At 42.8% G+C, this 60948-nt stretch overlaps 2 protein-coding genes and 1 long non-coding RNA gene across 9 annotated transcripts; 2 read left to right on the top strand and 1 right to left on the bottom strand.

Annotated features, from left to right (window-relative positions):
* Window positions 1-246: 246 nt before the first annotated feature.
* SLC37A1 (solute carrier family 37 member 1) lies at window positions 247-35816 on the bottom strand. Of its 6 annotated transcripts, none has more exons than XM_053971277.1 (22): window positions 35391-35637; window positions 34843-34937; window positions 31541-31591; window positions 31317-31440; window positions 29567-29648; window positions 28651-28771; window positions 26533-26611; window positions 25584-25719; window positions 24027-24103; window positions 21980-22146; window positions 20978-21015; window positions 16471-16554; window positions 12531-12650; window positions 10872-10962; window positions 9890-9952; window positions 8966-9051; window positions 8285-8333; window positions 7404-7477; window positions 6433-6511; window positions 5344-5441; window positions 3484-3536; window positions 247-2842 (listed from the first exon to the last, which is right to left on the bottom strand). In XM_053971277.1, exons 4-22 carry the CDS (start codon window positions 31370-31372, stop codon window positions 2827-2829), a joined length of 1569 nt encoding a protein of 522 aa, XP_053827252.1. In that variant the 5' UTR covers window positions 31373-31440; window positions 31541-31591; window positions 34843-34937; window positions 35391-35637; the 3' UTR covers window positions 247-2826. The 6 variants fall into 6 exon arrangements, with proteins under 6 accessions (XP_053827252.1, XP_053827253.1, XP_053827249.1 ...); XM_053971278.1 differs by having other exon boundaries at window positions 31541-31586; XM_053971274.1 differs by lacking the exon at window positions 35391-35637 and adding an exon at window positions 35737-35816 and having other exon boundaries at window positions 31317-31591.
* Window positions 35817-35898: 82 nt separating this feature from the next.
* LOC128803923 (uncharacterized) lies at window positions 35899-36860 on the top strand. Its single transcript, XR_008435873.1, has 2 exons — window positions 35899-35985; window positions 36254-36860. It is a non-coding gene; the product is annotated as an uncharacterized LOC128803923 (long non-coding RNA).
* Window positions 36861-45278: 8418 nt separating this feature from the next.
* On the top strand, window positions 45279-51955 carry RSPH1 (radial spoke head component 1). Of its 2 annotated transcripts, none has more exons than XM_053969308.1 (9): window positions 45279-45379; window positions 45779-45892; window positions 46006-46111; window positions 47103-47193; window positions 47423-47558; window positions 47842-47913; window positions 49379-49547; window positions 49945-50040; window positions 51777-51955. In XM_053969308.1, exons 1-9 carry the CDS (start codon window positions 45320-45322, stop codon window positions 51797-51799), a joined length of 867 nt encoding a protein of 288 aa, XP_053825283.1. In that variant the 5' UTR covers window positions 45279-45319; the 3' UTR covers window positions 51800-51955. The 2 variants fall into 2 exon arrangements, with proteins under 2 accessions (XP_053825283.1, XP_053825289.1); XM_053969314.1 differs by having other exon boundaries at window positions 45305-45367.
* Window positions 51956-60948: the final 8993 nt, after the last annotated feature.

The following is a 60948-nucleotide window of genomic DNA, read 5'->3' as shown; positions in this document are numbered from 1 at the left end:
ACATTGTATGTCAGGCAGAGGCACAGAAAACTCCCCAAGCATTTTAACAGAATCAAGACAATAAATGTTGGAGATGATCAGTGCTAGAGAGAAAGGATGAAGCTTTTCCATGTCAATTCCATAAACACTGAAAAGCAAGCAAAGCAGACAATAAAGAAAATCACCTTAAAAGTCATCTGCCTGTCCTTCCAGCCAATAAATGGAGCATTTCTTCATGGAGATGGTAAAAGATAAAGTACTCAACACTTCTCTGTTTAGAACAGAATCTATTTTTATTCAACACAGGAAGGTGAATGGATAAAATTCACAATAATCAGCATTTAAAAAAACCCAACAAACCAACCCTGCAGTCACATTTAAATTTGGCTGTACCTACTGGTCACTCACATTTTTACATACAAAATTTTGTCAGTCTTGCTCATTTCCAAATGTAACACCTGATACTAACAAAACACAGTTTATTCACTATCTGGGGGACCTTTAGGGTTTTCTAAAATAGAAAAACAAATCTTTTTGTCCAACAAATTTGTAGCTTGGAGGAACTGAAATGTAATCTGTCATTACCCCAAAAACGAGTCACTGCAGTGCAAAAGCTATTCAAATAAATAAATAAATAACAGCAGCAGCAGCCCCAACAAGTAAAACCCAAAACACACTTAAATATCTTCAGAAACACAACCAAAAGCTTTTTAACATCAGACTTCAGCCCACAGGGCACAGCTTCTCAAAATCTGAGCACAGCAGAGCTTGAACTGTTTCAGTAAAGTAGTATAAAGCTCTACACATATTTTTGGGGAAGGGACTGGGATCCCCAGCTGAAGTGGTCCTCCATCCATCTCTCCCTCCCCACACAGGCACTGAAGTTGTGCCAGGACAGCTGTTTTGGGGTTGCAATGTTATTTTTGCCCCATCAGAGGCTGTTTCAGCAGTGCCCCAGGTTCAGCCTGGAGGACAGAGGAGCAGTTTGACATTCCAGGAGCAGTTTCCCACTCCAGGAGGATGGAAATCCTTTCAAGTAACATTGCTGCACAATTCTGCCACATTTAACCACAACCCAAGCACAGCACAGATTTTTGAGTTCAGCTGTTGAGAATCTCCCCTGGTTTACTCAAAATGTGTGAGGTCAACCTTCCACCCAGGTAAGGGCAAGCACAGGATCCTCCTAGAGCTCCCTGCAAGGACCTGGCACCTTCCCTAAGTCCCTGTGGGGTCATCCCTGCACCTCTGCTCAGCAAAGCAGCTAAAAATGAGCCCATTCTGACCTTGCTCAGGTCAAGCATGAAGCACTGTGCTGGATCAAACCAGTGAAGCAACTCAAAGACTGAGGAGGTACAAAACAGCCCTGGAAATTAAGTGTTAGCAGCAGCTGATGGGACATTCCTGAATATTTTGCAGGGCTTTTAAAGTGTTTTGCTAATCAAGTGTAAAGACTCTTGCACTGTCTCACAAAACTTAAGAGCATAGAGCAAGACAAAGGCCTAGAGCTTTAATAAATACAGTTAAGGATAACACACAGTTTAAATTACCTAACCTTTGTGATCTAAGTATAAACACCCCATACAAAAAAAGATTTCTTTTCACTTTGTAGAGCTTAAAAAAAAATAAAATCACAGAAACATTCTGTTTGCAAAGCAGACAGCTGTACAAAGAAATGATATGTTCTGAAGATATTAAACCATCTATTTTCTGGGTAGCACTAGGTACTCAAATGTTCTCTTCCAAACTACCACCCACACAGGTAATTTTTCTTCGATATTCTGGCTCCAAATCTGAAACCCAGAGCCACTTGAGAGAGATTTCTGGATAAGAAGGCTCAGATCTGACAATGACTTCCACGTGCACACACCAGCACTGGAACCCAACAGTTTGGTGCCCCTGTGCACCAAAGCAGCTCCCCCTGCTCAGTCCTGTGGTGCTGAACACGGGACAGCTCACAGCTCTCTGCCACCCCAAAGAAACCCCTCTCATGTCAGCCCAGCCTGGCAGAGCAGCACAATTCCATGATGTTTGCACAACCAATTTACAATGCCCTGAAAAATCATTAGAGCCCTCACTGGAAATTCTGACTCATAAACTGCTTTTTGTTGCTTAGGACTATTTTTTTTTTTTTTTTTTTTTTTTTTTTTTTTTTTTTTTTTTTTTTGCATAATCCTAATGGAGGACTAGCATTCATCCAGAGGATCTGTAAAAACTGCTAACTGCAGTACACAGCAAGAGTAAATTCTTTTTTATAACCTACCAAAAGGCTGGCTGCTGTCCTTGGGAAGTAGCACTAAAGCTAAAAACTAATAATACAGCCAGGTGATTATTGTCTGAGCAGCTTCAAATCCTAATAGCAGCACATCTTAACAACCAGCTGATATTGTCCTCTATAAAGTGATGCTCTCAGTGTACACGAGATGACATAAGAGACACATTGCTCACTGACCCTGGGACAGTCACTCACAGGCTGTTACAATTTCAACTTCCTCCTGCTCTAGCTTTGCCTTGATTGTTGGCAAATACAGAGTTCATGGTTTCAATTAAAAACATCCTATCAAAAGAAATAAAAAAGGCACTTGGTATTCCTCTTTGGCTCAGTTGAGGCGTGCTGCTGAAACCTTCCCCAAGTCCCCATCTCTTCTCTGATGAACAGTGGCCATCCTGAGGTACTTAATCATGTGCAAAAATCAGAGCTTCAGGGATCTACCGTGTCTCACACTGCTCCCAGGAAAGCTGCAAGGCTCTTCACACACAGAGACTCTTTAAGTACAGAATAAGGTGTCCATGGAGTTTTCAGGGAGCAGCTCCATCCACTGGCACACTCCTCATCCCAGCTCTGGTAGCTCAGTGCTCTTTGAACCTGGGGGAGAAAAGCAACCAGGCAGGAAAGGCTGAGGTGTGGGGCAGAGCAGACACCAAAAGGCAGGATGGTCCAGCCCCTGCTGTGCATTTTTCTATTCTCTCCATTTTACTTCTCCAAAATTCTACAATCAAGGGGCTCAATTTAGATTTTGTGTACGGATTCAGTGGATTTTTTTTTTTCCTCAATTCAAAATACCGTAAATTCAGAGTCACCCTTTTCATTAAGAACAACTTTTGGAAAAAGTTACATTTTAAACTATTATTAAACACAGGGCAGGCAATTCCCCACCTGCACAATGAAACCCATGGAGGATTAAATATTTGGGAAAAAAAAATCCCACAAACAAGAGACTGTGACAGAGGTGTATTTTCAGATATTTTTTAAAAGAAGATATTCTAAAGGAAAATCTCCATGGTTTGAAAACATCAAACTGAGGTTACTCTTTTGAAGCAGAATTAAACCAGACAGAAATGGATCTACACAAACCTTAACATGTCCAGTCTACATTGGGAAAAAAGGCTGGAATTGATCTTGGAGGTCTTTTCCACCCTTAATGATCATTTGTGGCTATATATGGAAGGCTTAGAAATGTGTTTTCAAGGTGTTATTAAAGAGCAGCAGCCATAGAAAACACTTACAGGGTGTGATCTGCATGACACTGAAGTTCCTTCTGGATAAGACGGAGTAAGAGCTGCAAAAACAATCACAAAATCTCCTTTAGTATCATCCAGGTAAACAAGAAGCAGAATTATTCATTGTTATTTGAAGACTTTCTCATTTGAAACATTACCCTGTAATGCTGAACTTGTTTTAAAAAAAAATTAAGATTTACAGATGCTCAGTAATGTTTGGTAGAGGAGCTTCCACAATAAGCAGGCAAGAGGAAAATAATTTCCTTTTTGTATCTGAGAGATCAATTTCTTCATAAAAACCACAACGGTTTTCTGTTTTTACTTTACCAACAAATGTGTAAAGAAACCAGCAGAGGGACCCCGAGGCTTCAAGAACAAGTGTCAAAAAGAAATTTTGGAGCATGGAAGTATTTTAGCTGCTATTTGCAAAAACAACTGTGTGTGAAAAGCTTTAATCCCACAATTAGTCAAGGTGAGCACAGACAGTCACATCTGCTTGTCTGTGCAGCATCAGGGATTTCAAGTGCACTTTAAAAGGGTTATTGAGATAGCAGCAGGAAAGTGATTTTACAAATACAATTTGATGGTTCTCACGTATATTAAAGACTCAATTGGAGCTTTCAGGGTTCCCTCACCATTTCAGGTTATGTTGTCCTCAGAATCTCACAATTATATATATAAGTTTGTTCACTGCTGTAAGTATGAATGTTTTGAGAAGTTAAACATTTTCAGAGGCACAGAAGCAGCCAAGAATGACAGAACTGAATGCCACATAAGAGGATAAAGCTCCCTCCAGGTATCCTTGGAGAAATAACATTTGAACCCAGGTATCCATATGCTGCACTGCAACAACCAGGAAAAGCAGAACAGTTATGCAAAAGAGGATTTACTGCAACTGCAGAGTCAAACCTCTCAAAACCAGAGCTTTGCAAAGGTATTTTAAATGATTCCTCAAAGAAATGTGGCTTTTTAAAATTTCAATCAATAACTGTAAGAGAAAAACAATGAGAACTTTATCTAGGAAAAATATGACAACCTCCCAAGCCTCACTCTTCAGCATGAAATACCAAATATTGAAAGAAGCTGCTCACTACCAGTGGCAACACACTTCAGCTATTAACTTATCTAATTTATTTCATTTCCAGACAATTACTCCTAAACATGAAAAAATTACTTTTAAAGTTGGTGTTTAAATTGAATTTAGAAAAAAAAAAAAGCCTCAGTTGTAACTCAAAGGCTTTCTGATTTTCTAGTGTCAGGAAGGGAATGGTCTGACACTCTCAGCTCCTCTGCAGGAGCCCAGAGCTCAGTGCTTAGGACCAAGCCACCACCTGTGTGCTCTTCTTTCCCCAAACATCTGCTCCTGGTTACTGTCAAAAGCCAGGATTGCTACTTCTTCATCTAACTCAGTACAGCTGTTTCAGGGCCCATCTGGAAAATGCAATGTATTAACTTTCAACAGCTTCATTATCAGGGTGATTTTGGTGATACAGCAATGTAGGAAAACATTTTTTATGGCTTTGATAAACTGGCTTTAAAAAGTGATCCTTCTGTGAGTGGAGTCTGAGGCAATTTCTAGGTCTAAATGTGAAGGTTTACTTGCAATTATGCCTGCTCTAAGCTGCTCAGCCAGCAATCAACAGCTGGGTATTTGCTCAGGAATTGAAGTTCATCAGAACTGATCTGCACATTTGATTAAAATTAGATGAGAATTTCAAAACAAGCACATTTGCTGTTAGACTGAAAATCTCCTACACCACTGGAAGTCCAACACAACACAGAATATTGAAATGGCAAAAGGACAATTTGCATTTTGGGATAGTTTAGCACAGAGGAAATACACATCATCTAAATTTTTAGACTTACTAGCAAGGCACATGCATCTGCCACCATGAGCATGTAAAACACGTTGTTCCAACCAGAAGGGGAAATAAGGCCAGCCAGGAGAGGCCCCAAAGCTGCACCTAAAACATAATACTGGCATTATATTTTGGTATTTTATATTGCATACTGTCAGAACTGTGCAATGTAAGATTCACTGTACTGAAATGGAGTTACTCTGAATCAGAGTATCCATTTTTCCACCTAGTTAACTCAGGATTACCTGATGGATTAAAAAGTCCCAGTAAGTGCAAAACATTACTGGTACAGATGGGAAGCTGGAAGACTCAGATGTGTGATAAACATCTGCCTTTGGCTCAACAAAATGCTCATCCTATATTAAGCTGAATTTTACTCCATTTTCCCTTCTACATGGAGGGCATAAATAAAATATCCCTGACCCCAGGACAGCCCAGTGCCATCTCCTCTTGCTGTCTGTGCCCAGAATCAACTGGTGCCTAGAGAGGCTACCTGGAACAGAGGCTGGACAATGTTAAAGGAATAAAGCAGGGATTTATTAAAAAGGCATTAAAAGGATACACCTTGGGCAGTACAAGAGCCTGGCCAAAAAGCTACACCCAAGATGGTCAGAAGTTTTCACACTTTTATAGAAGTTTTGGTCCATTTCCATATTGGGGTTAATTGTCCAATTGCAGCTTCAGGTTATGCAGCCCCACCCTCCCAGATTGCTCTCTTCAATTTGCTGTTGTTTACAGCTTTTTGGGCCTGAAGCTGTAACAGTGTCCCTGGTTCTGGGCTGGAAAAGGATTGTTCTGTCTGACTAAACTGTGAGGATAACTTGTTAACACTTTATATGAAGTTCAGAGTTCTATACTAATGCAGTACAGAATCTGGAAAATATGAAAACTAAAACTTTTAGCATCACAGTGATCCCCCCCTCCCCTTCCTCCCACCCTCAGGTACGGGACCACTGGAGGTTTCAGGTGACGTTTGTGCTATTCCCCATTTCCAAAACTGTTCTGAGTCCTGGCAAAATGAGACCTGAAGAGCCCATTTTTTTGGAAAATGCTTTGTTTTAACCTGTTAGAGCTGGGGCAGGTGGCCTTGGCTTACCCACAGATCCCGTGCCGTCGATGATCGCCGTCACTGTGGACAAGGCCCTGGCGTTCCCTTTCAGGCTTTTATGGGTACCCTGGAGGGACAGAGATGGCTGAGACCCAGCCTGAGCTGAGCTCTGAAAGAGCCCTGCCAGCACCATCCCTCTGCCAGCACCATCCCTCTGCCAGCACCATCCCTCTGCCACCTCTCCACATGGGATCTGTGCTGGGGAGATGCCTCAAGCACCTTGCAGTGCCAAGGCCAAGGATGAAATGGGCATTGCCTGGTGGTCACCTTGGTCTTGCCAACCTCCAGGCCAAGGACAGGGCTCCAGAGGATGTTTGGAGATTTCTACCCTGCTTCTTGTCCTGTATTTCAAACATTCCTGCATTTAAGACAGTAAGAGGACTTTTGTCTCTTGCTTGGTGCCCTAAAGAACCAACACATTACAAAACAAACTTCCCAAGTCTCCCTCCTGAGCAATGCTGATTTTTCACATGGCATTTGTGACTCGGCTGACCTGATCCTGCTGGAAGTGCTGGCAGCTTAAGTACCTGGACTTTTTATTTTCACATACCTTTACTTGTGCTAAGGTCTGTGCCAGATATAACTTTCTGATGGGAATTAAATTACCAGCTCATGTCTCACACAGGTACAGCTCCTCCAATCATTTAAAAATGCAAAATATAAATGGGGACAAGGCACTTGTACAGAGGCCTGGCTTTGCATGCAACCTTCAGATTCAATCTGGGCTGTCACCCAGTCTTGTGAGTGGTCAAGAATAATTTAGAAGCCTCTCACAAGCATGGCACTCACTCATACTAAAACACAAATTCTAAAACAAATCTCAGTGGCCGAGTTCAGCACTGCTTTTTTCCTGCTCCTTACTCCTCTGCTCTGGGGCAATGCAGCCCCTTCCCTGGTGACCTGCAGAAGTCAAAGGGCTCTCTCTGGAGGCCAAATGTCACAGGGAAAGCCAAACTCACCAAGTCAGCAGAGACAGCAGTGGTGATCAGGGCATAAGGGCCATTCACCAGGGCACCACTGATAAGCAGCATCACTGTTCCAAGTTAAAATAAAAAAGGGAAATGTGAGTTGCATGAGAAACTGTTCACCATAACAACAGGAGACATCACAGCCCATGACTCCCAAGTGGTTTAATCCTTCCTTGGCTCCCCTGACCCAATACAGAATTGGGAAAGGAAGAAAACCAACATCCATTCCTCTCTTTTCGATGCTCACTCCGTGATGTGAATTCTCAAACATACCAGAAGATGGGGCTGAGACAAAAAGCACTTCCCAGGGTCTTTACTGATCCTGGGAGGTCACAGAAAGGGGAACATTTGACCAAACTGACCATGAGGGCAGGGGTTGCTCACAAGATACACCCACAAGTCCCTTCTCTCCTTGTACAGCAGCAGGGGACCCTAAAAGTGAAGGAGGCCTTCAGGCACTGCCAGCACTCCTGTTTCCATTTCTGGTTTGAGGTCACACACAGAAAGCCACAGGTGAATTCTGCCTATTCAAGTAAAGTTAATGCTGCTGTCAGAAGTGCTACAGGCAATATTTGAGCATCTCTGACATTTGGCACAAGGGATATTAAAAAAGCCTGTGCTGACACAACAAGCTCCAGCAAGACTAATGATATTAACTGGATCTGCTCTTTGCCACTCTTTACTCATCTCCTACCTTTCCACTTCAACCTGTAAAAAGCCTGAAAGACCAGATTTAAAGAATTTGATTCCATACTTCCTCCTCTAAGGAAAAGATAAAATAGAAAAACAAAGGAAAAAAAAAGGAAAGCGCATCAAAGGTCATAAATGCAAAGTTCATGGAAAGCTAGGCAGAATAATTTAAAAATACTCACCTACAGTAGCCTCAAGGCCCATTTTACTGACTGCAGAGAACATGTATAGCTGTAAAGAGAATAAATAAGCACTGAGAATGCCAACATATGGACTAATCCTGGTTCCCCATTTGCCCCATGTTAAGTACAAGATATCTCAGCTGCTATTACATGAAAGTTCCAGGTTTTACTAAACCCTTTCAGGCCACAGTAGAATGACTGTTTGATTGGACACAGAAGGGAGATAAGGGGTAGGATCCCATTCCTCTATGTCCTTCCAGAAGGGCTGTGTTATGAGACCGCTCAATTTTAAACTCTTCAACTGCAGCTTCAACACAGCACAGAATACAGCTCATGAAAAAAATCAAATAAAAATGTCTCTCTCATGTTCATCTGCTGGTCTTCCAACAGTTACTTCTCAGAAATTTTAGCCTTTGAGCAGCTAAAATTCTGGCTAACAACTGAACATCAACTTTTAAAAGAGAGTGAAACTTTCCATATATTCTGTAACAAAAAAAAACACATTAGACTTGTTTATTAAACAAGCTTGTTAGCTTGTTTAGCCCCAATCTCTGTACTTGCTCATCTTTTCATGCCAGTTTTTAATCTGGCCTGGACTCTGTACATGCAGGCTGGGAGATGCTGCCTGCACAAGTGTCCAGGGAATGGTGTCACAGCTGTGGGAGAGGGGCAGGCTCTTACTGTGGGAGCTGCAAGCAGCAACATCATCCCGCAGGTTGATGCCCTCTTCTCCAGCCTGTCTGAAATCAGACCTGCCAAGATCCCACCTGAAAGAACACACAGGTGTGAGGAAAACATTCAGTGTGTGCTTTGCAGAAAACACACACTGCATTTAATTTAATGCAACTGAACCCAATGGATTTTACTGCATAGTTACACAATTCACACAGCAACATCCTCATGAACCCAACCAGTTTTGACCTGAAGACAACAGAAGCAGACACTTGTTCCTCCTCATTATTTATTCCAAATATCCAAGGCAAAAAGCCTTTTACCAGGTGCCACATGGCCCTATTGCTGGAGCTCTGGTCTCTTAATTCCTCACATTCAATAAAAAACTTGGTTCTCTGCCCATGTGCCACTGCAACCAGGGAAATGAACTAAACTGTCTGCACTGGCATGAAATTTTATTCAGTGGTCACCTTGAAAATTAGAAAGGAATAGCCTCGTCCTTATTATTATGAACTCCCAATTTTATCACACACAGTTATATAAGGCATCAAGAAAAAAACAAACCAAAACACCTGTGGCCATTAACCTTTGTGCCCAGGAAACCCACACCCCTGAACAAACAGAGACAGTTCTCTTAAGTTAGACTGACAAAAGGAAGTATTTTGATGAGTGGTGACCAAGATTCATGGGCCAGAGCTGATGGAGATAAAAGATTCCATAATTTGTCTATTCTGATCTGTACTGGACAGCAGCAGTGGCTGTGAAGGTATTTTACTAGATTTTCACATTTCAGCACAACTCTGAGTTCAGTACCTTTACTGCTACTCTTCTTCAGTAGAAATAATGAATATGAACTCTAAAATATGTAAGCTGTGTACACCAGAGCCTTTCCTGAGCTGGTGTGATCAGGAGTGAAATAACATTAAAACTTACCAAAGATCCCACCCACATCAAACAGTGTAGAAAGGTCCCCAGCTCTTTTGGCATCAAGATGCTCTGGTGAGAGAAGCAAAACATTTGTTTCATTTCTGGATTATAAAACATGGAAATCTCAGCAGTCTTGTAATGCCAGGGCAAAGGCATCTTACAGCAGAATTCTTTATTTAGATAATCCACAATAAGGTGACGTTGTATAAAAGAAGTAAGAACAAAAAGTAGGTATTCAGCAATACAGACTTTTGAATGCAATTACTCTCACTGGAAGAGACATTTTACCACTTTTATAATCACAGAATGGTCTGGGTTGGAAGGGATCTTCAAAGGTCATCCAGTCCAACCCCTCTGCCATGAGCAGGGACATCTTCAATGAGATCAGGCTGCTCAGAGCTCCATCCAGCCTGAGCCTGAACACTCCCAGGGATGGGGCATCCACAGGTTCTATGGGCAGCCTGTCCTGTTGTAGCATTTCACCACCCTCATTGCAAAAGATTTCCTTTTTATATCTAATCTAAATCTACCCTCTTTTAGTCTAAAATCATTACCCCTTATACCACAACAGACCTTGCTAAAAAGTTGGTCCATCTTGCACTCTAAAAGTATAAAAAAAATTCAAAAACATCAGTACTGAACAGATAAAGAAACTCATTTACATTATTTTGTATATGTTTTAATAGGACACTTCAATCTTGAAAAATATTGTTAGAAAGTAAAACTTTTTGATTTGTTTGCAAGAGCCAAAGAGACATCATTTATGCCTGGAATTACTGAAGATAAGCCAGAGACTTCTGTTTGTTTTGAAAATGCCCTCTCATAACACTGGATTCATAAACCTGCTTGGTGACTTACAACTCCCCTGCTACTGCAGCAGAGAAAGCCTCTTTCAGAAGCAGTAATGTTTATTTTCTTATTTATTCCAAGCTCATATTTGCAGAGACTGTGCAGCCATAATTCTGTACCCCCTTCCTGTAATACTCACCTACATTTGTGATGTAGAGGGGAAGCCAGAAGAGGAAAGTGTAGCTCACCAGCTTTGCAAACAGGAGACAAAGGGAGAACTCCACAACTCCCTGAGAGAACAATGAAAACAGAGTTAGTATCTTAGAGCTATTTGTTTTCACAGACCATTATGAAAATGGTTTCAAGGAAGCATTTAGGCTTTTCTTTTTCTCTCATGAATTTCCAGGAAGCATTCTTCCCCTAAGAGCACAAAGCTTGCACTCTGAGCAGACTGTGGTATTTTGCTTAGATGCTTCCTTTCAATTGTACTGAACTGCCTGAAGAGAGAACACTAAAATGGTACTGAATAACCTAAGCAGAGGACACAGAAATGAATGTGAAGGATTTTACACTGTTTGGGAGCACCTGCATCACTTATTTCCCTTAAATAAAGTTGTTATACAGCATTATAGCAGGTTTGGAGTGTGTTCCAGAGAAACTGGCATCTTGTTGTGCTCTTTATCTCCTTCCTTCAGATGGATTCAGGATTCTTCCCTTATTGTCAGCTCCATAAAAAGCCAATAAACCAGTCTGATACAGTTCAGATCAGAACGTGCTAAGAGCACATCACAGACTGAGCAATGACCTGTTTAAAGCTCCAACTTGCTCCATCCTCTTTCCTGGTGAGCACATAAAAGTGCATTTACTGCACAGAGCTGCAACTAAACTGCCAAATTAACCCATCTTCATTCTCTTCACCATCTGATAACTTCTTGCTTGAAACCAGGTTTCTTAAATCCCTGGTATGGACGGCTGCAGCTCCCCTGAGGAACAGCACACACACTCCAAATGCAGCTGTGACCCTTCCCAACAACACACAGGATAAATCCCACAGGGTTCCAGAGATTCCAGGTGGCAGCAGCAGCACTTTTTCACCCAGTACTTCCACTTTGCCACAGGAAAAACAGTAGAGGACCAGACTGAACACGATGAGAAGATGCAGGAATACAGTGGTTGGGTGCAGGAATTTTTTTTATTCTACACATGGTCCAAATCAATCTGCAAATAATCCTACTTCTGCATTCAGGCTTCAGGTTAAGAGGAAAATCAAAAATGACAGGTTCTGACCTTGAGGAAGCCTTTCCTTTACCAGCAGTCCAAATGTTTGGGCTGCCTGAAACTTCTCAGACAAGAGATTTTAAGATTAACGTTTTTTAAAACAATGCTGAAGAATGTAAGAAGGGGAGCCATAGAAGGAAGTTCTGACACACAGAAGTGCTTATGGACTCAGTTTGCTATTCCACCCTTAACAACTACATGTCATTAGGTTCAGTCAACTTTTAGAACAGACTTTAGGACAGAATAAACTATTTCAGTCAGAAGGGACATACAGCAACCACCCTGTCCCACTGCCAGACCCCTTCAGGGCTGACACAAGTTGAAGCATGCTGATCAAGTCATTATCCAAATGCCTCTTGAACATTATGAGAGAGATCAGCATCTCTCCCTCCACCTTCCCTCCTCAGGAGGCTGCAGGGAGCAGTGAGGTCCCCTCTCAGCCTCCTTTCCTCCAAATGAATCAACCCCAAAGTCCCCTGCGTAACTTTGTAACACCCACTACTGCTGCACCTAGAACTTCATGGAAATATGAATTCTGAGGCAAAACTTCATTCTGAAGAGGAGCAGCACAGGCACTCACAGGAATCTTCAGGGCCCCAAGGAAGCTGATGGCTGATGTCCCATGCCTGCCTTCCCCAGTGGAGCTCAGTGACACGCTGCAGTTCTCACTGTCTGTGAGTAAATGCTGCAGCTCTGGATCCTGCAACGTCCCCCAGCAACAGAAAAGAGAGAGAAGAAAAGAGAACAAAGAAAGTACATATCAAGAAATCAAACAACTCCAAAATAAATTTTAAAAACAAATACCTGATTTGTCACAGAAAGTTACAGCTTTTAAAAATGTCTTGGTGTGGACAGCCAGAGTATACAGAGAGAGCAGAGACTATATTCAGAATATCAGGTGGTATCTGTCTTTATGGCACACAGTCCATAATAGAACCAAGTTTCTGTTCTATTGAACAACAATTTCAAGTTGCAAAACCCCCGCAATATTAAGAGTACACTCAATGGAATAAAACAGTTTCCAATCTTCCCTCACCCCACCACATAAATGTGGTCTAATTAAAGCTGAGTCCTACAACATTGTGTACAAGAAATTTCTACACGGATACATTTCCGTATAAAATCATGTATTATCTTCTTTTTGTACAAATACTAAGCCAGTTTTTCAGGCTCTCTAACATCATCTTACTGACTGATCTAAGTACAGGCCATCTTTCCACATGAATTTTGGACAGTGAGTGCTTTATGTTAAGCAATCACTTTTTTTTTTTTTTCAAATCTGTTCCATTTGAGCATTGCAATCCCCAGATTAAAAAAGCCTGGAGTTCACCAGCATTGCCTAAGTTGTGAATTCTGAGTTATTTTCTAGTACTAGGAAGGATTTTATTCCAAGAACTCCACTGGCTGCTAAGAATACTTGTGGAGCAAGCTACCACTGCACAAGAACAAGCCATCCCAGTGTAGCCAGGAGGGTTTATGTTATTTTTAATCCTCTACCAGACTGAAGTGAACTCTCAGAATAGAACTGGAACTTTACATCTTACAGCTGTAAACAGAAAAAAAAAAAAAATAAATCAGGTATAAATAGACCTCAGCACTTCTTTTCCAGCTTGGAAAAAGGATGGGATGCAGCTATCCTCCCTTTCAGCTGCTTGCTGAGAGGCTTTACCAAGCTGTGCACTTCCCCTATTTATGTATCCTACACACTGTCTTCCTTCTCCTAATTCTTCAGCATCTGAACAAAGCCTCAGTGAAGAATTAAGCCTCAAATATGTATTTGACTGTAGGCTAGAAAGGATATAACAGCAGGCTGTTCCATTTCCAGTGCTTACTGCCAAGATGAAAACTTGGATTAATATTTGCTAAGCTGATGGGGGAAGAAAAAAAAATAAGTGCTGAAAAAATTCAATTCTGCTATTTTGCATTCAGTGATTCTAAATAAATTCGGTTTTTAAATAACATCATTTAGAAGAGGGCACCAGGGAACCATCTGGACACCTGAGCCCAGACACTCAGCACAGTTTTAGAAGCTGCCATGCAGCATCCAAAATTCTAGACATGATTGTTAGATGGGATGCAGGACTTAGAGGAGTCCAGTGTCTGGGCTCAGGTGATAAAGCATTAACCAGAAGACAGAAAATACATCTAGGGACCTTTGACATGGCCCTGCAAACCTATGTCATGGCCCAGGAGTCACTCCATCAGCATAAAAAAATATTTCTCTTCTGAATTACTGGAGCAATTTCAAAACTTGAACTATTTTAACAGCACCAATTCAAACTATAAGTTATTAAATTTTTTTAAAATACGAGAGAGAGAGGAGAAAAAGGGGGGAAAAAAGAAGGGTTTAAGCAGTGAAGCTCCCCAGTGGATTCTAGATGGTGTCTGAGTATCTCCTGCACAATCAGCACAGCAAAGCCAGCCAGGACTGTCTGAGGCAATGCTGCTCATTTCTCAGACAAGCAGCTCTCAACCTGTTTCAGAAGAGTGGGTAAATATTGCAGCAGAGGTGACCAAAGTCCATATAACTTATTTAAACTCATGCTGGGAAATTTTGTCGATGATTTGGGGGTTTTTATGCTGCACACAGCTGAAGGATAAATAAACCCAGCAGTTTGTGCTTGGCAGAGATGACTTGTACAGCCTTGCCAGCTTGTCTCAGAGCATGATTAGGCATATGGCACATTCTTGATCTCTGGGGAAGGATTCATTATCCCACAATTTTGTGTCATTTTTAAGAGGCCAACCTAACATAAGCAGCAATGAAGGCACAGAGGTATTCAGCTCACGCAGCCAAAAACACATTCTGCTTTCAATCACTGCAGATCCTGAGTATTTGCTTCCTTTTTACAGTAATTGCAGAGGTCAATGAAAACCCAGTAAAAGCTGCCATTCCAGTGTGCTTGGAGACCAACCCATAAATGCAAAACATCTGCTGTTTGTGGAGGCTCAAAAGCTGACTGTGAAAATCCGCTCCCAATAACTGCACCACAACCCCTGTGAACAGGGGAAGATGTTCAGCTTGGCTCAGACAGGAGAAACTTGTTCTTCTGTCACTGGCAGAAAATCAGGAAGGCCCAGAAAGCGACAAAGAAGGGGCTTTGATGACTTTTTTTTTTCTTTTTAAACCTTGTTGAGACGCTGTATTACAAACATACCCCAGCTGGCAGGGTGGAGAGAGAAGGGGGGATGTTCCCAGGATTGCCAGCAATTCCCCCAGCTCATTGTCCATGCTGTCCCTCTGTCCTGCTGCCAAGGGACACCAGTCAGTGGGACAGGGGTACATTTTCCTCACCCTTTGCTAGGCAGACCCTTCACAAGGTGGCAGTAGCAGAGTTAAAAAGGAAATCTCTGTCTGCTGATTTCTGTGTTTTTTTAGCTCTGTCATCATGATTTAGAATCACAGATTGGTTGAGGTTGGAAAGGACTTGAAGATCATCCAATTCCAACTCCTTTCCACAATCCCAGGTTGCTCCAAGCCCCATCCAGCCTGGCCTTGGACACTTCCAGGGATGGGACAGCCACAGCTTCTCTGGGCCACTTGTTCCAGTGCCTCACCACCCTTTCTTCCACACATTTTAAAGAATTTCTTCCATAAATTCCATCCTGTCTAAGGACACCTGCTGATATTTTTACATCTCCACTTACCTTCCAGCTGGCTGTGAAATAGCACTGACAAATGTTTCTGGGCTGAAGACTGTTGTTGGGCAGCTCAAAACTAAAATAATTTACTCAGTACAGAGGGGGGTTTAAGGTGTATTGAAGTGTTTCCTTAGCAAAAATTTCAAAGCTTTTTTTACCAACACTAATTATTCCACCCTGTGAATGCTCATTATTATTCTATGGGCAAAGGATAAAGAGAACAGGAAGTTTCTATTTTCCTGGAAAAGTTCTGAAAGAAGTTAAAAAAAAACTTATCCTGTCAGGATACAATGTGCCAAGTGTACTGAATACAAACACGAAATTTCAAATGGAAATTTTCAGTTCATGTCCATCACAAGATAAAATGGTATTTTGCCCACAAAATGGGCAAGTCCAGAACTCATTTTCTAGTGAGAAATAGCAGCCCTTATGGTTATGAGTTTTAAGCAAGACTTTTGTGAATCATTGTGTATATTTAGAACTCTCCATCCCCACATATAATCTTGTTAAGTACAGACAGCTTTTGAAAGGAAAAGGGAGAGAAGTGAGACTGCAAGGACGGGTCACAATGTACATAATTGAAATATTTCAAGTGGGCTGCCTTTAAAGTATTTTGCAGTGCATTATTTTTGATGGAATGGTATCAAGACCACAAAAAAAACCCAGCAAATTGAGCTAGCACTGCCATCTCACACAGCTTAGTTTGCATTATTTATGGCAGCTAATGCTTAGTTCCCTCCTCTGAAGTTACATTTGTGTGTGAAGTTGGGCAGATTTCAGCATCACAAAAAGAGGAATAATCTTGACAAACAGCAGATGTTTCACGTGAGCCTTAAGAAATCTTCTATGCTATTTTACAGCAATATTTTATATTTTACCTGAGATTTGCCATTTTCCTTAGCATTTAAGGGTGGCATCTGGATTCTGCACCGAGAAGCACCATTCAGGAAGGTTTTAGAACTCTGAAAAAAAGAAAAACTGCATATTTCATATTTTTTCCTTTTTTTTTTTTTTTTTTTTAAGGATTGTATTATTGTCAATCATCTCTCTGGAACAAGTTTTTGTGCATTGCAACATATACATAACCCCAGCTGGAGCATCTTTAATTTGATGACTGTGTTTTTCAAGATTTTCAAGTGCTTACACAGACCTATGGCAATGGACATAAAATGCACTCACAATTTGATCTGAAGGCTTATTTCACACTGGTTTATACAGAAGAAGCTGAATTTAGAGCACAGTCATGCCCCTCTCTTCAGCTGCTTTTTCCTCTACTGAGCTTACTGACATTGCAAACTCAGTTTTTGCTCTTAAGCAACAACTACAGAAGTTGTTTTGTTTCATGAAAACCTTGATTTTTCACCTTCCTAATCCCTTTAAGAGAAAAGTTGATCCCTTTAGCTTATATTCTATAACACTGTATTCTTTTAGCCCATTAATGCACTGAGTGGACAGGAGTATTGATGAGGAGTCCAGCAAGTTCCAGAATTAAAAATGAGACAAAAAGCTACACTTTAGGCACCAGATGGACTTGCTTTTTATCCTTACTTATTAACAAGTACATTCCTTTGTCAGTTCACACCAAAATGCACTGGAAAACACCACTGGAATTCACTGCATTCACTGGAAAACACCTTTCTGAGATCTTTAGTCTAAAAGGATTTATCAGGGACATTGAGGTTTGTCTGCTGAATTAAATATACAGCTCTAAAGCAGGTTTGCAGTCAGGTATGGAAAACCTATTGCTAAATCCAAAAGAAGCACTGTGCATTCCTCAGGGATGAGATGCTGAAGTGTCTAATCACACACTGGACACCACATTAAAAAAAAAAAAAAAGAACAATAAACACCCCTACAAACTCTGCCCCAGAAAACCCATTCCTCAAGCTCACAACCACAACTAAGAATGCAAATCCTCACTGAACAATCCAGATCAAAAATCAATCACTGAGTACTTCTTCCCCCCCCAAAAAAAATCAAGAATATGTATTTCAGTATTTCTTACACAAATTGCCCTTCATCAATCAAATCCTTCTAAGAAGAAAATATACTTTTGAGGATAAACTGGGGTAATTCTGCAGCTCAGTACAGAGCTGAGGCACAAGCAGTTTTGGACATGCATTCCTCAAAATAAACCAACAACACTCGAGCCTCCAGGGTCTGATAGAACAGATTTTTATCTTGCAGAAAATCTGGCTCTTGTCAGAAATGTGATTTACAAGAATCCACAGGGAAGAAAATCCATCACCTAGAGACAAGTCATCTACATTTTTAATCAGCAGCTCAGCAGAGGAAAAATGAATGACTTTTTCATTTGACTGTCAAAAAATAAGATTTACTATGGCAAGGAGAAAATGTCTAGGGAAAAGGACTAGACTGAGAGGCTGCACATTTAATACTTAGGCTTCTTCCCCCTTTTCAGGAGATAAAAATTGCAGACTGGTAATTTTTAAAAGCACAAGCACTTTGCAACAGGAGTTTAAGGGAGGGAAGTTTTCTGGGAATATGAAGTGGAAACAAAGGAAGTACTTAGAGTACAAAGGTTTGTATGAACATCATGGAACTACGGGGGGAAAAAAGGCACAGGGAGGAAAGATGAGAAGCAATAAAACCAGCTCTAAATCACATTTCCCAAAGGGGGGAAAAAAGTTAAATCTCCTCTTTAACTTTCATAAGGGGAGTGCAGGAATTCTGAAGAACACCCACTGACTTCTCACTTGCATTTGTCATAGGTACAGCCCTTCAGAAAGTCAAGATTAAGCCTCCAATGCCAGCATTTAGAAGCACTTTATTGTCCTCAAGTATTTATTTGGAAACAAATTTCAGATGGGTAAATCAGAGCCAAGATGAATTGAGGCAAATGAAGCACAGCCCAGGAAACCAGAGAATAAAGAGAAAGAACCACACGCTCAAGGCTCTGTGCCTGACTCTCCATCTGTGGTTTTGGACAGCTCTATGAAATCAAGATTACTCACCACTACAAACTCTGTGGAAATATTGGGCTCACGACCATGCTGCAAATAAACATGAGACCAAATTCATCCAAGACTGACATCACACAGAGGGGACTGTGATCTCTCAATCTTAATAGAAACCCTAAGTCCTTCCCTCGTGCTGAGCATTTATTTTAGTGCTGCTTAAATTTAACTGGCCTCATTCTTCCACAAGGAGATTTAGTTTTTAGCATCAGCCAGCAGAGCTGCCTGCACCTGCCCAGGACATTCGGCCAAAATTATCACAGCCTTATGAGAAATGCAAGTGTGCACATTTAATGCCTCAAAAAAAAAAAAAAAAAAAAAATTCTATTTGCAAAAGCACATAAGGTTGTTCAGGTTGTTACCAGAATGACTGAACAAAAAAGGACAGCAAGTATTTTACAGCTGCCAAATTCTATCCCTTGTACAACACAGATCAAATATTTTTTCCCTATTTTACTACATCAACCTCCCTTCCATTAGCACTCACTTTTCTTTACAGTCAGAAGCTGTCATCACCACATCTACATCTGGACATCTTGAACTTCTACCTAATTAATTTTCTTAATTTCTAAGGCCACCTTCTGAGGTGAACAGAAGGTGTGAGCCCCTTCCACAAGTGCTTAGAATCCTTGCAGACCACTCAGGAGTGAAGTATTTGGGCAGTTTCAATGACATAAAGCTCCCCAGGACAAGACAAACCTGAATCTGAGAAGGTTCCAAGGCAAGTGGGGAAGCCCTGTGATAAACTCCTCCCAGATTTCCAGATGTGAAATGGGAATAGGGAAGAAGAAACGACGCCTTTTGCTCTGCAGAGCAAGGTTTCCAGGGAAACAGGAGGTCAAATGCATCTCACACAGTGAGAGTGAGCCTGGAGCAGTGACCCTGCTGCTGTACCTGTGAAAACTGATTCAAATGCTCCTCCTTTTCTGCAACTGGGGAAATTTGCTCCTAAAATATTAATTTTTTTGTTAAAAGCATCATGATAAGTAGATATTCCATGTCAGAATTTTCCACACTAGTTCACTGAGACATATGAGCAACAGACTGTGCAGAGCTCTTTAGTTATGCTCTCCAGTTAAAGTGTATTTGAAACAAATAAATATTTATTTCCATAATTCTTAACTGGATATTCTGTAAAAACAATGCTCTGAACTACATAAAATCTAAGGAAAATGGGACTCTTTAACAGCAGGCAATGAGAGTCACTTAAAATACTCTCATATTTGACAGAAGTTACTTCTAAGAAATGAAAGAGAAAAAAAGAAAAATACAGAGCATAGTGTGAGCCCACTTTGTCTCACAGGAATAAAATAAGAATAGGAGTTCCACAGACCATCAAAAGCATTCAGAAGCTTTATCAGAAGTGCTTCATATGAAGATAAAAAAAAACATTAACTGGAAAAGAAGAGAGAACACAGACTAGAAAAGCTGCCTTCAATTCCTGTTCAAGAGCATTTAAAATGTAAAATACCATTGATTTAAAAACATTAGATGGTAAAAAAAAAGAGCAATCAACCCTGTACAATCTACCTGTGAGACTGGAAAAGAGAATGCATAGTTCACCTGAATCCACATGTACAGACAATTTCCATGTGGGATTCCCTTGGGACTTTCACCAACAGCCCTGATTTGCCCTCAGACATGGGAAACCTCATGGCCTGCTCTGCCAATCCCCTCTACTATTCCAAAAAAATACTTGGAAATGTGGCAGACCTGATTGCCCAAGGGCTCCTGGAGCAAGAACTGCTCCAGATTTTGGCTGCACTAGAGACAAACACAGAGCAGAGTCTCAGGGAACGTGAAACAAGATCCTGTGAGCACAATCCTGAACAAAACTGGGCCAGGAATGACAATTCTGTCATGAGAAGTTATACACAGCTGGTCTTCCTAATGCTCTCCTTGTTGCCTTTCCCTGCTTTTTACTTTTCTCCAATTCCATTTGGATTGCCTTCCTCTTGGGTTCACAGCTTTACAAGGCAGAAAAGGAATCATCTCACACAGTAACTCAGGATTTCCTAGGGAAATCTTTCCACCACTGACACCACACTTTCTAAAATGTTTCACTCTGAGCACACAAAACACCCTGTGAAGATGCTCAGGAAGACTGAAGAAAAATAAGAAAACTCAAGAAAAAGAAAAAAAAAAAAAAAGGAGATGAACAGTTTTTACTTGATTTACTGTAAGATCAGCTGTTCCAAAACAAATTAATTCACCTCTTGATTCATTTACTTTGAGAGAAAATAAGCTCCTGGTTTACCAGTGAAGCACACAAGACCAATCATTGCCTCAAGCACAGCATCAGTTGAAACAGCCTGGCACAAAGAGCCACACACACAGTGTGATTGACAGAACCATCTTAATAAACATGTCTATGGCAAAAATCAAAAAAGAAAACACATTTACTTACACTGGACGGTGTGCAGGAGCAACTGACATCTTTAGGATCTGAAATAAAATACCACACATAGCTAAGAGTGAAAACAAGCCTAAGAAATCTCTTAAAACACTTTAAAACAGTGTAACTTACTGCCAATAAACTGACAGTAAAGATAAAAAGTGCTACTCTGGCAGTCCAGCTAGTTACAGAATAATTCTTGTATCTGCCAAAATTTACCTCCTGAGACAGGACAGTAACAGTAAAACAAGCATTCACATCTCTGGGTCTGCAGAGGGACAGGATGGGGCATTCCTCTTCAATTTGAAGTGTCAAAAGCTGCTCCCTGAGCTGCCTGCTGTAGCTGATGGCACAGAGGATGATGGGGTGGGGTGAATGGCAGCACAGAACGTGCCCTGCAGCCACCTGGCACCTTCTGCCAAGGGACACTGAAAGCATTTCCCAACACAGAAAGCATTTCCCAACACAGGGGCTGCAGACACGACAGTGGGCTCAGTTCTGGAGTGTCACTGTCAGGGGCTCTGGGGCACAGACCAGAGGAGGAACAGCTGAGGGGGTTCAGGGGTGTTTTATTGCTGTCTGTAATTCCCTGCCAGGAGGGGACAGACAGGGGGGTCGGGCTCTGCTCCCAAGGAACAGGGAGAGGAGGAGAGGGAACGGCCTCAGGCTGGGCCAGGGCAGGCTCAGGGTGGACACCAGCAGGAATTTCTTCACTGAAAGGTTTGTTAAATAATGGAAGGGGCTGCCCAAAGAGGTTTGGAGTCCCCATGGTGGTGTCCAAGGAAGGCCTGGACGTGGCACTCAGTGCTCTGGGCTGGGGACAAGGTGGACATCAGTCAAAGTTGGACTGGATGACCTTGATGATGATTCCAACCTCGATGATTCTGACTGGATAAGCTCTTTGAAGGCACACAGGCTCTTCTCCACCAAGTGTTCTGGGAAGAAGCTCTCTAAGCAGGGGCACAGCTTGAGGAGTATGAGCCCCCCATGGCTGTGTCCCACTGAAGCACTCACGTTCAATAAGGAACAGGAAACAAACAACCCCCATGACAGCCACGACGACCCCAGGCACCACAAAGGAGAGACCCCAGCACGTGGACACCCAGTAAGCAGCAATCAAGGATCCCAAGATATTCCCCACTGAAGTGTGTGAATTCCAGACTCCCATGATCAAACCTCTCCTGCATTTAAAAACAAAAAACAAAACACACAAACACACAAATATTCATTATGAGCTTTAATCTCTTGAGAAAAGTGTATCAAAATGGCTGTGCAGCTGTGGTGTCAGTGAAATATATCATATGGTTCTTTAACTGATCATTTATTTATGCTACAATCTCCACCTGGCAATTTCAAGGCACTGTTGTAAATACTCTGTGCATGACACAATTTATCCTGCACCTACTGGCATTTAAAAACACCACCAGGGCTTGCATATTTCTGGACAGTTTCTTTGATTAAAACAAACATGCTGATGTTGTGTAGCATGTGGACACCAAGTGTGATGCTTTTGGGAATAAAAATCCTCCTGCAAACACATTGTACTGATAATCTGATGCTTGCAGGACATATCAGACTTGTCATGCAGAAGAAAACAAATTGTGGAGGATATGTGGAGCAAATTCAGTATTTTCTGATCCCATTCTGGACTTGCTGGGCTCTGGTAGAAGATGACACCTGCACCAGCTTGGCTAAAACACACATCAGGTTCCTGTCTGCCTGGAAATCCCACACTGGAGCTGCTGCACATCAGCTCCATCTGAGCTAAGGAAAAGCACAAAAATCCCACTGAACTCATGATAGCAGGGATTTTTTTTTTCCCCTTTTAAGTCATGGGAAAACTGCCTTGCCCTCAGCAGGATTTTACCTGGAGCAGCCTAACTTGAATAAACCCAAATCTTTTCCATGGCCTGGAGACAAAATCTAGGAGTTCTGCTCATGCTTCAGGGAATTAGAGCAGAATGAAAACAAAGACCAGGTAACTGACATTTAAACCAGAGCCCTACTCACCAGCCCACTGTGTGGCATCCTAAAAGTAAAGGATGTTGCTTTTGCACAAAGCAAAGCCTGAATAAATGTATTTATTTTGCACAGACTCCCCAGTCTTGTTCAACATTATACGACAGTTACCATTCTCTGCATTTCCTAATGGAAAATTAGTTTGAGGCTACATATTTTTAAACTATAGTGTGGTTTATATAAAAATCAAATACTGAATTTCAGTACGTCCTTCTCTGGAACTGATTAAAAATAATGCCCTACATATACAAAGGATGGTACCACGGTAGCATTATTATATGCTACATGCATCAACCATTACCAGAGTCAGTGGGTTTGGCATGTAACTCTTGCAAAATTTATGGAAAATTACTGTATGGTGTGACAAAATAAACATAATGAGTGGTCACTGTGCAGGATTAAGAGTAAAAAAAAACAAAACCAAAAAATAAAAACAAAACAAAAAAACCCAATAAAAAAAAAAACAAAAAAAAACAAACAAAAAAAACCCCACAAAAACAAACAAACAAAAAAAGCCAAGCAGATGATTTAAAGAAGGTGATAAAAGAAAGGTTAAATCAGTTGCCATATGTATTTTGCCTTCTAAAATAAGTTTTCAAGTTTATGTAAGTGTGTTAGAAAAAAAGACATTACACAAAGGTATTTTTTACAGTTACGCCCTGACAGAAATCAGTTTTGAATCAGAAATGAAAACACAGGAAATTTCACATTAAAATGGCATAATAACAGCCTTTACTAAGAGTAGTTTTAGACTGTTTATATTTACAAGAATAATTCTAATACAATTCTGAAATAATTCATCTGAAAAAGAGCTATCACAAACACTGTTTTGACACAAGAGAGACAGTTTCAAACCCATATATAAATTAAGCAGCATAACAAAGGAAGCTCCTCTCAAAATTCTAACTGCTTTGTTTCATTAAAAAAAAAAAAACAAAACTGAAACAACACAGCCTAAGAAAGATATTTAAATAGATTATAATATCACAGCCCAGAATTAATTGATCTGTACTTCCAAACCTTTGGATTATGAGTAATTTACCTTCCTTTTCCAAACCAGTTGCCAATACATGTAACGACACTCGGCCAGCCAGTGGTCTGCACCAACCCATTGGCTATCTGAAAGTGTATTAAAAATAATAAATTAACATTTCCTGTCATAAACCAGGCTCCTACACAATTCCTGCTGAGTGCTGCATTGGGAAAAGGAAGTCTACACAAATGCACTGAATTTAGAAATTTAATGGAGGGTTTTGAAAGCATTTTTTTCCCCCACAAGAATAGACAAGTTACAAAGTTTTGCAGAGATTCTTCCCTCTACCTACATCTCTATAATTAGTTTATGATTTAAATCACAGAATACTGTAATTCAGTTACATATTTACCAAAAAAACACACTGCTCTGAGCTGAAAAGAGAAGTGAATTCCCCACACTCACGCAGCAGCATAACACTTAGCTCAGCTTGAGCATATGGCAAAGCATGTTTGCAATCAAATAAAGCAGAAAAAAAGACAACTTTAGGGGAGACTGGATAACTTTAAAATGCTTAACAGACATCTGTAAATAAACTGAGAGGAGGAATTTAATTTAATATATTCAGGGAGAAGTAAGAACTATTTCAGTCTCCACATTGCACAGAACATTAACTCATCTCAACTCCTAAGAAGCTCCCTGTCTACAATTGCACCATAACACAAATATCACGATACAAAACCTCACATGCACCACGAGCATTTGAACATGCAACAAAAGCCAATCTCACTCTACCCAACAAAAACCAATGGGGTTGGTGGTGTGAGAGCCCCCTTGGAGTTACAGGGCTCACTGAGCACATCCCACAGGGCAGAGACAGGCAGCTCTGTCCTGGAAAAGCCCTGATCCCAGAGGGCTGGGCAGTGACAGATTAATTGGTGACAAGGTTACAGCAGTGCTGTGCCAGGTTAGTATCTCTCCATGCCACCTTGCTCACATGCAGATGTGGCAGAGGGGAGAGTGTTACTGCAACAACACAGAAAGCAGCAGTGCAAGGTGCAGACCTGAACAAAATGGTCCCAGTGCCAAGCCTACCCTGGTCCTGAGCTAAATTCCATTCTGGCCAATGGTAAAAAATCTTGTGACACCTGATCAGAGCTCTGAAAAATCTCCCACAGTGAACCTCGTTACATAAGCTGCCTATTCCCAGCCACACCAGTGTGGGAGACTGCTCATCATTAGCAGTGTAAATGGAATTTTCCTGCAGAGAAAGCCAGGATGTGTCACTCAGGTCTTGGCAGACTGACAGAAGTAAACACCGCTTGTTTCAAAACTCACCCGCATTTAAGCTTGCAAAGATCTGATTGCTGATTTGACACAGAGTGAAACACATTAATTTGCTTTCAAAGATTTCTTCCACTAAAAAAAACACAAACCCACCATTTTTCAAAAATCAAGCCTGGGGGTACCCACTCTATCACTTCTGCCTGTCATCAACAAGATATTCCAGCATTTACATCCTCCCACCCAACAACTCATCACTGTGTGCAAGTGAAAAACCCCCAGTATTACCCTAAACAGCACCATGGGAGGAACTCTGAGTGTCTAAATGAACAGTGTGCCTACCTGGGCCATGATGTAAAACCAGAGATTATGCACATTATAGAAATAACCCAATCCAAACATTGCAGTGAAGAGTCCACTGGCGAGCATCCCCCCTGTCAGATAGTAGCGGATGGGCAGCCGCTCTCCGATGAGTCCACTTGGAACAGGGGAGGAAACAGAGAGAAAAGCCATCATTAAAAATGAGATCACACCCCAAAAGCCTTCACAAATGAAGGATATTTTGTGTTGTTTAATTCTGGTTGAGGAGAAGCTCTACTGGTAACTGCTGCTTGCCTTCACAGCAGCAAAAGAGCCATTTTTAGGATGTGACAGGAGGGAAAAAACCCTAACAAAACACTTCAAGTTCATTAATTGCTAAGTTCTGACATCTGCACAAGCATCTTTCAGGGAGATACTCATCTGGAGCATGTTCAAAGTCATTTACTTACAGAGTCATTTTCCAAATTATGCATCTCCAGCCACTGAAAGTCAGACTTGTCTCCCTTGCTAACAATTCAAGTCATGAAGGTTCTGGCTTTAGTCAATGAAAAACATCATCTCCAAAGAGCAGCTAAGACTGCACACTTCAGGATGGGTTTGGTAGTATTTTTAGGAGGTGTCTGCTCCCATTCTTTGACTAAAGAAAGCCAGGACAATAATTTTGACCCAATCAGTGCAATTTGGAGACTGACTGGAGATTCATTGACTGATTAATTTACATTCCAGATGAAAAAAAAAGAAAGGCTAGACTTCAACCTGGAAAATATTCCTGCACAAGGCAGTCAGGATTGGTGCAGGTAAAAAGTTTTCAGTGTATCAGAGATTGATACCACTGGGGCTCAGAATCATGCTGGTTTTTTTTTTTCCCATCAGCAATCAATTTCTCACTCTCCATCAGAACCTCTGCAGTATCAGTATCACAGAAGTCAAACAACCCCATAAATAAATAGCAAAGAGAGTGAGGTTTTACCTTAAATACATCCCAACTGCATATGCACACAAAAATGAGTAATCCAGTGCTCCCAGTAGCTGTTTGTAGTTGCTCTTATCTAAGAATAATTTTCAAAACAAATCATCACTTTAAATGTACTAATTATTTCCCAACCATTTTTACATATAACAAGAAAAATGTCAGTGAATGTGCACTGACATTCAATTTCCAATAGGCACATTTAGACTTCAATAATCATTCTGCCAATATTTTATTTAACAAAAAAAAAAAAAAAATACCCTTCTGCCTCTAACATATTAGGAAAATACTGGTAGGCCCATCCTAAACTCTACCTTATTTAAAACAGCATTTTGACTGTTTTCAATCAGTTATTAACAAGGTTTTTTTTTTTTGTTTTCATTAGTTATTAGCAAGATGCCCTTTTCTTAAAAGACCTCAGGCAACAGAAAATCCATAATCCAATTTAACAGACTTGATTAAAGTGGTAAGATGAGTTGCAAAAGCATGAGGTCCTAAAAGTCAAAATGTCTAAAAAAAATCCATCATCATAGAGGCTTTTAAACAATCAGCCTTATATTTTTAAACATATAAGTTATTTAAATATTTAAAATATTAAGTTATTTTTTAAAAATGGGTAAAGCCTTTTGCATTTCATTTTCCAACTATTCACAAAGCACAGAGAAGTTCTGCTTAAAAAAACCCCACAGCTCTGCCCTGCAGAGCAAACAACCACAATCACACCTAAATGGGAACTGCAGACAGGACAGAGGGAGCAAAGGGGCTCCACCCTGATGGAAACACCAAGTCAGCTCTCAAGGGACCTGAGCTCATACCCAGACAGTTTGTGCATTTATTTTGCAATAAATTGCCACAATTGCTATTGGCTCTGAGCAAGAAGTCGCAGATATTAAAGCAAATTCCTTCCTCCAGTGGTTTTCTATCAAAACTCCCAGCTGTGCCTGAAAAATACCTGAAAGAACAAGTCTCAGTGCCATTCCAAAGGGGCAGCTTGGCAATAACGGCCATGGAAAAAGGAGGACATTTAGGCTGAGAAGTCTCCATTAAAAAAAGTCAATCAATATTTCAGACAAACTCAATCTCCCCTTGGTCAAAGGACAAGAAACACTCCCCAGGTTTAAGTGCATCCCACCTGGGGGATTGAATTTTTTCAGCAGACCCTGAAGCAGGACTTAATACACTGGATTTTGTCCACAGAAACCCCAGAGCTCAGAGCTTTAATTATCTTTGAAGAGAGCAGGACTTTTTTTAAAATTGCTAATTAAAGACTAATTAGAATGTATGGCTACACAGACTGGGGTGGACTGGCACATCCACAGAATGGGATAATCTGTTTCACTGATGTTTCTGGTAGCATTAAAAGTGTCAAGGAATGATTCAAAGTCTCATTTAAAGTCAAATACAATTAAATTAAAATTAAATTGTCCAGTAGGCATTTTTTTTTTCCTATTCAAGTGAAAGGCCAGGTTCATAAACTATCCAGTAAGTTGTCAAGTCTCTCTTGCAATGAAGTCTCCCCTTTTTCTTCATTAAAATGGAGAGAAATATATTCCTTCAGGCAGATAAGGACTCTGCAAAGTTCTAATTTAGATAAGCACCAAGTAATTTCACTTAAAAGATTGCTTGAATTAAACAAGCAGAAAATGATAACGACTGATTTTATTCTTCACCCTTTTTTCCTAAGCAGACCTGCTAAAGACAAAACCCATTTTCTGACTGAAAACTGATCTACTGAAACCATCTCTTAGATATAACAAGTAAAATAATATCACTTGTTTAAGGGACTTTAAGTAGCAAAAAATCATAAGGTAAGTCACAACTTCACTTTCTGTGGAGAAGTCAGTGGGGACATGAAAACAAAACACCCCTTCCATGCACATCCCTGACATGTGAAGAAATAGCTAATTATGAATATATAATAATAATCTAATTATGAATATCAGCTCATTATTAAGAGAAATCAGTGAGGACATGGAAAACAAAACACCCCTTCCATGCACATTCCTCATATGTGAAGAAATAGCTAATTATGAATATATAATAATTAATAATCTAATTATTAATATCAGCTCATTATTAGGAAAGAAAGATACAAAACCAAAAAAAGCCAAGCCTTACCAAATGGCTCCCATCCACACTGAGAGGCATTAAATGGCTTTTTGACAGGCTGGATCTGGGCAGCATATTCTTTGTAGGAGTCAAGTTCAACTTGACTTGCACAATGCTTATGCAGCTCTCCCTGAAACAGAAAGGACATTTGAAAATGGAAAATTCACTTGCAAACTGGGGACTGATAACTCTCCTACAGCAAGAAATTTAACAAATCTGGATTTATATGTACCTGTCAAACCTACCAAAATCAGCAAAATTGTTGGCCCTTTTTAATTGCTTGGTATTTTGCTGGGTGAAGACACCATACCATGGTTAGAAAAAAACATTCTACAGTAAACTGGTGCTTCTGACAGTGAAAATCTTTGAAGTTCTGCAGTAACATCAAGTACTTTGCCCACTGTTACTGCCCAGTTTTATGCAATGCAGCACTGGGGGATTTGGTTTGTGTTTGGCAAGTTATAAACACTGAAGATTAAAGTTACAAACCCAGAATTAGAGAATTTGTGTCATCAGCTCCACTGGGAACAGCCACAAGGGTACAGAAAATGATGACCATGATGCTGAACAGTACTGGGAACACTCTTGTAAATGCCAGTGGAATGTTCAACTCATCAACTTTTCTCAACCATAAGAATGCAAAGCTCTCAAATATCTCTAATTAGATTCATTCACATGAATTAAGTGTAGGCACAGCTGCTTCCAGCCCAAAACCCAGACTTACAGGCAATATTCTAGGTGTGGTCTCACTAAAGTTTATCAAGCAAATATCACTGTGTGCCAGCTTTATCAGTCTCCCATCTTGAAGGCATTTCAAGTTAAAGGTTAACCCTGCCTTTCATAACAGGAAATACTGAAAAAGACAACAACATCCGTGTCTGACAGGAGCAGGAGGATGTTTAAACAAGGACAACACCTCTCTTACCTTCACTATACTGATAGGTTTCCTTGATAGATGGAAGCTGGCATACAGCAGGAAAGTGAGAGAGAAAATGAAAGCTCTATACCTACGATAGAAAAAAAAATGAAAATTATTTTATTTAGATTTTCTTTTAGCACTAAGTCACACAAAACCATCACACAAGTCATTGATAATATTGGAATAGTGGAAGACAAACTTTTTGAGTTCTCCAGCAGCCTGAAGAACCACCCTTCCAGTTATGCTGCTTCCCATCTGCTCTGATGTGGCCTTGGGAGGAGCCTGGTGGCACATGGGAACAAGCAGGACAACGTGGCAGTGCCCTGAGCCCACAGAGCTGACCTGCCTGGTGTGCAGCCCTCCTTTGGGGGCTATTAAATGTCAGCTCAAAATTATTAAACATCAGCTCAACACGCTGAGAGTCAGATTCCACAACTCCCTGTCTCGCTGGGTTTGGTGGTATTGCTGGGACATAAGTGATGGCTCTCTTAATTAACAGTTTGGAGAACTCCTTCTTTTCTTACTGCTTTCAGGATTTTACTTTACTTTTGCCTTCCTCTAACAATAGAAATCAGTCATTTCCAGAGATGGACAATGGGACTGACACTGCAGCACATGAACAGAATTGAGCAGCTTTGGGATTGGGAAGGAATTCTCCTTTGTGCCTCACTGGGATCCTTGGGTCTTTCTCTACAGTTCAGCTGAATTAAAAAGGCATCTTAATTTCACTGTCAGTGCAAGCATTAAACAAAGATAATAATCTGATCTATTCTATTCCCTATCTGTGGTTTCAGTTGTTTAAGGAGAGCATTTTGTGGATTTGTGTTTTTAGAAGTACCCAAAGTGTGTCTCCTGGCTCCTTCTAGCCTTGTTCTTAAAATTAACATCTGTAAATGTAAGTACATATGTACATATAAATATCTGATGTCACACTGCCTACTACAGTCCCTGATTTTTAATTAACCTTTTTCAAGAATGTTTTGCCTTATGAACTTTTACATAACCAGGGTCTCGTTTTATAATTCTGGCATATTCACAGGAAAGAAAGTCATCCCACGAGAAGAGTTATTCACCCTCATGACTGAAGAAATCTTCACAAGGGATAAAACTGCAATTACTTTGTTCCTGCTGCTCAGCTAGTGAAAATGTCATAAAATGGCTCAGATGGAAAGCGCTCTGTCTTTCAATTGTTATTTTTTTTTTGTTATTCACACACAATTGACTCAGTATTCTATCTCAGGAACCACATGAACTGATGCCATAAAACTTCCAAGATTAGTTTTCCTAATGCAAGGAGGATTTGATTTTTGTTTGATTTTGCTGGGGGGCTTTGCTGGTTTTCATTTTTTTTTTTAATATTGCAGTAGCAAGAACTAAAACTGTAATTCTACAAGTCTGTATCACATATCAAATTATCGGGGAGAAAATACACTCTGGCTAAGAAAAGAAAGCTAATCTTGGGCACTCCTCCCACCTAGGATCTTGAAAATGCAATTTATTCTTTCAAATACATACCTTGCACAGAAAAGGACAAAAGGCTTTATTTTCTAGCACGCTTGACTAGTAAGGGTTTTTCTGGGTTTCCCAGCAAAGTATCGCACTTGATAAATGTCAGCAATATTTATTTATCATACAACTGACTGTATGTTCTTCCTGTATGTCTTAAGCAATGACAAAGCAAAAATTCCGAGCAAGGCAGCAGATACAAACTCACACTGTCCACAGCAAGGATCACCAGCACCACTTCCAGACTTACCACTGATCTCGTGAGAATGAAGTGATGAAACGGATCCCAGGAGGAAGCTGAGCCATCTACACTACAGCTACTACCAGACTTCAGGTGACACAATTGTGGACGTGTGGCAGTGCTATTTGTTCTTCTGGAAGTGTAACAAAGATCCCCCAAAGCCGTTGGATTCCACAAGTGTGGAATATCTGCTGCTGGGCTGATCTCCTTGCAGGTTTTTTCCCTTCTTTTACCTTCTGTCACGACGTGGCGAATTCTTCACTCTGCCTTTGTTTACTGCTGATCTTCAAATAAGAGAAGCTGGTAAGTAAATAGTCTGGTTGAGTTATTGGGATACTTTCTAATCAGGACATTTGAATCAGCAATTATCCGTTTCAGAGGTAAGCAATTCACACCAAAAATGCAGTGGAGAATTTTAAGCCTATATAAATTGCAGCTGTCTCCGATTTTTTATAATTTATAATTTATTTTGAGAGCTGGGCAGGGTACAAAGCAGTGGAGACACAAAGGAAAGATGCACTCAGAACTTGATCCAAAGCCAGCTTATATCAGAACACTCAGCTTTTGTCCCAGAATGACTACAAACAGGCAACTCCCCAGCTCACAAAGATCTGTTTGAGCACATCAGAAACATTCATGAGCTTGCAATTTGCTCAGAAACGGCTGTAGTGTTTCCAGCCTGGAATGAGAGACTCCTCCAGCTTGAGAGTGGGTGCTGCTAAACAATGCTGCCAGCAAAGCTTGACCAGCACTCCCTCTTCCATTTCCCTGACACAGCATCAGCACTGCACAAAGCTCCACATCGTCAGAAAGACTTGGAAAAGGAAAAACCAAGTTTTTCCCCCACTTGAGCTCCCTACAGCAGCACAAGGGAGAAGGCAGGACCACGTGTGTCCTCAGAATACAGAGAAGAGCGAGATTGCGGCGGTGTGGTTTAAATTCTCACAAAGTTCCTCCTGTTTGTTCCAACGTGGGCTGAAGCCCCTTGACAATAAAAAAAAAAAACAACCCAGTTTATTCCAGCTGCTGCCACAGGAGCTGGCTGCACTGTTACCTGGCAGCAGCCAAGTCAGGTGGCAAAAGGAGCCGTAGGCAGAAGGTGTGACCGCAACTCAGGCGCGCAAACCCAGCAGGATGCCAGGGACACTCCAGGACCCCACAACCCTCCTGGCAGCCCTCTTCAGTGCCAGCACAAGCCACTGCCATGCTCCTGGTGGGATGCTGGTAGGATTCAGGATGAGCTCTCCTAGTAAATAACGGGAGCTGAGCCAAAGCAAGAAAGCAGAACTGCCAAAGCCACGGCTGGTGTTCACCTGGGAATTTCAGGGGCTGCCACAGGGCAGGTGAAGGTGTGAGACTCTCTCATCTTCACTGACTTACTACACTTCATCTTACTACAGAAATCAAAGCTGCTTGTGTTCAGCCAGGTAAGTGACAACAAACAGGATCTGCCAGGTCCAAGCTGGCAACTTGACAGCTTCACCACCTACACAGGCTTTCTCCCCAGGAATAGAGGAACACGACTCCCTCTTTACATAACTGAGTATCCCACCAAAAGATCAAGGCTCTGCTTCTCAATGCTAACACATTTTTGTCATACCTCTATTTTTTCCTACAGTATCCTGGTTCAGCTTGCCACCTTCCTACCCTAAAAGTGAATTGACTTGCTAATCTCGTTTGGCATGTTCCACCCCCTCCCTGGCCCTGAATCAGATTGTGCAATTAATCAAACCCTATAATCATTCCTGCCCAACACGAGTTTCCTATCTCCTCTCTGAGGTTGCTGAGGTTAGGGAAAGTGCAACTCTACCCCCTCCTCCCTTCTCCCAACTCCAGATAAAGATCCCTGCCTCCCTTGTGTCAGACCTTGTAGTCCTACAGCCATGGCTCAGGTGCCTGATCCATCAGAAATCCTGCCCTGAAATACAGCTGATCCAATAGAGAATATTAACTCATTCCGTGGCCACAGAATAAATCCAAGGCAGCAGGGGCATAAAGACAAGGACTAAAAACTGGGATTGCCCCCTACAGTCACAGCTGGCTAGTTAGGTCAGATTTCAAAATTCCAATTTCAAAACAACTATTTCTCATCAGTAATCTGTGTTTGGTTGAAATGAGACGCAGATAGCTCCAAGTGGGAGGAAAAAAAAGATAAGGAGAAAAAGAGGTCGGCACAAGTAGCTCACAGGAGTGAATTTGTCCTCCAGCAGTAACAGATTCATTTCAGGGTGATCCCAAACCCCATTTCTCCTCTCTCACAGTTCCCTCCAAACACCAAAATGATTTCACCAACCACACCAAGTGAGTTGACAGAAATAGTAAGTGGGAAAAAAAAACCTGAGAAGCCAGTAAAGAACAAACACCTGAGGTCAAACACTTCCTTAAACAGTTCTCTTAGAACAGGCCAGAGCAATTATCATTATAGCAAAGCAATTGTTTAGCAGGTTACTATTTAACAGCTCTAGTGCAAGCAGGGAAAGACTTCACACATCTCACAAAAGGTTTCAGTGCTCAGTGGTCACGCCAGGCTGCACATCTGTGCACCTGCTGCACAGATCATACTCACACCACCTCCCAGCAGTGTATCCTTAGGATAAATCCCATCACAAGGATCCCAGTCATTCCCAGCAAAGATGACTGGGCTATCAGCAGCACAGAGAACTGCAGCCTAACTCTATTTGACAGGGGTTGATTTCATTTTATGTGCTGCAGGCAGAAACACCTGAGTTCTCATTTACATCTCAATAACTTGTTTCTGTCTCCACATATTCCTATGTTCCTCTGACACTCATGTGCATTTTAATAAACATAAAAATATCCTCCAGATGATGTCTTAAATTTTAGCTTTCATATTTTCCAGATTCTGTACTGCATTAGCATAGAACTCTGAACTTCATGTAAAGTGTTAGCAAGTGTTTTGAGACAAAAAAAATCCTTTTCCAGCCCAAGAACCATTGCAGCTTCAGGCCCAAAAAGTATAAACAATGGCAAATTGAGGAGAACAATGTGGGAGAATGGGACTTCATAACCTGAAGCTGTAATTAGACAATTAACCCCAATATGGAAATGGACCAAAACTTATAAAAGTGTTAAAAGTTGTGACCTGTCCTCCGTCTTGGATGTAGCCTTGGCCAGGCTCTTGTACTGCCCAAGGTGTGTCCTTTGAAGGCCTTTATAATAAATCCCTGCTTTATTCCTTTAACACTGTCTAGCCTCTGTTCTATGTGATAGAAGGTTGTAAATTTCACCTTTTACTGTAGATTACAGCAGATTTTAAAAACCAAGCTATACTTCAGAAATCACACTAGTAGGCTACAACACATAGCCAGTAGTTTATCAATACAATTTTTTATATTTCAGTTTTACTGATGAAGCCCAAGGACAATGTCCCATTCAATCGCTCAAATTTGATTTACATTCTTTCATTTTCAGCAACTATTTCTGCCGACAGCGAAACCAACCCCTCCACTTCCTCCTTTGCTGTACTACAACGTACAAAGCCATGTTGTCGTATTTACTTTGAAACCATATTTACCTTCCAAACTTGGTAGTGCTCCTTCGCTGCAGTGGCTGAAGCATACCTTCCTCCCTATTTCAGGAAAGCAGTGACTGGGGAGCGGCTTTTTCCCCCTGCAAACACGGCAAAGCCGGGATCAGCTGCGCTCGACAGGCAGAGGGAAGGTCCTGCCCGGCCACAGAGCAGCTCCCCCGGGGCTGAGATGAATTCTGTGTCCGCAGACACCGGGTAACCAAACCCTCCCCGCCGTGTCCCTAAGGGCTCAGAACGCCTTCGCACACACGCGCATCAAATGCAAATTGTGCTTAATACCCGGCAGCTCCCCACCTGAGCCACAACCTGCCAAATCCATCACCCCGGCGCCTCAAATAGCCGCGTTCCTTCTATTTAATACAAGGCGGGGAAAGGGTTCACCGTGGCTTAGCCACAGAGGAGCACAGCCGCTGTGAGCACCCGGCGCCCCGGGACTCGCAGGACCGACAGGGCGGCTCCGGCCATCCCAAAGGTCAAGGGCAGCGGGAGCCGAGCCGGGGAAGGGACAGGCACCGCCTTCCCCCGGGACCCACCGGCAGGGCAGGTGTCGGGCAGGGCAGGGCTGGGCTGGGCTGGGCTCTGTCTCGGGTCCCAGCGGCAGCCCCGCGGCACCAACCCGCGGTGCCACCCCCGGAACCGAGCAGCGCCTCCCAAACGACCCTCCCCGTCCAGCAGGACGGGGGCTCCGGGGAAAAATAAACGGGAGAAAAGGAGACAAAAGGTGGCGGAGCGCCGGTGGCCGACCCCGCGGCCGCCGCTCCCCGGCCCGGCCCGGCCCGGCCGGCGCTCCCGAGCGGCCCCGCGGCCGAGGAGCCGCCCCCGCTCCGCCCCCGCCGCGGGCTCGGCAGGTGCGCGGCCGCCCCCGCCCGCACAGCCTACCCCGGGCTGCTGCTCCCGGCGCCGCTGCTGCCTCCTGCTTCCCTCTCGCCTTGCTGCCAGCCTGCCGAGCCGAGCGGCCGGGCCGGGCGCGGCTGCGGATCGCCGCCCGCCGCCGGAGCTGCGCGGCGGGACCCGGCGGCCTCGGCCCCTCCCCGCCGCGGAGGAGGAGCCTGCGGAGGGAACCCTTGGCTTTAGGAAGAGCGGTGCCAGCGGGTCAGGGGGGTGATCCTGCTGCTCTGTTTAGACCAGGTGAGGCGCCTCTGGGGTGCTGTGTGCAGGTCTGGGCTCTTAAAGACAAGAGAGGTGAGGAGCTCCTGTAGCGGGTCTAGCGGAGGCGACGAAGATGAAGGGACTGGAGCATGTCTGTGATAAGGAAAGGCTGTGGGAGCTGGGGCTGTTCAGCCTCCAAGATGAAGGGACTGGAGCATCTCTGTGTTGAGGAAAGGCTGTGGGACCAGGGATTGTTCAGCCTATAAGGAGACAACTGTGAGGAGACCTCATTAATGTGTATAAATAGGTAAAGAAGTGTGCCAAGAGGATGGATCCAGGCTCTGTTTTGTTGATGCTGAGCAACAGGACAAGAGGAATGGGCAGTAACTGATGCCCAGGAAGTTCCACCTGAACGGTGACCGAGCACTGGGACAGATTGTCCAGAGAGGCTGTGGACTCTCCCTTACTGGAGATATTCCAGAGCCATCTGGACACATTCCTGTGCCACGTCCTCCAGGGAGGTTGGACCTGTGACTCACTGTGGTCCCTTCCAGCCTGACCATTCTGTGATTGTGAACTGCTGCCCCTGGCCTCTGGCAGGGCACCAGCTCACCCCTGTCCTGCCAGAGAGGGAAAAGATGCTCCCTTGTACCTGCTGTCCCCATCTGTCACCCCTTCCAGCCTCTTCCACTCCACGTGCTCCAGAGTGGTGGCTGGACCCATCTGCACCGCCCAGCTCTGCCAGTGGGATCCCCAGGCAGGCAGCCCCCAGCCTGGCAGGTGTGCACAGGTGCTTCCCTGCAGCACTGTCAGACACACACAAAGGTATTTCTGGTGCCAAACATTCACAGATCATCTGAAAGCCGAGGGAAACAATCAGCAGGACTTCATTAAAGAAGAAAGAATGCATTTACTTCAGTTGTCTCTTGATTTCCTGATCCTACAGTGTTTCAGAAACCCTATAAGAAAGATCAATTTATTTATATAAATGCATACTTCCTGCTGTAGGTGTATTTCTTCATCATGGCCACCTCACCAGAGCAAAAAACCCTGTGCTATTTCCTTCATCCATGACTGAAGAGCTGCTGAAGTTACCTCATAAAGGTTTATCTGTGTAAGTCTGTCCCTTGTAGAGCACCACGTGCCTGACAAGTGACTCCCTTAAGGTGCTCACTGAAGTGTCTGATGTTCTTCTTTTCCTCTCACCTTGTACTGCCTGTGCCGGGAATACCAAGAAAAGAAACTCTGACTCCCAGTGTGTTCCTTAGGCCCCACATGTCAAACACTTAGCCACGTGCTCAGCTTTCCTTCATGATCCCAGGGCATCTTTCCTTCACCTTTTCCCAGGCAGTAAAGGAACCCTTCACCCTATTTTCACATTTGCAGAATCAGGGTCTCAGAGTGGGTGCTGTAAAATCTGCTGCTTTAAAGCTTGTTGATGGCAAATATTGATTCCATCTTTCTTGCTGAGATTTGTAAGTAATGTATCAGAGATTTAAAAAAGAAATAATTTCTCCAAATGCTACAAATGTCCTACTTGGAAAGTTAATGTACTGCTCTTGATTATCACCAGTCTTACATTCTGAGGAGATAATTTGCATGAATCATGTGGCTGCCCTTCCGCACCAGAAGGAACCCAGGCACTGTCTATTCAGACTGGTGCACAGACACACACACAAGAAAAAAGATTTGTCTTCTTACAGCAGAAAAGGTCAGACCCATCACAGTGCATCTGTATACATGGTTTGCCATCCCAAATTATCACAACTATTCTTCATCATGTCAAATCCTCATTTTTAAAAAAATTACTGTTGCCTTGGCCCTTTTTAAATTCCTTAAAGAATTTAACCTTGCTTGATTATCTTACTGTTCTGTTACAAGCAGCTTGCAAAAAGCACGAGCCAAAGAGCCCCAGAAAACCCTGATATTTTTCATACTTAAAGTAGAAACTGCATCTCCCATTCAAATAAATGTTTCCTGTAATCCATTCCCTTGGCATCACTGAAACCTGCTGGCTGCCACACTTGGCACAGCTGCTGTCTCTGCTATGCCAGCGTGGGTCACCAGCAGCTCCAATTCCCAGAAGCCATGAAATAAATAGGAATACAGAGAGAAGCAGCAGCAGGAGCTCGTGCTGCTGGTTGCACAACAACCTCACAGAGGGGCCAGAGGTCGGGCAGAGATAAAAGGAGATCTACATGGTTAAAAAAACAGAACACACACCCACAAGGTTTAAAATAACATGTGTAATCTAGAGCCTCACAGAAAAAAAACAAACAGAAATCACGCTTTGCAAGTTGCTTTCCAGAAGGAAACACAAATGAAGGGTTTGGTCCAGGAAGTTGTTGTGTTGGGTAGAAAGTGTGGCAGTGGTTTGGCTTTTTAAGCCCTGGCAATGTTCGCACCAGAGGAAATAGAAAAGGATGAGTTCTTGTCTGCAAAAGCAAACAGAAGTAAAGATGTATGAGTTGGCAGATGCTTTCATGTGCTTGTGATGGTGATTCTCTCAGAAGAGATAATCTAATTTCCCAGTTGACAGTTAAATTTTACTTTCACAAGTGGCACTCTTAGCTTCTCAAGTCCAGACGAAGCAAAATACTTTGAAGTCAGTGGATGTCAGTGTTGTCTTTCCTTCACTGAATAGGTGACTCAGCAGAGGTCTGGATGCCAACTATTGCATCCCTTAGCTGATAAAAATATTTATTTTCTTTCCAGTAAATTGCATTTAAAAAATCTTTTTTGATTCATCATTTCACAGTTGGAAAAGATTAATCTGTTTGGCCACAGAGTGATCGCTTTGTCTTAAGGGAATAAAAAAATTCATAACTTATTTGCATAATAATGGGTTGTTAAATATTATTTGACTATCGAAAAATTGATATTTACTTAGACTTATTCCTGACAAGTAGCAGGATTCTGAGAACTGATATAAAAATGGTTTTTGGTTGCCTTTATTAGTTTTACATGCTTTGTCTTCCCAACAGAGCAGCTGGAATATTGTATAAGGAATTGACATCAGCACTGGGTGCAATCCAGATATAACCTGCCATTGAGCTTTGGCGGACAAAAAAAAAATATCCAAAGGAGCCAAAAAAAGAGAGGCTTTGAAGGCTGTGCCTGTATGTTTGGGAGTAGATGGGCACTTGGAGGGGCTGGAACCTGTCGAGCTGAGTTAGCACATTATGTCCTGCCTGTTGAGAAAACAGTGCTGGCTCAGTGCCACACTGACGTGACCACAGAATTTCCACACTGGTACTTTCATTGCATGTATCTTGCCAGAAATCCAGGAATCACCAGCTGGTAGCTTTAGGAAGACACCAGCAGACGAGCACTGGGCCAGCACAGGCTTTTCCCCAGGCAGAGCAGGGCAATACCTGAGTACTAAAGATGACTTACAAAGAAAACACCCTGTAACATGTGGAACACGGGCAGGGAGGGGCAGTAAAACTGTATTAAAAAATGCCTACATAGATACTGGTCAGCCTGGAGGAGACAATTAGAAATAACAGCATTTATCTGAAACCTGTGAGTTGTCTATTGGACTCTGCCTGCTCTGACTCTTCCCAAGGCTTTCCAGAGGGCTGGAGAGTGGGATGGTTAAATCACTTCATGCTGTCTAAGGAAGGATCTGTTTAAAAAGTGGCTGTAGCAGCAGTGATGATTTTGGGGATCTGCTGAAGTCAGCCCTGGGCAGAGCTGCTGCTTGTGGCCTGGGATCCATGGCTCCTGTAGCAGGTTCCCTGGAGCAGCTCTCACACCTTCAGCCACCTGCTCACAGAAAAATGAACAAGAATGTTCTGAGAATGAAGAATTTAAAGCAAAACCAACCAAACAACAACAACACAACCAAAGCCAAAACACAACCAAGCTGTATTATTACAGATGGAATCTGTGAAACATCAAGTAGACCATCGTCTGTTAAAAAATGCAAATCTATTTTGAGGAACTTATCTTGAAGAATTTAATTCTGTTTCCTGCAGGAAATGGGATCGTTTTTCTTGTTATTTTGCCCTTATTTCTACTTTTAGATTTCCTGGAGATCTGGGTGGAATACAAGATATGGCTAGAGAAGCAATTGCTGAGGAGTAAACAGAGTGAATTAGGCAGGTAGGCTGCTGGCAGATTTCCTTTCTCCTTGCTTGCAGACTTGATCACTGAAAGGTAGTTAGATGAGGAGGGAGCACTGAGGCATATTGTAGCAGAAATCAAATACCAGAGCCATGGTAAAATAGAAAGGAGACCAGAACAGAGCTTGCACTAAAGCAATTGTCTTGCAAGTCATGAATAAGAAGAGGATGTTTGAAGGTATTCGAGCTGATAGGAATGAGGAGAAAGCAAATTAGTCCCATCTGCCTCAATCATTTCATTATTGTCTATTGAATCAATTCTGAATTATCAGATTAGGACTTCAGGGGGTATAGACAAAAGGATTGGGCTGCTTGAGCTTTATGTCATTACTATCTCTGCCTGAATAAAGAAGCTTAGGCTTGGGGTTTTATTTAATGTAAAAACAAACAAACAAACAAACAAACAAAAAAAAAAAAAAAAAAAAAAAAAAAAAAAAAAAAAAAAAAACAACCAAAAACACTTCCAGAGAAAAACAGAGAAAATTGTAATATTGGTGCTGCTTTATTCTTATACTGACCATAAGATTTTTTTTTTCTCTCATGAGTGCCAACTGCTTTCTTGGTATCACTAGTAACATTGACTGTTGTCAAAGTCTTGAGAAAAGATATCAGCAACAATTTCCTAAATGGAACCAAAGGGATCTCTGTATGTCCCCACTGCACTTTAGTGGAAAGGGAGACCCCTTAGGTAAAAGGAAAAACCTGACAGTTTTCCCAGATGTCTGAAGCATGGAATGCAGCCTGTACTTCAAATTGAGCAGTGAGGTCAGAGAAATGGGAGGCAGGGTGTAAATAAAACAGAACACTTTCCCTTGGATAATCTGCAGGAGGGAAATGAAAGGTCATATTTAGCCAAGAGACTAAAAAAGCATTATCTGTATTTCAAGAATGGCTTTCACACAAACTTAGGTTTTTGAATTGTCCTGCCTTCAGGATATGCAATGTTAATTGTACTTGGAGGAGGCAGTTGTAAACTGAGTGGCTAGAAAGGTCATTTGCTTGTTCTTCTGACTTAATTATGAGCACTTAGCTATCTTTACTTGGCATACACACATAGTAAGCAGATTTCATTTTCCCTGTAAAGAGCTTAAAAAGAGCTGTGTGGAGAGAAGTTCCCATTTTTCAATGGATTTTGACATTTCAGAATCTTGCTTAATTCTCAATTGGATGAAAAAAAAACAGTATATGGAAGTTAGTGACAGTAAATTCCACTTTGTCCGCTGTTTGTTCCCATTATCTCAGAAAATATTGAAAGTGTGCCTGATGATATTGCAGAATATTAAAAAGACCTGAAATGTGTATTCCCAAACAAGAACTCCCCTTAGGATGTTATTTCAATTCCCTAATCCCACACTTTTCCTCCAAAAAGGCTGTTGAAAACAATCTGGTTTATATTTAAGTGTCAGGAGGAACAGATCTCATTTCATTTTTTCCTGACAGCTCCTGTTGACACTTTGCTAATATCTGTTACCAGCCATGCATTACACTTTTATAAGGAGAAAGATGGAAATTACTGTCTTCTAAGAGGGGAAAAAACTAATTCATTGCAGATTTCTGTTCTTTGAAGTCTTGTCAAAAGACATAATCCTGCCCAAGTCTGTCCTACCAAAAGCAATGAAGGATCACCTGCATCTCTAATTGAGCCCAGAGAAAAACTCAAACTGACTTCAGTGCCAAGGACTGGCCCTCCCAGAGTCACCAACTCTGTCAGGAATGGTTGAGTAATGTGTGAAGTGAGGAAACCAACCTGTGAGTCAGGCAAATTATCTCCATTCATCCTGTTAATTTTGATGGCAGAAGATGAAAAGGCAGCTCCCTAGAGCCCCACTGCTGGCAGGGTGGAGAAAAGCTGGCTCAAGAGCCACTGCCCCTGGAAGAAGGATGCATGGTAGGACAGGGGCAGAGATCAGTGAGCTCCTGCAGGGCAGGAATTCCCAAGTGCACTGAGTGGGAATTAAGCAGCATGCTGCCTTTACCACATCAGAGGCTGTGTGTGCACCCTGCTGTATTTTTATCACCCCTTTGAAGCAGGACACTGAGTGTAACACAGAGGTCAACAAATAGTCCTGTAGTTTTGAATGTCCATTGTGTCTTTTCAGAGCTTGGTCAAGGCAGGAAGGAAGTGTTCAGGTTGTTTCACAGGCCTGGCACAGCAGAATTTTCCCTGCAAAATCCCTGAACTGCAAAAGTCTCTCCCTCCTAAGAGAGAGTAAAGTCCAAGGAGAAACAGGAGCATAACTGGCCTTAAAAGTGCTTTTTGACCACTTCTCTCTGCAGAGGAGCTGAAAACCGAAAGAGGAGCTTAAAATCAAAGTGAGGACCTGCAAGGCAGGATAAAAGGACATCCAGGGCTGTCCTCTCCCACAGGAGTCACCTTCTGACATCTTGATTCCAGCAGCTTTTTCCTTCCCTGTGTTGTTGTTCCTTCCCTCCGTTTTTAAGCAGCTCTGGCAGCAATGGCTTTGGGTTTTAGTGGAGCTCTGGCTCCCTGTGGGGCTTCTGTCAAACTCAAACCAGGAGCTTCCTCAGGGCCGCTCACAGCTGTGGCAGTTTCTGCTGTCCCTGCCAGGGTGACTGGCAGGCAGTGCTGGCAGCTGCCAGCTCAGCCAGCAGCAAGGGCAGAGCAAGTAATCAGCACAAATTACCCTCTCAGGACTTTGGACAAATGAAATTTGTATACCAGATCAGCAGGACTTTAGGAATATTGGTTCTCTGACAGAAAAGGGAAAAGAACAGGAAAGTAAGGGTGATAGCAGACCTCCTGAAGCTTAGCTTTAATCTGACATTGAAATACATCCAAATTCAGCTAGAAGACAAGAAACTACAAAATAAATTCTTCCTGTCATTAATTATATAGAAGCTGTAGATGTCCTCACAAGACAGTTTCTAGGTATAGAAAACTTTAAATGATGCCTCCCTCATTTAAGTAAAATGATCCTGTTGTAAAGACATTTATTCTGTCTGCCACTTCTGGATGCTGAGCAGTTTAACTTCTATAAAGAAAGAGTTCTTAGCTGCTTCTCCAGAAAACTGAGCTGCTTCAGACCCTTTTCCTTCTTCAGAACTCTGAAACTAAGCAAGAGCAGTTAATGATCATTATTAGTGGTCATCCTGGGGAGTGGCTCTGATGTCTTGTCACTGATGTCTTGTCACTGCTTCCTGTTTGTGTCACAGCTGTTCCCTGAGCCACGTCACCTTCCAGGCCAAAAGACACGTCTGGTTATTATTGTCATCGAGTTTAGCAGGGAGCACCTCCCTATGCATTCCCAACATGAATTCCCTTGTTACTCTGAGCTTCAGTGTCTGCTTAGAATTAATTTGCCATGACAGATGGAGTGAGCACTTTTATAATTAGAGACATTACCTTATCATAGATAAAAGAATTTAGCCAATCTTAGGTGCAAGGGAGAAACAGAGGCATCATCAAGATGTGCACTCATGTCAGCTCTACAGGAGGTGAGCAGAGCAGTAGTTTGCACATTCTGCAATTGCTTATTAACAGTACATTATGCAAATTAGGCTTCCCTAGTCAAATGCTGGGAGTGTGCAGGAAAGAGAAATAACCATACAGTCTGAAGTCAATAAATGTGTAATGCTCTGCCAGCTAACAAAATTTAATTTCAGCATTCTTAACTGCTTCAAAGGCAAAGTGCTCTCAAATGAGTAACTAGACGTTAACTCAAAAGCTGGAAGGGTTCCTATGAACACAGAGGTATTTAGCAATAGTCTCTTCCTTTTTCTCTTTACCCAACTGAGGACAAAAGAGACTTGCCACAGAAGTGACACCTTATTACTATTCATGCATTATTTAAATACTGGCTATTTCGATTCCTACCTATGAAAAGGAAGAAACCCACCTGAATATGGTGTATCTTTGTATAGTGATGATCCTGTTTTTCTTCTGGTTTGTGTGGTGGAGCTTTGATTTAGGGCATAAGGTGACCACCACCCATTTTCCAGCCACTTGCCAATCCTGTCTACCTCAGGAGCATCACCTGCTTTGCCCAGTGCTTGTCTAGCTCACTGCTTTTCACCAAGCATATCCTTGCCTGGCTCCTCTTGTCAATCTTTGGCCATTAAATTACTGTGCAAAGTGATGGTAAGGTGATTTTCCTGACTCCTGTATGAGAGAAAACAAAAAGTGTACTGGTATTTCTGAACATCAGTAAACCCTCCCAAAAAGGAAAGAACCTAGGTGGAGGAATGGGTTTAAAATCTGAAATGTTGTTTTCAGGCCAGACCAGGTGAACTGCTGGGAGCTCTCAGAAGGCTGAGGGGGTCTCAGGTCACATCCCAGATGTCACCAGTTTCAACACACAAAAGGCACTGGCTGGGAAAAGCTGAGGGTGAGAGGCAGAGGGTTGGAGTGACCTCTGGAGATCACCCAGTCCAGCCCCCTGCCAAGGCAGGGTCACCCAGAGCAGTGACACAGAGCACATCCAGGTGGGTCTGGAATGTCTCCAGAGAGGGACACTCCACACCCTCCCTGGGCAGCTGTTCCAGAGCTCTGCCACCCTCCACGTAAAGAAATTCTTCCCCATGTTGAGGTGGAACTTCTTGTGGTTTATTTGATGGCCATTGCTCCTCATCCCGATGCTGGGCACCACTGAAAAGAGTCTGGCACTGTTTTGAAATGAGCCTGTGCAGCAGTAGTGGGAAATGTTGAGAAGATCTTTAATCTGTGATACAGTTAACAGATAATGGGCAAACTCGGGGTGATGTCCATGTGTTAGAAAAACCAATTAAGAGTTTAGGGCTTGACATACTTTGTGCTCTCAGACCTGGAGAAGGAAGTTAGCAGAGCCTGGGAGGGCAATTTATTGTTGAGAACTGAACAGAATTTATAAACCACATTACATAAAGCAGAGATGTCCTATCTGGGAAAAAGATAATAAAAAGACTGCAAAATGCGAATTAATTAGCATGAGAAGCAAGAAATCAATACCGAATAGAAGACAGAATACTAATTAATGAAGAGAACTATGTGAATTGTAAGCTAATTAACATTAATCTCATTGCCAAAATGTATACATAGATAAGCGTCTTGATGACTGGCATGCATGCTGCGGGGAGCCATCCCCGTGTTCCTTTAACTCTGAATCATTAATGCCGCCTTTCTAACAAACGGCGTGGAGAGTTTATTTTTATTTCCCCGCTGTTCGGCGTTGGGGTGTCCGGGCAGGCCCCGCTGAGGGGCGGCCCCGCCGCGCTCGCTCGGTTGTCACAGCGACGGCGACGCCGCGGCCATGTCGGACCTGAGCTCCGAGAACGCGGACGAGGCCGGGGAGGCCGGGGCAGGCATCGGGGTCCGCGGGGCCCGGGAGGAGCGGGCGGGCAGCGGCGAAGGGAAAGGGAAAGGGAAAGGGAAAGGGAAAGGGAAAGGGAAAGGGAAAGGGAAAGGGAAAGGGAAGGAAAGGGACCAGCCCCGCTCAGTGCCCGCCGGGCCGGGCCGGGCAGAGTTGCCGAGGGCAGCCCCGGCACGGCGGTGTCGGGAGTGCGGCTGTGTCACTGCAGGTGCCACTGCAGGCTCCTGACAGGGGTTGGGAGCAACGCGTCCACGCTTTGCAGCTGTGTGCCAAGAAGGCTGGGGGTGCCGGGGTCTGAAGGCGAGCTGGAGCAGCTTTCCTCAAACACCTGTTTCCCTCTGATGAGGTCGGATTCTGCCAGGCCCAGTCCTTTCACCCTTTTCCCTCCGCGTTTGCCAGGAGTACGAAGGCGATCGCGATGCCGAAGGGCAGCGGCACGGATTTGGGAAGGCGCGGCTGCCCAATGGTGACACCTACGAAGGGGAGTACGAGCATGGTTTGAGGAGTGGACATGTAAGGCACCGACCCTGGTTGTGGTTCTGCTTCTGCAGTTGTGCTGTTTGGGCTCTGTACTGAAACAAGGGTGAGAAGTGACGGGTATTCCATCTGTACCAAATGTGTTTCAGGGGACCTACAGGTTTAAAAACGGTGCTCTCTACACTGGGAACTACCTTCAAAACAAAAAGCATGGCAAAGGTGTCTTTTTTTATCCAGATGGATCAAAATATACAGGTAAAGCAATGAACACAATTGTAGTCAAAAGGACACATCCCCCCCTCGCTTCTCCTCCCCCCACAAATGAAAAGAGGGGGTGAATTGAAGAATGTCTTATTTTAAGAAGATACAAGATATTTTCCAAGATACATTGCTACAAGATATTTTCCTCTTATTCCCTTTTTAGTAACAGTACTGAGAAGCTTGGGGTTTATTTATGGGGTTTTATGTTAGGACATTTATTATGTTTATTGTTAAAAAAATAGGCTTCTTAATAGAGCCCTTATTTAGGGATTGGGACAATTGGAAGTTTGAAGAAGTAATGAAATTTAGAGTTCCCCTGCTTGCTGGAGAGTACCTGAAACAACCAGAATCTATCAGTTAAGTTTCAAAGGACAATATTTCCCCCCTCATTTCTAAGCTAGGAAAGAAAAGACATTCACATTGTGAGGGCAAAAAGAGCAGCCCAATCTTGCCTTACAGGAACATATGCACTGAGTTTTTTGGGTTTAAAAAAAAAATATTTTAAGTTTATTTAGAAGAATAATTAAGATAGAAACCATCTAGCAGCCTTCTGAATAGATGTGCCCCAATAGTGACAGGACAACTTCAGCAAATGAGTCAAATTAAAGTAGCTCCTCTTTAAATTAGTGTGGAAATGTCACATTATCTAATGCAACTCTAATACATTACCCAATTCAAAGATAGGACTGGGTTGTTATGTGTTCATAATGGTAATAGAGAGCGATAATGGAGACAGATAATTACGAAAAAATGGAAAGGGAGGTCAGGCAGCAGCATAAATACATGTGGAGAGGAACAGACTGATGAAAAAAGAGCGAGGGACTCTAGAGTAAGGAGTGATGTAAGGAATAGCGAGGAGTCCCAGCAGTGCCATAGCTTTATTTTCCTTCTCTAACACCTGTATCATAACGTTACAAACTGGCCACTGTATCACACAGTGAAATAAACCAGCTCTCACACTGCTTTTATCCTTTTGTCCTTGAAGGAGACTGGGTGCATGACCAGAGACAGGGCTATGGAGAATATCTGTATGCAAATGGAGACACCTATACTGGAGAATGGGCTGACAACAAGAGGTTTGTTCCATTCTTACTGTTTCATTCTCCCAATGGCATTAAAATGCAAACATTATTTTCAAAGCATGTCTGACTGCAGCAACTGAGGTCCAGGGGTGACCTTGGCAATTTAGTCCAGCTTGAGTAGTTTCAGCTGCTTAATTAATACAGTTTTAATACCTTAATTATAACAACAGCCTTAACTCTTAATATTCACTGGTATAAAGCAAAATTATTATTTTCTCCCTAGGCATGGGCAAGGCACATATGTCTATAAAGACACAGGATCTAAGTATGTTGGTTGTTGGGTAAATGGAATCCAGGATGGACCAGCTGAACTTGTCCACCTAAACTACAGATTTAAGGGCAGGTTTCTCAATGGAAAGGTAAGTGTGCTTTCTATTCATCTGAATTGCCTTAATATGACCTATTTCCAAGTAAAATAAGAAGCTAGGCTTCTGATCTTTTGTAGTATTTCCTGTCCCATAAGTGTAACACATGAAACTGAATTAATCTATAAACACAATGCCAAGTTTCTTTGCAATGTTGCTTTCAAACTGTAGTGTTACTGACTGTTGTATGGGATTTGTAGTAAAGGATATTTTACATTTCTGTGCTTAGAATGGATTAGCTGTTCAGTTCTCCTGATGTTTTTGTGGTTTTATGCAGCCTTTAGGTCGTGGCAAATTCATCTTTGATATTGGATGTGAGCAGCATGGTGAATACATACAACCAGTGCAGGTAAAAGAAATAGTGCAAGAGGACTCAGCAAATCAAATCTATTGTGGAGGAATATATAAAATGCCTTACAAACAGTGATGTTAAAGTAGATCTTACGAGCCAAAAAGGGTGGAAACTCATGCATCTTTAAAAACTAAATGATGTTTCATTTTGCTTTTTTTTTTTTAATGTTTTCTACTGTGTAAGCTTTGAAAAGTACAAGGTGTGATTTTGCACTGCTTGCAGACATGAATCCTTTCTGCTTAAAAAGAGTCAGGACCTTCCCAAAACATTTGAAGCTTCAAACCACAGAGGAATATAAATATATTTGTATACATATTTAGCCTCTATTGGATTTTATTCTGAACACCAGGAAACAATGAGCAATATTTTTTGTGTTTCTGAACTACTTGGTGCTGTGCATTACAAATGGTAATTTCCAGCAGGGTCATGTTTGGGAAATATGTCCTATTGTTGTTCTGGTCATGTTAGGAGATTAATATCCACAGCTTCTAATAATTGTAGGAAGTGGTTGGGATCAAAGTCTGTTTTCCCTTCTCTATGCGTGAATGTTTTGAAACATATCTGTTTGATATGGTGCAAAAATAGCTACAGAAGTAGGAAATATATTTTAATATTACTGTTTGATTTTTTAAAAAAATTGCCACATTTTAGCTTAGAGTTTGCTACCTCTATTGTCTGACACATTAGTTCCTGTTACACACTCTTTGAAAACTCTGTGATGCAGCAATCATTCTGAAGGATAAAATAATAATCATCAAATCCTATCAATTGTGATAGAGATATGCAATGTTTGGAGGCTGTTTTGCTTTTTTCTGGCTAAAAGCAAGAGATCCTGAAATTAAGTATCAGATTTATAGGAGGATCCAGAGTAAGGTATGTTTCCTTAGTTCAGCTGGGAATTCTTAGATGAGATTTTAAAGCAAGAGACAGTGTCACTAAAAAGATTAAATTTTGCCATTTTGCTTTAGCTGAAGCAATTACCAAACAAAGCCCACTAAAAAAAGAGAAGAAATTAGCTAATAATACAGACAATTATTCAATTATTAACTCCTTCATATTTGTAGAAAAACCATGATTTTTAAAAATTTAAAAAATATTTTCACATTTCAAACCCATAAGCCCTGTGCACAACCTTACTCCTTCCTAGATCCTTTCAAATGTCCTCCCTAGGCAAAGATTGAGGCAGAAACAGCTGGTTTTTTTCATTCTGCTTCTGTGTGAGACAGATAGTGCAGCATCTACCAGACAGAGCATCAGGTATCAATCATCAGTAATAGCCAACGGACTTGATCAGGATTCAAAGTGTAGTTCTTGTCCAAGATTTGCAGCTGCTGAGGTTCCTCCACCTGTAAATACTTTCACTGCCATTTTGATCCCAGATAAGGAGGTTTTAGTAAACTAACCCATCATCTTCGTTACTGTCTGTAGGATGAGATACTGGATTTCATGAATTCTTTTCTAGGAAAAAGAGGAGGAAGACGAGGATGAACCACCATTACCTCTTGAACCAATATGGAAAGTATCTGAAATTACCAAATTAACACCCTGGTCTCCCCATGATGACGAGCTACTAGTACCCAGAGAAGCAGCAGGTACAGTAGCTGAAGAGGAGAAAAATCCATCAGTTACAGGTTTGTTCTGGAAACATCTGGAACCTCCATGATTTGAGTATGGTGATCATTGTTTTACATGTTTAATATCAAGTGATGTGAGAGGGTTTTTGTATGATTTTCCATGTATTGAATGTTTGGAACTTCAGAGTCCATTCATAAACTGCACAATATGTATGTATCTGTTTTATTTCACATAGCATGAGATACAACTGTCTTGGGAAGGCTGTGAGTTATTTGACTCTATATCATGGCTTGTTATACAAACTTGATTATAAACAGAGAAGATTTTGTGGGATTTCTCATGTGAACAACGACTGCAGCCTTCAGTAGGAATTAGGAGCTATTACATGAAAACAAAGGCTGAATGCAAATTTCTAAAATTGGTTTTCTTTGCTATTTCTTTCTTTTATTTCAGTCACTGAGGAGGGTGGAGATCACCCAGCAAGTGATGCAGGAGGGGAAGGTGAGGAAAGGAGAGAGGAAGAAGTAAATCAAAGTCAGGAGGATCAAGGTGAGAAATGGGGCATGTGTGCTCATTCTTTAATTAGCAATCAGGGTTTGAAATTGTGGATGTCAATCGGCTGAAGCCATGCTGCTGCTGGGAGACCATGGGAATCTCTGCCTTTCATAAGGAGGGCAGTCCTCTGGAGAAGTAAACTATGAGAAATTAAATTCATATCCTGCTACAGAACAAATTAAAAGTGACACTTCTGTGCATATACACTTGACAGCACTTGCAGAGCTGAATTTGTAAGAGACTGACTTTCCAAACTATTTTTTTAACAAAAATGAGAGAAAATATGTCAGATCCTGAGAAGTTCAGGGAATTCTGAGCACTTCACTTTTCTCAAGAATACAACTGTGTATTCTTAATTCTCACCATTGTAGTTCAAAAGCAGGCAAAACAAATATGAAGAAACAATTTTTTGTGTTGTTTTGCATTCTGATTTGACTAGTTTCTGGTTGGTTTGTTTCTCTACAAACCAAGGAGATTTGAAATTCAGGTGCTCAGGTTTTCTTCCAGGCAGTTCAGAAGCCTGTTTTAAATACACAGTTACAAGAAGCAACAGGGATGCATCCATGTTTACTCATATTTAGCTTATAGGCCTCCAACCAATTGTGTTCTTTGTATTTATTCTTAAAATTTACAATCTATAAAATATCAGATCAATTTATCCATTTTTAATCAGCCCATTTTACAATAAATCCAAACCAACCACTGTATTTAGGGATTAGAAAATCCCCTAAACCATATGAAAATGCCTGGAAGTATACACTAAACATTTAGGTCAGCTCTTGTAGTTTTAAATTTATTTGCTTTTAATTTTCAGCTCTGAAGGTGTTCTCCAGCTTCAGGGCAGAACAAGCAGCTGGCTGACCTGGTGTGTAGGACTGACATCTTACAGGTCCCTGGGCTTGGGTCAAATCCATCAGAAATCTCAGCAGATTATAGCTCTGCTTTGGATTTGGCAAAAGTTCATTGAGCCTGGTTTGTCTCAAAGACCCTTGGACTCAAATAACCATTTGGACCGAACTTGATTCTAATAAATTTTCTGGCCCACCACAACAAAGCAGTTCTGGTTTTCCCAGTGGCTTTTCTAGAGTGTTTTTGAGAACAAATGAGCCCAGGTGTCTGTCAGATATGACACAGAGGCAGATGCCAATGCCTGAAAACACAGCAAAGTGAGAGATTCAAAGTTCCCTCCAACTCTTTATTTCCAGAATCAAGGAGTTGGATGATTTTAAACATTTTTCAGCATAGGTCTCCATCCATAATTAATGAGGCAACATATTGTTCCCCTTGTCTTTAGGTTTAGCAAGATTAAGTTATAGGATAAGGGAATGATTTGAAGAAAATATGCATCCTGTGTAGAGCAGATATAACAAAATCTGGTTTTTTTTTTTGCAGCCTGGTACTCCCTGCCCCTTTACCATCATTCTTTTTCCACACAGAAATTCCCTCTTTTTTGTTCTGCATTCTTTATGACATCATCTAACCAGGAGGCATTTTTTGGCTGTTCAGAGTTACATATGGGCTGGCTGGCAGTCAGTGTGGGTGTACTGAGTCTGTCTGCCAGCTGACAAACAATGTAAACAACTTCAAGTACTGGCATTGCAAGGCAGTGGGTGAGGAGGATTGAGGTGGACAGCAAAGTTCTAGAGTTATGTTTTAGAATACTGGGATTACTTTCCAGTGTTTTGTAATAAAATGCATCTCTATGCCCTGTCTTTCCTTCTACTCCACAGAAATTACTGATTTCGGAGGATGAACCAGAAGAAACAGAGGAGTTGGGTACAACTAAAGGAAAAAACCCAGAAAATGAAATTTCAAAGTAGATTATTTAGTGTGATAAGCCTGCAATATTTTTATTTGTAAAAGGGTGTGTTAAGATGCTTTGAATAAACATTTCTGTCAGTGTTCTGTCTGGAATGTGTACCTTTGGGCCTTTTATAATCTCAGATTCTCACAGCAACTTCCTTTATTCCATGTGGCCAGTAATGAGGTGTTAAATCCAGTGTGGAATTATTCTGGATTCATGAAGCCATGAAGCTGTGTCCTCACAACTTAATCTTCTACTCCTGGTGGTTGCTGTCCTTCTTGAACCCTGCCTCTGGGCACAGAGATCTGGGGGTCTTGCTGATGAAGACAAAGGTAGCAGTGGATTTCCCAGCTCTCTCCATTTTCCCTGTCAGTAGGGCACAATTCCAGGCCTGCAACAAGGTTTTCCTGTTGATTTTGCTGTTGTCCTTGCATCTGTAGAAGCTCTTCTTGTTGCCCTAAATCTTCCCTTGCCAGTTGGAACTCCAATTGAATTTTTTTATCCTAACATAACACACTGGTGCAATGTTTTTAAATTCTTCCTTTTTAGGCTGGTTTTCCTTCTGCTTTCTGTATACTACTTGTTTTGGTTTGGTCTGATTTTGGTGTGTTGCAGCTCAGTCCCAAGATACTTCTTTACCACGTCCCTTCCTTAAGCTGTTTCAAGGACACTCAACTGATCAGGGTGAGGGAGTGGCTCTGTGACAAATTCCTGGCATTGTGCCACATCATCATAATGATCATCACTGATCCACAAGCTCTTAGCAAAAATGTTGTCCATATACAGAATAGTTTCATGCATTCAAGCAGCTTCTTCACATGGAGGAAAACTCTTCTCCAAATTTTACCTTTCTGTCTTTATTAATGAGCCCTTCATTCATTGGAGAACTGTGGTTATGTGAGCTGTCCCACTGTGTTTCAGTTTTCCCGAGGATGTCACTGTTCTGCATCTAAAACAGTTCCTAGTTTCTTCTTTTCCCAGTTTTATATATATACTCTAAGACAGGCTCATTTTTGAGTTGTTTTATCTTCATGATGGATATCTTGCTACCATCATCCTGCTCCATTTATGTAGCAACCCTCAACTTAATTCCTTAGTGTAAGCAGTTCTTACCATCCTCCAAGATACCAAGTTTCTCCTCATCAGATTCTCAAACCTGCTGGAAAACACACTCTTACTTTGTTGTTCAAAGAGGGAGCCATGGTGATTAAAGCCGAAGCAGGAGCGCCGTGCTCCTGTAGCTACTGAGGTACAAGAGGTGGCAAAGGCAGCAATTCATCTGCCCTGCTCAGCTTCCTGTCCCCTGCAAACGTGCTGAGGATGAGCTGGATCCACTGTCAGTGTCATGGGGGAAGCCATGCAAGAGCCCTGGAGCCTCTCAGGAGGAAGCAGCTCCTGGGATGTCTCTGTGCTAGAGCATGACAGAGATGCAAGAGGACAATGTGAAGCCCAACTCGCAGCCACCCAGCCCCTTGCCCAGCTGGCTGAACACCAGGCCCTCAGCAGGCACTTGGTGAGGGCAGTGGGTGGCTCAGTCCTGCCCCTGTCAGGGACTGAGGAGGGGGCCTTTGTCAGCGTGGAGGAAGAGCAGGAATCTGACATGGATCATGAGCTTTCCCAACAGGGAGATGTTAGGAGCTACCAATAGATCTCTGACTGGGAAGAATCTCTTGAGCGAAAGCTCTCCCAAGGAGATGTCAGTGGCTGTGGAGAACTCTCCAGCTGGGATGAAGAGAGCAGGAGCTGTCCCAGGGAAAAGCCCTTAGCTACCAAGAATTTTCCATGGGGAAGAATGCATGGAGCAAGGGCTGTCCCAAGGAGCAGTCAGAAGCTCCCCAGAACCGTCTGACTGGGAGGACTCTGCTGGCCAAGAGTTGTCCCAAGGCAATGGTAGCAGACCCTTTGTGCAGTCCAGTCGGGACAATGATGGTGACAAAGAGCTTGCTCAGGACACTTTGGAACACGTGAGCGTCCACAGCAATGGGGTCAAGCCCTTGCTGCGGGAGAAGGACACGGCACAAACTGAGCTTCTCTGAGCTGAGTGAAGAAGAAGACGGGGAGCAGAGACTGGGAGTTTTTGCAGAAGACGGGCTCCCAGTGCCTGTCCCTCGGGAGGCCTGGGTTGAGCACAGGGCTTTTCCTGCCTTCAAGGAGCAGATGCCAGAGGCAGGGACAGAGAGCCAAAACAATGAAAGTTTGGTTTAAGAAATAGTAGTAATAAGAAAAGAAACCCCCCCCCCCCCAAAAAAAAAAAAAAAAACAACCAAAAAAAACCCAAAAAAATCACCAAAAATCCCCCCAATAAAAAAACCAAAACAACACCACACAAACCGCCCCCCAAAAAAAAAACCCAAAGAAAATAAGAATAAAAATAGGAATATGAATAAGAGTAAGATTAAGAGGAATAAGATGATTAAGAAATATTAGTAGTAAACTATAATAATTGTAAGAAGAAAAAATAACAAAAAAAGTTGAATAAGAAGAATAAGAATAAGAAGATGAAGAAATCATTGTAGTAGTAAAGAAGAAGATTATGATAAAGAGGAAGAAATAGTAAAAAATAATAAGAATAACAGAAAGAATAAGGATAATAAGTTGAATAACTTATTATAAGAATAATAAGAATAAGAATAAAATAAGAAGAAATAGTAGCAGTAGTAATTAGTAAGAAGTGTTAGAATAAGAAAAACAGTGAGAAGAACAAGAATGACTAAGATGAAGAAAAAGAAATACTTGTAATAGTAAATAAGAATAAGAATAATAAGATGAAGAAGATGAAATTGTAGTAGTATTAAATAATATCAAAATCCACACCTTCTAGTATCACAGAATGAAGGGGAGGGCCTTAAAGATCATCTAGTTCCAGCTGGTTGTCTTCTTTCTGTCTCTCACTGTCTCTTTCTCTCTGAGACCCTTTTGCTATTTCTTTCTACCTCTCTACCTCCCCTTTATTGGTAAATAAAATCCACATTAAATAAAATCCGTATGTTGCCCTCATATGGTCTCCTTTGCACCTTCATTTGGGCAGAGGCCTCTCTTGTAACGCCTGCTCAGGGTCCCTTCCAGCCACCAGCATTCCAGGATTCTGTCAGCTCCTTGCTTTCCTTTTCTTGCCTCTGCTTTGTGCTGGGAATGTGCTTGAAAATGTCCAGCAAAGAAGCCTTTGCTGTCTGCTCTGGGAGCCCACCCAGCTTCGGGACCTTGTCACCTGCAGCTGCAGCTCCTCGAGAGGCAGGGCAGAACCAGCACCCCAGAGCCTCGGGAATTCCCCGCTGTGGTCCATGGCACACACTGCAATGGTCTGCAATTCCAGCTTCCAGCAAGGAAAAGATGTTCCTGCCCTTTCAGGCAAAGCTCTGAAGGGGCTGAAAGCCAAGTGGAGCAAGATCTTGCAATGACAGTGCATGACCAGCTTTCATAACTTCATCAAGGGTTGTTTTAGAACATGGACTGGGAAAAAAATCAGGCGAGGGTCTTTGGCTGGGAGGTGCCACAGGTAAAGAGAGACAGTATGAAATAAACAGAGCAGGCAAAGAAAGAAAGAAGAGAAAGGACACAAGTAGCACTAAGCTGAGAAGGTGGCACTCTGAAATCCAAAGTGGAACTTCCTGAAAAGGAATGAGACAGAAATAAAGAAATCTGAAATTTTGGATTACTATGCAATTTCTCCCATTATCACAAACCTCCTCCTGATAACAACAATCATGCAGCACAATTTTCAGAAAGTCCTTAGTTCTGAATTGATGTTGCAGGCTGCGGACACAATGAAACATGGAATGGGCTTTCTCCTCCTCCCAGTTACTTTGACATCCTCAGGAGAGGAGGCAGCAGGAAGAAAAGGGCAGCTTGCATTCAGCCTTCAATAGGACACGGGGCAGGGGGAGGAAAGGTCTCGTGATCACTGTAGCTGTTCCCACAGGGATGTGAAGGCTGATGCCAGAACCCCAAGTGTCACTTTAAGGGGTGTCTTCATGCAGTTGTTGGGTATTGAGGGGCAGCATGGTAATTTTACTCACTGGGCTTTGTAATTCTGCCACAAGCCAGGTGAGTAGGCCTCAGCCTCCTGGATACAAAAATTTTGTGATCTTTCTTTTTTGGAGGAGAAAGCCAGGCCCATTGGTAGCCAAAGCCCAGTGCCCAGAGGTGACATTAGCAGGGTTCTTTATTGCATGAAACGATGTGAGGGGCTGTTCACGTAACTCTGCAGTTGTTGCTTAGTGTGCAAACAGCATCACTCAGTAACGCTGAGGGAAGGGGAAAACTTTTGTTGTATGAAAACCAACAAAAAACTCTGAATTTGACACTGGTGTCTTTGGCAGGCCGGTGAATGCCTCTCCTGGCCCAGTGTCCCTAAGGAAAGTTCCCCTCACAGGGGCCTGGGCACAGCAGGGGCTACAAGTGCCAAGTCCGTGGCTGCTCCGTGCTGCTTCCACCGGGGTTGGCTGTTGAAGGGATGTCGGGTGTGGCCCTTGGTGACACAGGTGTGTGATGCCAGGGCCCGTGGTGATGCAGGACATGGTGGCACCCAGAGGCCTTTGTGACATGGCAGAGCCCTGCCCTGCCAGAGGGGTATCTAAGGGGTGCAGAGCCCTGGGGTGCCCAGTCCCAGGAGAGCCACTGTGTCAGGAGGAAGCAGCTCCCCTGAGAGCCTCTGTGGCAGAGCACGATGGAGACACTCACAGAGGAGGTGAACCCCAACTCCCCCCCTGCCATGGAGCAGCCAGGCCTGTACACAAAGCCCCAGGTGATGGCCAGCCATGGAGGGAGAGGGGACAGAGGGACCTGGGATGGAGCTGGAGGCAGGGGCCTGGGGGCCAGGGCCAGGCTGGCGGCTGTGCCAAGGCAGTTGCCTCCTTCCCCCACGGCCGGGGCACAGAGCCAGGGCCCTGCTCTACACAGCCCCTGGTGCCCCCCCAGCCCCAGCTGCTCCCCCAGCCCCTGCCCTGGGTGGCTGGAAGCCCTCAGGGAGCAGGGCAAGGGGGCAGTAGCGGGGACAGGGCTGCCAGGGCCACAGATTTTGGAGTGGGACTTGGCCAGGGAGGAGAGAGAGTGGGAACCCTACTTGGGCCAGGAACTGCCCCAGTGGGGAAAGCAGAGTGTCCAAGAGCTGGACCAGTGGGAGTATGAAAGATACCAGGGGCCTTCCCACTGGGGAAAGGTGAGTTTCCAAGAGCTGGACCAGTGGAAATATGAGACATCCCAGGAGCTGCCCCAGTGGGGAGACGTGAGAGTCCAAGAACCATTCCCTTGGGAATGTGAGGGGCACAAGGAGACTTCCCGATGGGAAAATGAGAGTGTCCAAGAGCTGGACCAATGGGAATATAAAAGATACCAGGAGCTGTCCCAGTGGGGAAATGAGAATGTCCAAAAGCTCTATGAATGGGAATATGATAGACATGAAGAGCCTTCCCAGTGGGGAGATGTGACTGTCCATGAACTGTTCCCGTGGGAGGATGAGTGCCACAAGAAGCCTTCGCAATGGGGACATGAAAGTGCCCAAAAGCTTTACCAGTGGGAATATGAGAGATATGGTGAGCTTTCCCAATGGGAAGGCTCCATTGACCAAGAGCTGTATGAGAGGGAAGTCAGACAAGACCCAGAGCTGTCCCAGAGGGGACACAGGAGAGACATAGAAGAGTTGCAGGAGGGCTGGGAAGAGATTGCCATCTGCACCATTTGGATCAACCCCAAGTACCCACAGCTCCTGCAGGACCCCGACGCTGCTCCCCAGGACTCGGCCAAGGCAGCCCCTTCTCCTGCCTTGGCTGAGCAGGTGAAGGCAGCAGGGGCACAGAGCCAGGGCCCTGCCCCACACAGCCCCTGCTGCCCCCCAGGCCCCTCAGCTCCCCAGCCGGGAGCCCAGGCCCTCAGGGAGCAGCTGGCTCCCCCCAAGAGACGCCCGTCCCGCTTCAGGCGGGCGCTGCGGGCGCTGTTCTGCTGGCCCTGCCTGAGGCCACAGCCGGACAATCCGTGCCCGCTGCCAGCGCCAGGCCGGGCCCCGCAGGTGGCGGCTGGCCCGGAGCCTGCCCACTGTCACACGGGCTGCCTTTGATGTCCAGGTGTCAGGGACATCAGTTCCTTGTCGGGAGAATGGCCTGGCTGAGGCTTAGGGCTTGAGAGGCACCAGCGATGTCAGAGCCAAGGGCAGGTGCACAAAGCCTGGGGAGAAGGAGCTCCTGCTCAGAGGGGACACCAAGGATGCAGGAGTGACAGCCACAGGGACATTGGGCAGAGCTTCCCAGGTAGAACAAAACTCATCAAGCCAACTCAGCAACTGTGCTGAAATCGGCTCCAGCTGGGGAAAAGGTACTTCTGGCATGGGGAGACAGCAACCACTGACTCCTAGCCCAGTGACCCCAGAAACCCAGCGAGTAAAAAGAAGAGACAGACTGAGCACAGAGAAGGACTAATTAACATAAGAAGCAAGGGAATCTTTAAACCAATAAAAGAAAAGTATCAATACTGATATATTAATGCCAAGATACTAATATTAATTATTAAGTTATTGCAAATTAGTATTATTCAATAATAAGATAAAAGATTACTTCAGTATTTAATACACACCAAAGCAAAATACTATTATAAAATACAAATATAAATATTGTGTAATATTTATAGTGTCTATAAATATAATATTCTCAATATAATAAATATTGAGAAATAATATATTTAGAATATTGTAAAATAATACAATATATATACAATATATGTAATACATGATATAGAACATTAGAGTTACATATAATATAAATGTAACATCTAAATATTTAGATATGATGCTATAAAAAATGAAAATAATTTTAACAAAAAATAATATATGAATTTAATAAGAGAGCCATATATCTGGTAACCAATGAACATGAATACCTTTGTTTGCTATAAATACTGGAAAGTTTTGATAGTTGCTGTGCTGGCTTTGTGGATTTGCCACCCAGCACCTCCTTCTGTGCAGAACTGTAAATAAAGGAAATAGCTGAACTCTGTGTGGGGATTGGCTCCTTGCACACGGGATGAAAGAATCCGTTTTGGGACAGCAGCTTTGCCATGGACACATTGCTAAAAGATGCTGCTTTTCCAGCCAGGCTCAGCTGTGCCTGGCCCATCTCGGGAGCCAGACGGGCGCAGGCAAAGCAGCAGAGATCTGAAACTCGGCGGCTGCGCGGTCGCTGTGGCCGAGACAATCCCACATCAGCCACGAGAGCCTCTGGGAACGAGCAACAAATCACAGAGGGCACCTCTGCGAGCCGGCTCCCCGAGTCCCTGTACCGAGAAGTTGTCGTCCAGGTGTTGGGGGAATCTCCTGGGGCTGTTTGGACCAGCTGTGTGGTGTTCCCAGTGAACACCTGGCAAATTGAATTCCCCACAAGGACAAGGGTGGCTGATTTGGAGGTGTCCCTGGGTTCCTCCAAGAATCATTTGTTGGGGTCATCATCCTGGTTGGGTGGCCAAGAGTGGCCTCCCACAATGATAATGTACAATATTCTCTAACAGATGTCCAGAAGTATGGTCACTTCAGGTAAAGAAATGTCACTTTTGGATAAAGTTATTTTGATGCAATATTCCATGCTGAATTGGCATATGAAAGATATTATATACTTTACTTTCTCTTCATAATCTCTAGAATATCCATTACTTTGAAGGCTCAGGATGTCAGATTTACTACAGATAAAAATCCCAACTGAGAAACCAGGTGGGCTTTCTTCTTCACAACCAAACATGGACCCAGCTCAGCTATGGAGAGGGCACATGGTCCTGTGGCTGCCCTTATTGCTGTGATCCTGAGAGGCAGCACTACAGAGCACACCACAACTTCCTCCCTTTCACCTTTCTCTTCCCGCCATCCTCTATCATAAAAGTGACTTCCAAGGCCTGGGAAGAATGAGCTCTGAACTCCAATGATTTCAGAAGGCTAATTAATTACTTTATTAAACTATATTATACTAAAACTATATTACACTATATTACACTAACAAGAACTATCACTAACTAACTAACCAGCAAACCCGTGATTCTCCTGAGAGTCCTGACACAGCTGTGGATCCAACTGGTCAATGACTCCAAAACACCATCACCAGAATCCAGTCAAGCAATCACCTTGGGTAAACAATCTCCAGAACACATTCCACATGGGCACAAACAGGGAGCAGCAAATGACACAAGACTTGTTTTGATTCTCTCTTCTCTGCTTCTCTCACAGCTTCTCTCAGGAGAAATCCTGAGAAAGCTAAGTCTTTCTCTGTTCAGAGGGCATGTGAATACCACACCACCCACCCCTGGGATAGATGATTTTAGATTATATTAGAACCTCTGCTATCTCTCTTGAGGGATGCTTTTAAGTTAACTGCTGATATGAACACAACATCCATCTACTGGATATGATTACATGAAACAGTTGAATCTTTCAGGGCAGGAGCACCTTTACATTTCCTGCTTTTTGTACAAATCAAAAACCAACCAATCACTGACTTTTTGAAACAACCCAAAAACCTGAACTCCTGACTGGAGCCATTGCCATGTAAATATCTGTAGTTTGATGCAATTCTCCAGACAGTGTTGTAAAGCTGTCAGATGTGCAAACAGAATTGCTGACTGCTAGGGGGTTAATTAAAATTCTGTTTGTGAAGCTTGTGATTCTGCTTCATTTGTTTGTCCTTCAGTCCTTCCCCAGGGGCTCTCTGGTGCCATCACCAACAGCAGCTCTGGACATTCCCGCACCTCCAGTACATCCAAAGCTCCCAGCAGTGTCCTGCAGGCTCACACACAGCCCTCACACTGACACACTGTGCACTTAGGTCTGAGCAAGGACAAGGAACATTTCTGCTGCTGTCAGAAATCATGAACTTCAGCAGCTTCCCTCAAGGGTGTCCTCCTCTACTGCTCCACCCAGCACAGCCCCTGACATCCCTCCACCCCAGGTTCAGGCTCTCACCTCTGTGGAGTTCCAGCTGCTATCCCATTTTCCCTCCTTAAAAGGGAGTAGTCTGCACACCTCTTCGTGCAATTCCTTGGACATGGCACCAGGACCACCACACATGTCCCCCAGGGAAGGAGCCCACAGCCCTGGGACAGGCTCAAACACAGCATCCCCCTGCCCAAAC

The sequence above is a fragment of the Vidua macroura genome, chromosome 2 (genome assembly GCF_024509145.1).
Source record: "Vidua macroura isolate BioBank_ID:100142 chromosome 2, ASM2450914v1, whole genome shotgun sequence".
In the NCBI taxonomy this organism is placed as follows: domain Eukaryota; kingdom Metazoa; phylum Chordata; class Aves; order Passeriformes; family Viduidae; genus Vidua; species Vidua macroura.
Note: the sequence above shows the minus strand (reverse complement) of the source record. Positions and strands in the feature narration are given on the sequence as shown.

Excerpts from the sequence above, each read along its gene's own strand:
- SLC37A1 (XM_053971274.1), bottom strand. The coding sequence starts at position 31,372 with ATGGCTCAGCTTCCTCCTGGGATCCGTTTCATCACTTCATTCTCACGA. Across the intron at positions 12,651-16,470 it reads AGGAAAATGGCAAATCTCAG|GATCCAGAGCTGCAGCATTT; the intron begins GTAAAATATAAA and ends GGGACGTTGCAG. Across the intron at positions 3,537-5,343 it reads CAGATGCATGTGCCTTGCTA|CTCTTACTCCGTCTTATCCA; the intron begins GTAAGTCTAAAA and ends TTGTTTTTGCAG.
- RSPH1 (XM_053969308.1), top strand. The coding sequence starts at position 45,320 with ATGTCGGACCTGAGCTCCGAGAACGCGGACGAGGCCGGGGAGGCCGGG. Across the intron at positions 47,914-49,378 it reads AATACATACAACCAGTGCAG|GAAAAAGAGGAGGAAGACGA; the intron begins GTAAAAGAAATA and ends ATTCTTTTCTAG. Across the intron at positions 49,548-49,944 it reads GAAAAATCCATCAGTTACAG|TCACTGAGGAGGGTGGAGAT; the intron begins GTTTGTTCTGGA and ends CTTTTATTTCAG.